Source organism: Hypanus sabinus, chromosome 2, assembly GCF_030144855.1.
Source record: "Hypanus sabinus isolate sHypSab1 chromosome 2, sHypSab1.hap1, whole genome shotgun sequence".
Taxonomy (NCBI): domain Eukaryota; kingdom Metazoa; phylum Chordata; class Chondrichthyes; order Myliobatiformes; family Dasyatidae; genus Hypanus; species Hypanus sabinus.
The window spans coordinates 66310363-66371310 of NC_082707.1; the positions used below are offsets into that span (position 1 = coordinate 66310363).

The 60948-nt window shown below is 40.6% G+C and overlaps 1 protein-coding gene across 1 annotated transcript; it reads left to right on the plus strand.

Moving 5' to 3' along the window:
* The first annotated feature begins 11314 nt into the window (after positions 1-11314).
* Positions 11315-59905, plus strand: wdfy1 (WD repeat and FYVE domain containing 1). Its single transcript, XM_059947589.1, has 12 exons — positions 11315-11914; positions 15156-15223; positions 22651-22724; positions 27391-27445; positions 36540-36690; positions 38592-38704; positions 44561-44687; positions 46793-46898; positions 48764-48865; positions 52996-53126; positions 56489-56597; positions 57673-59905. Exons 1-12 carry the CDS (start codon positions 11778-11780, stop codon positions 57730-57732), a joined length of 1233 nt encoding a protein of 410 aa, XP_059803572.1. The 5' UTR covers positions 11315-11777; the 3' UTR covers positions 57733-59905.
* The last annotated feature ends 1043 nt before the right edge of the window (positions 59906-60948 follow it).

Sequence of the window (60948 nt, forward strand, 5' to 3'; positions counted from 1 at the left end):
GTAGATCCACTCAACTTTGCTATTTGGATGAAATAATTAAACTTGCTATACATATTGTTGGAACTTGACTCCTCACATCAAACTTGTTTACTTCCTGATTGACAAGATCCTAAAAATGGCTTCTCTTTCACCTCAGACACGTCTCCAAGGTTTCTATCAAGTTCTGCAGTCACATTGGAAAACTGGGATCTCCTCTTCTTTCACCTGGATTCTGCCATCTCTGGTGAAGCTACTAAGTTCACCTCCAATGGAGTTGCATTCTCAGAGCCTCACCTCTTTAAGACATGAAAACCTGGCTACAATCAATATTAGTTTTTATGATGGTTCCTCATAAATTGAATCCATGGACATGCCTTGAGGCAATAAATAGGATTGTCTATTTTTCTAGAAATTATGGAGTTAAAGTTTTATTGTGCATTTTGAATATGTGCTTTACTTGATGAGCGGGCTTGCTGAGCATGCCCTGTGATCCCAAAGCTCAGCTAAACAATCATTGTTTATCTGATACTGGATTAAATCGTATAATTCCATCTCTGCTACATTTTAAAACATCCATTGTGCTTTTGGCATCCTCCAAATGTCCAGAGCAGATCTCTGCTGTCAGAACTGAACATAACAGCATCAAAGTAAAATCCAGTGGATATGAAAAATTTGAAGTAAAAATAAAATGTACTGGAAGCACAGTGTTAAGGATACTATAAGGGTCTTCAACATGAAATCATATCTTTAGTTTTACTCCCATTCCACTGATACTGCCTCACTTGCTATGTTTTACTCACATTTTCTGTTTGACTTGAGCTGCTTGTCTGTATCTTCTATGCAAAGCAGAGAATATAACCATTTTATTTGCGAAACTGAATGGAAACTATTACTCCCTGACAAAGCGGAAAAGTGGGGTGTATAAAGGAAGTAACTGTAAATAACTCAGTAGGAATGAGACGGGTGGCAACTCATTAATTAAGTATGGACTATCTTAGTTATAATTGGTAAATTGCATTATTATTGTCATGTACTGAAGTGCAGTGAAAAACTTGCCTTGCATACTGTTCATACCACTCGATTCATTACAATAGTGCATGGAGGTAGTACAAGGTAAAACAGTAACAGAATGCAGAATAAAGTGTTACAGTTACAGAGAAAGTGAAATTCAGGTAGGTAATAAGGTGCAAGGTCATGACAAGGTAGATTGAGAGGCCAAGAGTCCATCTTATCATACTAGGGAAATATTTGATTGGATTATCACGGCAAGTTAGAACCTGTGCTTGACCCCGGTGATACACTCTCAGGGTGGCAATGGCAAAAGTGAGAGGACATGCTTTTAAGGTGATTAAAGGAAAGTATGTGGGGGGGGGGATGTCAGAGGTAGATTTTTACACAGAGTGATAAGTGCATGGAGTGTACTGCTGGGGGTGATGGTAGAGGCAGGTATATTAGGGATATTTAAGATACTTTTAGATAGGCCCACGGATGAAAGGAAAATTCAAAGGATTCTAAGTACATTTATTATCAAAGTATGTACACAGTGTACAACCTGAGACTCGTCTTCTCCACAGATAGCCTCGAAACAAAAAAAAACCAGGGAACCCATTCAGTGGAAAAAAATACGTCAACCCCACCCCCACACACACCAAAAAGCAAATCACACAAATGGCAACAGGAACATCAACACCTCCCCCCCACCCATGCAAAAAAACAAATTGCACTAACAGCAACAAGAAAGTACAAGCAAAATCACAGAAAATAAAAGCACAAAATTGAAGATCCATATTCAGCCAGCTGAGTGTCCATTATCTGCAGGCCGCCCCGATTCAAGGTCGCCCAAAATAGCAAAATAGCAAAAGAAAAAGAAGCGACCAGGAACTACAGAGCAATCCGCAAAATGCAGACACAGAATTTTGGTACCACCCTCCACCAGCATCTAGGGAGCAAGAGGTCATTCAAACACAGGAGCTTTCCTACAGTTGCCGCAAATGAGGGGGGGGGGAGGGGAGAGAGAGAGAGAGGGGGGGAGAGAGAGAGAGAGAAAGAGAGAGAGTCACACACAGGCACCTTCCTCCGGCAGCAGTGAGCAAGAGGCTGGTAGACAGCGCTCACCTCCAGTTCATTGGTATTTGAGATACAACCCACTATGGTGGTATCGTCTTCAAACTTGTTAAATTAGTATCCTGGCCACTCAGTCATGAGTGTACAGGCAGCTGAGTAGGGCATAGCTTGTGGAGCACCAATATTGAGAATAATCATGACAGATTGGTTGTGGCGGTCTTTTGGTCAGGAAGTTGAGGAGCTAAGTGCAGAGCGAGCTGTTGACTCCCAGGTTTCAGAGTTTGGTCATGAGTTTGCTTGGAATCATAGTACTGACGGTGGAGTTGTAAGTCAAGATTCTAACATAGGTATCCTTACTCTCCAGAAACCCCACAAATGTGTGTAGAATCAAGGAAATGATGTCCACCAAGGACCTGTTTCAGCGGTAGGTGAACTTCAGTAGGTCAAGTTTGTCTGGAAGACTGGAATTAATGCATGGCATTACCAGCCTCGCAAAGCACTTCATGATGGTGATGTCAGAGCCACTGGGTGTCAGTCCTTAAGACATGTTACCCGTTCTCCTTTGTACCAGGATCATAGCGGTCTTCTAAAAGCAAATATCTGAAAATTAACCCCACCCCACTGCCAGATGATCTACATAGGAACTAAGGACAATGCCAGGGCCACCATCTGGGCCAAATGCTTTCAGTGGGTTCCCCCTCCAGAACACTGCAGTGGTGATTTGGGCTTATGTATATTGAAGACTATCTGGGTGGCTGGTGACATAGTAACCACTTGTGTTCAAAATGTGCAAAGAATGCATTAAATTCATTCACTAAGGGATGTGCTGCTGTTGGTGATGCTGCCTGTTTTGTACCCTATTATAACATGTAGGCTCTGCCACAGCTGTCAGCTGGTCTCAGACTCAGTTTTGGACAGTATTATCCAGAATACTACTCTGGATTATGGCGGTCATAACACAATGTCTTTTACAGGTCGGGGCACCTGATTTGAACCCTGCAATCCTGGACTTCTGTAGGGAGTCAATCTTCCGATTTGGGTATTTGATCCTCCACAATATTCCACGTGGGAATTTAAACTGGAGGTGGCAGTGTATTTTTTTACGAGGTCGAGTTGCGAGCTCGAGCCTGGCGCTGATCTCACTGCACCACTAGCTCATCCATGGTTTCTAGTTAGGAAACATCTGGATTGTCCTCTTTGGTACACAGTCCTGAAAATACATTCTGATAAAGTCCATGACAGTGGTAACACACTCATCTAGGCTGACATTTCAGTTTTTGAACATGAACCAATCTACTGACTCAAAGCAGTTCATCTAATTACTCAGAGTAGCTCTGCACACCTTTCTGCACTGGTTCCTTTTGCTTCAGCTTCTGCTTGTACGCAGGGAGCAGGGCTTGGTCTGATTTACCAAAGTGTGAATGGGGAATTGCTTGGTAGGAATTGTTGTAGGTTACAATGGGATATAGACAATAGGCTGCATAGCAATTGTCAAGGATGCTTATGCATCTACTGGGACAGGAATCAAGGTACAGTAGTAGTATTTTAGTAGCATGCTCTTGTAGGTGGCCTTTTTGAAATCACAAGCAATGATGAAGGGGGCCTCACAGGTTTCCTGTTTCAAGGTTATTCATTGAGGTTGTTGATCCTGAGGTGGGATGTAGGCTGCCAACAGGTGAGCAGGATCTTGCCAGAACTATCATTCTAAGGACCATGAGGTGATGATTAAGAAGCAGATTCCTACATCTCTAACTTTGTCCAAGGACGCCATGCAATCCATCCAGTGAATTGAAAAGCTCTCAGGTTCAATGGTGTAGTCAGATGAAGCAGGTGTAATCCATGTTTTTGTGAGACAGAGAACACAGCAGTCCCTCAGTTCTCAAAAGTAGGTCAATCTTATACAGGTTTGAGTCTGTCAAGTTTATCCAGGTTTGTTTAGAAAGAAATGGGTGAGTAAGTTTGCAGATTATGTGAAGTTTGATTGTGTTGTGGATAGTGTAGAAGTTTGGTGTTGATTAAAATGGGATATAGACAGGAGGTAAAATTGGACTGAGAAGTGGCAGTTGGAGTTAAATATAGAAAAGTGAGAAGTGATACACTTTGAAAGATCAACCTCAAAGGCAAAGTGCAAAGTTAGAGGAACAGAAGTAGGGTTTTTACACACTGCTAGGGATGGTGGTAGAGCCTGACAGAACTGGGGCAGTCAAAGGAGCCTCAGAGTGGCAGCTGGCTGTAAGAAAAATGGTGGGTTATGAGCTGTGTAGGAGGGAAGGGTTAGACTGATTGTGGAGCAAGTTTATATAATTCAGTTTAACATTATGGGTCTATGCTCTACATTCCAAATCTAGAGAAATTAAAATAATCTGGTTGCAAAGGTAATGTAACTTTCTAGATCAAGAGGACAAAGTATATTCCTAGACAAAATGGTGCATCAGAGTAACTAGATATAAATAAATAGTAAATGCCATTCATAATATTATGATGAAAAACAGAAAACTGAAAGTAATAATAGCATGAACCTTACACATGGAAACTTATCAAACTACTTGGAGACATTAAAAGGCAGAACTGATGCTGACATCTGCTCGCAATTCAATAGCCCCAATGCTAAGTTTCTATATGCTCCATTGTGCTAGACTGGCTGGTCATTTGCCCAAAACCAGCCTCCTGAAACAAACCTTCCATTATGAACCATGCAATGGCATGAAATTGCAAGTTGGGCAAAGGAAAAGATTCAAAGAAGTATTCAAAACCTCCTTTAGAAATGTGACATCCTCGCTGATTCACAGAAACCTCAGAGTCATGAAGTTACATTATGTATTGTGTTGACAACCTTGAGCCAAGGACACTCAGCAAACCAAAATAATTGATGGGAATGCACCATTTCAAAAACAACACCCCACGAACTATCATAAGTCACATTTTACCCTATGTGTTGTGAATCTTGGATTGATACTAGTTTATTACTGATGAATGTAACAATTTGAAACAGTGCATAATACTAACCTCTACTAAGTCAAAGAAACATTACTTCAATTACTTCAGAGGAGTGGCAGACACTTCATTCTAATTACAAAAGCTGGCACCTGCAATCGAGGAGATAACAAGCCAAAAGATAACCACTTCCCTCCTCCCTCCTCCCTCTGATCCCAGAATTACCTCCTGTGTCTATTGAAGTTACTTAACAAAATCTTGCATGCCTCAGAATTCTAAGACAAATTACTGCAAATTCTTTATTATTTATTGTGTTAATATGTTGCAAATTATCATTTAATTCCACTTGAGGTAAGCCATCCCCTTATTGAGAATAAACTGCTTTTAAGAAGAACTTCAAGTAGAATAGTATTATTTTTCACATATATACACTTCATATCTGCAATGCTGATTTTCGTACTTGAACATATTTCTTATATGCTTTTGGGTTTCCAGCTCTGGTCAGTTCTTCATAAATTTAAAATTTCTTATTATTGAGGGTATATCTAAAGTGTGTCATCTCAAAACATAACATATTTTAACATTCTATGCCTTACATGTGGAGTGAAGGCCAAGTGACTGATTATGTTAAAAGTGGAAGTTGACACACACACCTACAGGAACTCAGGAGGCCAGGCAGCATCTATGGAAAAAAAATACAGTGGATGTTTTGGGCTGAGACCCTTCAGAAGGGTTCCTGATTAGTAAGGATGTCAAAGGTTATGGCTAGAAGACAGGAGACTGAGGTTGAAAGGGAAAATAAATCAGCCATGATGAAAAGAAAGGTTCAAAAAACTAGGTAATAATAGATATCAAGAAAATTATAAGGCTAGCAGGAGCTTAAGATTGAAATTAGGAGAGCCAGAAGGCCTTGGTGGGCAGGATTAAGGAAAACCCCAAGGCATTCTACAAGTATGTGAGGAGCAAGAGGATAACATGTGAGAGAATAGGATCAATTAAGTGTGACAGTGGAAAAGTGTGTATGGAACTGGAGGAGACAGTGGAGGTACTTAACGAATACTTTGCTTCAGTATTACATACAGAAAAGGACCTTGGTGATTGTAGGGATGACATACAGCAGACTGAAAATCTTGAACATATAGACATTAAGAAAGAGAATGTGTTGGAGCTTTTGAATAGCATCAAGTTGGATAAATCACTGGGACCAAATGAGATGTACCCCAGGAGATTGCTGAGCCTCTGGCAATGATCTTTGCATCATCAATAGGGACAGAAGAGGTTCCGGAGGATTGTAGGATTGCAGATGTTGTTCCCATGTTCAAGAAAGGGAGTAGAGAGAGCCCAGAAAATTATAGACCGCTGAATCTTACTTCAGTGGTTGATAAGCTAATGGAAAAGATACTGAGAGGCAGGATTTATGAACATTTGGAGAGGCATAATATGAAAAGTAATAGCCAGCATGGCTTTGTCAAAGGCAGGTCGTGCCCTATGAACCTGACTGAATTTTTTGAGGATGTGACTAAACACATTGATGAAGGTAGAGCAGTAAATGTAGTGTATATGGATTTCAGTAAGGCATTTGATAAGGCACGCAATGCAAAGCTTATTGAGAAAGTAAAGAGGCATGGGATCCAAGAGAACTTGCTTTGTGGATCCAGAATTGCTTGCCCACAGGGGATGAAGAGTAGTTGTAGACAGGTCATATTCTGCATGGAGATCAGTGACCAGTGGTGTGTCTCAGGGATCTGTTCTGGGACCCTTACCTTTCGTGATTTTTATAAATAACCTGGATAAGGAAGTGGAGGGATGGGTTAGTAAATTTGCTGCTGACACAAAATTTGGGGGTGTTGTGGATAGTGTGGAGGGCTGTCAGAGGTGACAGCAGGACATTGATAGGATGCAAAACTAGGCTGAGAAGTGGCAGATGGAGTTCAACTCAGATAAGTGTGAGGTGGTTCATTTTGGTAGGTCAAATATGATGGCAGAATATAGTATTAATGGTAAGACTATTGGCAGCATGGGGGATCAGAGGGATCGAGTCCTTAGGACAATCAAAGCTGCTGTGCAGGTTAACTGTATGGTTAAGAAGGTATACGGTGTATTGGCCTTCATCAATCATGGAACTGAGTTTAGGAGCCGAGAGGTAATGTTGCAGCTATATAGGACCCTGGTCAGACCCCACCTGGAGTACTGTGCTCAGTTCTGCTCTCCTCACTACATGGAGTATGTGGAAACCACAGAAGGTGCAGAGGAGATCTTCAAGGAGATCTTGCCTGGATTGGGGAGCATGCCTTATGAGAATAGGTTGAGTGAATTCAGCTTTTTCTCCTTGGAGCAATGGAGGATGAGAGGTGACCTGATAGTGTATAAGATGATGAGAGGCATTGATTGTGTGGATAGTTAGAGGTTTTTTCCCAGGGCTGAAATGGCTAAAACTCGAGGGCATAGTTTTAAGGTGCTTGGAAGTAGGTACAGAGGAGATGTCAGGGTTAAGTATTCTATGCAGAGAGTGGTGAGTGCGTGGAATGGGCTGCCAGTGGCGGTGGTGGAGGCAGATGTGATAGCGTCTTTTAAGAGACTCCTGAATTGGTACATGGAGCTTAGAAAGACAGAGGGCTAGGAGGTAACCCTAGGTAATTTCTAAAGTAAGTACATGCTCGGCACAGCATTGTGGGTCAAAGGGACTGTATTGTTCTGTAGGTTTTCTATGTTTCTAAATGGCAGAGCAGACTCAATGACCTGAATGGCCTAATTCTGCTCTGTATCTTATGGTCTGATAAAATGACAACCTAAATTCTAAGTTAAGTTGTACTACTGATCAATTGTTCATTTTTCTATTTTCCTCTGTGCAGCCCTTGAGATTGATGATGATTGCTTCCATTCCAGTTCTATGAGTTCTCAAGTCACTGATGAGGTTAATGTGGTACCTGAAACTTCTACCGTACATGAGTGGTAGAGTTATGGAATGATAGTCATAGAGGTGCTGCTGTGGGTGATTTATGTTTGGGTGTGGGATGACTTTTGTGAAATGTTGCATTCCCACCAATTTTTTTTTTTGGTTGACTGAGTGTCCTTGTCTCAAGATTCTCAATACAATGCCAAATGCTCCTTCATTGCCCATAGATTAATGTGAGTTACTGAGAATGTTATACCTTTAAAAGAGGTTTTGAATACTTCTGTGAATCCTAGCCTTTGCCCATTTTGCAATTTCATGTCATAATGTAACTCATAATGGAGTGTTTGTTTCAGGAGTTTGGTTTGGCGTATCTGAACAACCTATCTAGCACAATGGAGCTTATGGAAGCTCAAGACAAGGGCTATTGATTTGGGATGTTTGTCAACATTAATTCATTGATTCTGGTAATGGACTTGGAGAAGTTTGCAGAGACTGCATTAGTGATATCTCTCCAACATTTTCAGGTGCTGCAGTCCATGTCTTGGAACCACACAGTAAGGCAAAGATCATTGATGCCTGGTATAGAATGAGGTTTGTGTCTGTTTTTAGGACTTGATCTTCAAATACTTCTTTGGCACCCAGAGACTGGATTGACATGCTTAAGGTGATGGTCATCATCAATATCTGTCTTCAATCAGTGATGACTCCCAAGAAATGGGAGATGAAACACATTTTCCAGGATTTCACTGCGAGCCTTTATTTTTGGAGGTGGTGTTGGTGTTATTTTTGGTGTACTTCCATTCACCATTGGAAGTACACCAAAGGTAGAAGACCACTGTTTTGTGGCTCTTGAATGTAAAGGCCCACTCTCTAAATTCTGTAAACATTTAGTAATTAGTCTGAAACTATTCCCATCAGATGCTTTATAATAAATAATACACTGAAGCAAATGAAACACATTTTTTTTTACAATAGTTGATTATTTTCTAAGAGAGAAAGTGAGGACCATGGTGACTTGTGCTCCTTGGAAATTTTGACCCTTCAGAAGTGTTTTAAAGCATATTGTGGTTTTGAATTTGAAGCTAAAAATAACTGAGTGTTTCCTTTTATTATTGAGGGATGATTTTAATTTTAGTTTGACTTATATTCAAAGATCAGTGAAAACATAATACAATTATATATAAGTACTGATCAAGAGGACATATTAATTTTATTGCATACTCTAAATTGAGAAAGATGTCTTATCTATCCTTGAGAGTAACGGTAGCATTCATGCATATACATTGATGAAAGGTTTTGAGAGGCTGGTGTTGAAGCATTTCAGCTCCTGACTGAATAGTGACTTGGATCCACTCCAATTCACCTACTGAAGCAACAGGTCTACAGCAGATACCATCTCATTGTCTCTTCACACAACCCTGAAACACCTGGACATCAAAGATGCATATATCAGGATGTTCTTTATCAATTACAGCTTGGCATTTAACACCATCATCCCCTCAAAACTAATCAATAAACTCCAAGATCTGGGCCTCAATACCCTTTCGTGCAATTGGATGCTGGATTTTCTTCACTTATGGACCCCAGTCAGTTCAGATTGGCAAAAACACCTCCTCCACAATCTCCATCAGCGCAGGAACACCACAGGGATGCATACTTTGCCTCCTACTCTACTCCTTTTACATCTATCACTGTGGCTAAGTACAGCTCCAACACCATATACAAATTTACTGATGACACCACTGTTGTGTCATACAGGAGGGAAATTGAAAACTTGGCTGAATGGTGCAATAACAACAACCTCTCACTCTATGTCAATAAGACCAAGGAATTGATAGTAGACTTCAGGAGAGGGAAACCCAAGGTCCATGAGCCAGTAATCATTGGTGGATCAGAGTGGAGAGGGTCAGTAACTGTACATTCCTGGGAGTCACTATCTCAGAGGACCTGTCCTGGACCCATCATATAAATACTATTACGAAGAAAGCACAATAGTGCCTCTACTTCCTCAGGAGTCTGTGGAGGTTCAGCATGTCATTGAAAACCTTGGCAAACTTCTATAGATGTGTGATGGGAAGCCCGCTGACTGGCTGCATTATGGCCTATTATGGGAACATAATGAGTGGAAAATCCCACAAAAAGTAGTGGATTCTGCCTCCCAACCATAGAATCACATCTACATGAAACATTGCTGTAGAAAAACAGCATCCTCATCAGAGATCCTCACCACACAGGTCATGCTCTTTACTCACTGCTGCCATCAGGTAGAAGGTACAGGTGCCTCAGGACTGGTTTCAAGAACAGTTAACTACCCCTCAACCATCTCTTGAACAAAAAGGGACAGCTACACGCATTTAAAGACTCTGTTATATTGTTAGCTCACGCTTGTTATTTATTGCTATTTATTTATATCTGCATTTGCACAGTTTGTTTACAGTTTACAGCTACTGTTCTATAGATTTGCTAAATACGCCTGCAGAAAAAGTATCTCAGGGTTGTATGTGGTGACATGAGTGCACTGAGATAACAAATTTTACTTTGCACATCCGGCCAATCAATGATGCATGGTGTGTTTTCCATTTATACATGTGATATATCTTACTTCTGTCCTTACTTTCCACGTGTTTCCTTCAACAGTTTTTAAAATCAAACACCATTGATCTGTATCTTCCAATGGATGGTCTTCTGAGTTGTCCAAAGGCGCTGACTGGAACAGTTTTCACAATACTTCCTGCTGGGGAATGTTACCAAACACCAAAGTTCATTTATTGTCAACTGGAGATATGCCTTAATAGGGTATTTATGAGTATGTTTCCTTTTGCTGTCAGAATAATGCGATGACATAATTGAAAAGTGTCACAATGTCAGTCCAACAATTTATCATTCACCACTCTGATGAAACAGCCAGTTGGGAGAAAAATAGATAAGCTATATATGACCATAAGACATAAAAGTATAATTAGTCCATTTGGCCCATCGAGTCTGCACTACCAATCAGTCATGGCAGATCCTTGTTTTTGTAATTACATATTAAAATATATGTAATGTATTTTAATAATTGTCTATTGTCTAATATGCTACATCATATTCTGTGGCAATATCTGAATTTCATTTGCATTTTAATATTTTAGTTCTTTCATGTACACAATATGCCATTATTTCTCCAAATCTTTGGTAAAACATAAATATTTAGTATTCAAAGGCAACACGAGTGAATCTGCAGATGCTGGAAATAAATAAAAGACACAAAATGCTGGCAGAACTCAGCAGGCCAGACAGCATCTATGGGAGGAGGTAATAACGACGTTTCTGGCCTCCCCCCCCCCATGATTAAGTCATCCCTCCCCCCACTTCTTATCCCCCCTCGACCATCCCATGTTATTTCACTCCTGATGAAGGGTTTCTGCCCGAAACGTCGTCACTACCTCCTCCCATAGATGCTGTCTGGCCTGCTGAGTTCTGCCAGCATTTTGTGTTTTTAAAATATTTAGTATTCAATTGCAAGCAATGGGACAGACAGGTAGATTTACAGAATGGGGAGAAAATGGTATATTAAACTATGTTGGAAACGTTCATAATAGTTGAAGTATGATTATGAGAAACGTGTTGTAAGCTTGTAGACAGGAGCGTCTGCAGATACTGAAACCGCGGCACAAAAATAGCGAACTGCCGGAGGAGCTCAGCGGGTCGAGTAGCGCTTGTGGAGGAAACACCTGCATCAGGACTGACCAATTTATGACATGCTTTTTATGCCCCTGTATCTCATCAAACCAATTGCATTTGCAGCCCGAAGCTGGATGCCAATCATTTGCTAATTACAGCTAGTTTCGGCCTCCTCTATTGGAGTGAATACGGTAAACAGAAAGGAAACCTGTCAGCTGATCACTGTCTGAAAGGCAGAAAGATGGCGGCAGAAATCCATTCCAGGATGCAAAGCAGTCGGCCGGTGCTGCTGAACAAAATCGAGGGGCACCAGGACACGGTAAATGCGGCGATCCTTATCCCGAAGGAGGACGGGGTGATCACAGTGAGCGAGGACAGGTATGGAGAAGCATCTGGGGCTGCAGATTTGGGGTCGGGAACTCTTCTTACCTAAAAAAAAGCAATGTAAATGTTGGGAAGACAAATTCTGCAGATGCTGGAAATCCAACACACACAAAATGCTGGAGGAGCTCAGCAGGTCAGGCAGCATCTATGGAAACGAATAAACTGTCGACTTTTCGGGCCGAGACCCTAGTCAGACTCAGAAGCCCCTTATAGGAGGAGTGCGTGCGGATTCCGTGTGCATCACTCTCGTCCCGAGCAGACATCGGTTTCTTTGTGAAACTAACGAGCTTCTGGGCGATTTCACCACCGATACATTTGTTTACGTCCTGTTAGGGCGCACAGCAGTCACTCAACTCACCACCTCCTGGTGTGTGTGTGAGCAACGATGGAGTTTTTCCCACCCCGAGTATTTTTGGAAGAAGTCGGTTTCGGTTGTAAAAGAAATCGTCATTCTTCTGGCTTCCCCTGTTTCTTTTTCAACTGGAAACATTTTACGACCTGAGGGATGTTTTACGAGGTTTGAACACGTACATTAAACATCCCGAGGTGGGAGGTAGACTGAGCTAACTATTAAAAGTCTTAAAAAGAAAGCGCTGTCTATCAGTTGTCGATCTGAGACGTTAATTGGCGCTGCAGATATTAACAGCTGCATCTCTTTCGAAATTTTCATGGCTTGCACAAGGGAAGTAAGTTATGTTTTTCAACAAACTTTTTTTCAGGTTGTACTGTGGTCGCAATCTCTTTATAATTAGTAAAATTAACATACACTTAAAATGATATGGAGGAATGGAATGAGATTTTATATAAATGACTAAAGTTTATTTTTTTCTCTGGTACGTTAAAGTTTCCTGCCTTCATGGAAAATATTCTGACTATTTAACCTAAACCCTACAACAAAATGTGTGTTAAAACGTGTTAATAGCTGTTCATTGTTACCTTATATGGCTTAAATGATAAATTCAGTTTTGATTTAAACAAAATATTTAGTTTTGCATGTTGGATGAGCTATTACCTTTCCAGTTTATATGTATCCCAAGTATTAATGAAAGTCAAAGGCATGTAACGTTTATAAATCCTGCTGTACTGTTTCGTTCCTCAAGATCAAAGATTTATTTCAACCAGATATCCTGATTCTAAATATTAGACTAATTTCATATTTTTAAGAAAAACAATCTGTAAACTGCCACTACTCAAATATTTTGAATTAGAAAATGTACTAAAGTTTCCGTATTGGTTCTTAAACATTGCCTATGCTACTTACTGCTTTATTAAAGCAGCGAGAATAATCAGAGACCACACCCATCCTGGATACTCTTTTTCCTCTCCCATCAGGTAGAAAGGAGTGAAAGCAGGCATCACCAGGTTTAATGAATGACAGCTTCTATCCCACTATTAAATACTTCAATGGGTCTCTTGTACGATAAGGTGGACTCTTGACCTCACAATCTGCTTCCTCGTGATCTTACACTTTATCGTTACCTGCACTCAATTTTTAGGTAGCTTTTACACTTTTTATTGCATAGTTTTGTTTTACCTTTTTCTAGCTCAATGCACTGTGTCACTGTATAATAGCTAGATAGTTACTTTATTGATCCCAAAGAAAATGATAGTGTCACAGTAGCATCACAGATACATAAATATTAGAAGAGAATAGACAGAATAAAAATAAGTTACCTCAAACAGTGTAACAGGTGGGGGGGGGGGGGTCATTACTTTCCTGGTTTTAGTTGACTCATTTTTGAGCCTAATGACTAAGGGTAAGAATGGCCTCATAGCACTCTTTGGAGCAGGGCAGTTGCCTCAGTCTATTACTAAAAGTGCTCCGCTGATCAGCTGAGGTGGCATGCAGACGGTGGAAGACATTATCCAGAATTGCCAGGATTTTCTGTAGGGTCCTTCGTTCTACCACAGCCTACAGTGTGTCCAATCTGACTCCTATAACAGAGCCAGCCTTTCTAATCAGCCTATTGTGCCTGGTGGCATCACCCATGTTGATGCCTTTTGCCGCAGCACACCTCCACATAGAAGGTTGTACTGGTTGGTGACAGCAGACTGGTAGAACGTGTGATGGAGAGGCTTGCATCCTCATTCTCCTCAGGAGGCAGAGGGGACTCTGGTCCTTCTAGTTCACAGTCTCTATGTTGGTGGCCCACTCAAGCCAGTCATCCAGGTACACCCCCTGGTACTTGTAGGTTCAATTTGGTCTGTGGAAATAGTACGTATGACAAGTTTTTCATTGTAACCTTGGTACATGTGACAATAATAAACCAATTACCATACAATGAATTAATAGACCTATCAAGTAATAAATGAATTGATTTTCATTTTGTTAAGAGTGGCGCGCGCACGCGCACACACACACACACACACACACACACACACCACCCTTATCCATATAATTTTTCTGTCCTACAATAGACATTTTTCATTTTAGAATATTCTGAGAAAATTGAAACAAATATTTTAGTAGTCAAATTGACTTTGCTAGCTATTTACTTCAAAAACTAGACTTTTAATAATGAGGATTGTTTTGTTTTAATTTGCCAACAAAGTAGATGTGTTTTTTATTTGAATATTTCACTGTTCTAATGGAAATCACATAGTTATGCCGGTCATGATATGACTATTGAATTAAACAACAGTGAGCTTAGTTTGTCACATGACTATTTTATTTCATAATTAACCATCAAATTTATTCTGAAGAAAAATTTTAATCTCAACTAGTAGCAGCAACTGGGAGACTTTATTAATGCTTCCTTCACTCTGCTTGTGATGCTGTTTATGAATTTTTAACTCGTATTTCTGACTCGTTTTGTTTATGTTCTCTTGCACTCACTATACTTATATGAGACTTCTGAAATATTTGTACTGTCTTGAACTGTTTTTCAACGTCAGTGTATTTGTTTTAATTAAGTTTGATGCAGAAAGCCAGTCTCCTTTTGCAATTATATTAGCCCTGGTATATCCTGCACAGCAAGTAATATAGTTCCCTTCTTAAAGGGAATTCAATATTTCCCTTGTTCAAGATCCTAAATATATGAATTTGAAATTAAGGAAAACTAAATTGCTGAATAGATATAAATGTGTAGGTTTTTTTTCCATATGAGGGTGAGAAAGTGTCTGCATTTTGCTGTGGTTGGAACATTTTTATTGGGGGAAAGACTTCCATTCCATTTGGAATATTTGCAAGAATTTTTATGCACTATTTATAAGTATTTTCATGTACTTTCTGCAGAACAATACGTGTGTGGTTGAAACGAGACAGTGGTCAGTACTGGCCAAGCATCTTTCACACAGTATCAGGTGAGAGGAGTGTTTAAAAGTGTATTTTCTAATTGCCTTCAATAGAGCTTTTACCAGGTGTGACCCTTCTCCCTTCCTTGGTTGATGTGAGGAGCTTGTTTTGCAGCAAAATACTGCAATGCCAGATCAGCTTCTGTTGTTGCTTTAAGGATCCTCCTTCATTAATCTGAAATGCAAAAAGGAAGCATCAACTGTGTCTATGATTCTTTGATAATCTTTTTCCCCACATTGTGATGATTGAGAAGCACGAATGACGAAGGTGGAATTTTACAGAATACACCGCATTCTGATGGGCAGTGTTGGGGTAAAGTTCAACATCATTTGACAAAGCAAGTTTTAGTGTGTACTGGTGACAACTGATGAAAGTTACAAAGTACATAATTAGACCCGCTGAGGAAGTGTTTCACCAGCGGCAGGGAGGTGATAAATCTGATTGTATTATCAACTATTTGAAATTGTGGATTCAGGAGATGCCTCATTACAACCCATGATCTATGGTCAAGTAAGGAGAACAGCTGATAAAGTATAAATGTGAACTTGAAATATTTAGTTATTAGGCCTGTTGACTACCTTTTAGCCCAATCTCTCGACAATGACCCAACTCCCCTCCCCCCCGCCCCAACCACCCAAGCAATCTACGCCGTCGATTTGGAGCTCCCTGTTGTTTTTTTGCCTGGCTGCCCATCCCAACATTTGGAAAATCAGAACTAGTAAACATAATCCAAGGAGGACCTGTAGAGGGAGAAGACAAATGAGAGTCAGGTTGAATATCACTGGCATGTGACATGAAAGTTGCTGTCTTGTGGCAGCAGTACATTGTAATACATAATGATTTAAAAGTAACTATAAATTACAATAAGGAATATATATAAAATGTTAAATTAACATGTGCAAGAAGAGAGTGAAACAAAATAGTGAGATTGTTTTCATGGGTTCATTGTCCATTCAGAAATCTGATGGTGCAGGGAAGAAGCTGTTCTTAAAATGTTGACTATGTTTTCAAGCTCCTGCACCTCCTCCTTGATGGTAGCAATGAGAAGAAGGCATGTCCTTGGTGATGGGGGGGTCCTTAATGATGGATGCCACCATCTTGAGGCATCTGAAGGTGTCCTCAGTGCTGGGAAGGCTAGTGTCCATGATGGAACTGGCTTAGGTTTAGACTTTCTGCATATTTTTCTAATCCTGTGCAGTGGCTGCTCCATACTAGGTGTTGATGTAACCTGTTAGAATGCTCTTCATGGTACAACTGTAGAAATTTGCGAGACTTTGATGACGTACCAAATATCCTTAAACTCCCAATGAAATATAGCCACTGTCGTGTCTCCTTTGTAATTGCATCAGTATGTTGGACCCAGGATAGATCTTCAGAGATGTTGATACCTGGGAACTTTTTCCACTGCTGATCTCTCAATGAGAACTCTCAGTGAGTGCAAGGTTGTTGCTGTGACACCACTCAACCAGCTAATCTGTCTCACTCCTGTACATTTGCTCATCACCATCAGAAATTCTGCGGACAATAGCTGTATCATTCTCAAATTCGTTGATGGCATCTGAGCTGTGCCTAGCCACACAGTCATGGGTGTGGAGAAATTAGAGCAGTAGGCTGAGTTTGCATCCTTGAATTGTGACAGTGTTAATTGTGATGTCTGATCCGCACTGACTGTGGTCTCCTGGTGAGGTAGTCAGGGATCCAGTTGCAGCGGGAGGTATAGAGGCCCCGATTTCTGACCTTATTGATTAGAATTGAGGGTATGATTGTGTTGAATGTTTAGCTATTATTAATAAATAGCAGCCTGACATAGGTATTACTATTGTCCAGGTGATCCAAAACCTATTGGAGAGACAGTGATCGCATCTGCTGTAGACCTATTGTGGCGATTGGCAAATTGTAGTGGGTTCAGGTCCTTTCTTAGGTAGGAGTTGATTCTGGCCATGACCAACCTCTTAAAGCATTTCATCACCGTAGATGTGAGTGCAATTGAGGGATAGTTGTTGAGGCCGCTTGCCTTGCTCTTTTTGGTCACAGGTACGATTGTTGTCCCTTTGAAGCAAGTGGGAGCCTTGAACTGCAACAGTGAGAGATTGAAGATGTCATTAAACATTCCCACCAGTTGGTAGGCACAGATTTTCAATGTTCTACCAGGTACACCATCAGTGCTTGACACCTTGCTAGGGTTCATGCCCCTGAAAGATGCTCTGATGTCAGCCTCTGAGTCAAAGATCACAGGATCACTAGATGCTGCAGGGATTCTCAAAGTGCAGCTTATTCTCCCTTTCAAAGCATGCATAAAAACATTAAGCTCACCTAGGAGTAAAGTATCACAGCCATTCTTGATAATAGACAATAGGTGCAGGAGTAGGCCATTCGGCCCTTCTAGCCAGCACCACCATTCACTGTGATCATGGCTGATCATACACAATCAGTACCCCATTCCTGCCCTCTCCTCACATCCCTTGACCCCGCTATCTATAAGAGCTCTATCTAACTCTCTCTTGGATGCATCCAGAGACTTGGCCTCCACTGCCTTCTGGGGCAGAGCATTCCACATATCCACCACTCTTTGGGTGAAAAAGGTTTTCCGCATCTCTGTTCTAAATGGCCTATCCCTTTATTCTTAAACTGTGGCCTCTAGTTCTGGACTCACTCATCAGCGGGAACATGCTTCCTGCCTCCAGCATGTCCAATCCCTTAATAATCTTATATGTTTCAATCAGATCCCCTCTCATCCTTCTAAATTCCGGTGTATACAAGCCCAGTCGTTCCAATCTTTCGACATATGACCCATTCCGGGAATTAACCTTGTGAACCTACGCTGCACTCCCTCAACAGCAAGAATGTCCTTCCTCAAATTTGGAGACCAAAACTGCACACAATACTCCAGGTGGGGTCTCACCAGGGCCCTGTACAGCTGCAGAAGGACCTCTTTACTCCTATACTCAATTCCTCTTGTTATAAAGGCCAGCATGCCATTAGCTTTCTTCACTGCGTGCTGTACCTGCATGCTTGCTTTCATTGACTGATGTACAAGCACACCTAGATCTCATTGTGCTTCCCCTTTTCCTAACTTGACTCCATTTAGATAGTAATCTGCCTTCCTGTTCTTGCCACCAAAGTGGATAACCTCACATTTATCCACATTAAGCTGCATCTGCCATACATTTGCCCACTCACCCAACCTGTCCAAGTCATCCTGCATTCTCATAACATCCTCCTGACAGTTCACACTGCCACCCAGCTGTGTGTCATCAGCAAATTTGCTAATGTTACCTTTAGTCCCTTCATCTAAATCATTAATGTATATTGTAAACCGCTGCGGTCCCAGCACCGAACCTTGTGGTACCCCACTGGTCACAGCCTGCCATTCTGAAAGAGACCTGTTAACCACTACTCTTTGTTTCCTGTCAGCCAGCCAATTTTCAATCCATGTCAGTACTCTGCCCCCAATACCATGTGCCCTAATTTTGCCCACTAATCTCCTATGTGGGAATTTATCAAAAGTTTTCTGGAAGTCCAGGTACACTACATCCACTGGCTCTCCCTTAGATGTTAGGTTTTGCCTTGTAGGAAATAATGGCCCGCAAACTCTACCAGAGCCGACGAGCATCCGATTCTGTTTCTACCTTCAGTGGGAATTGTATTTTTGCCCTTAAAGTAGTCTTCTGTAGGTCGTACCAGGACTCCTTGAATAGTTCTGGATCAACTGGTCCACTGGTACCCATAGCTGTGTCTGTGGTTTTCAACTCTAAAAGTCCTAAACAAGAATATTTGATTATTGCCATCAGAGCTACATGCAAAGAGTTGCCACTTATTAGCAAAATCTTGTAAGATAAATGTTCTGGATGAATGATGTTTCTGATTAACCTAAAACAAATTCTTTCTCCATGGTGTTATTTGTCCATTTATTTCCAGCACCCATAATATTTTTATATTCTTGTACTCATTGAGCTTGGCTTTCTGATAGCTTCCATTTATTAGGCTGCCTGATTGGTCTGGCTCTGATCCCTTTACTTTTTAGAAAATGACAATCGAGAAACTGCAGATGCTGGAAACACGAAACAAAAACAGGAAAAGTTTGGCAGCCTCTCTGGAAAGAGAAGTAGAATTAATGTTTCAGGTTACAGATCCTCCTCGTCACAGGCCCTGCACAGAATCTGTAGGTTGTTCTTGAAATGTGTTGTCCCAGTCACTTACCAGTCATGTGTCTCCTATCCCCACACAATCAATGGCTTTATTCTTTCTTTGTTGCTCTGCTTAGATCAGCTTGATGGCAATTTTCTGCCCCACTGATCTGCTGAATTTGTTTATATCATTGTGCTGCACTTATGTCCCATCTTCGTCTGACATTATTCCTGTCTCTTCCTGCGCCCGTGTATTATTATTACCGGTAAGCTTGGAGTCTGAGACTGGCATGCTACTCCTTCAACAGAGCCTCCCAAGAAGCCCTGGGGCTTTTCCTATCTACAACTCCTTTCTATTCTATCAAGTGTTAGAAAGAGCATGTTGTAAATATATTGCGGGCTTCTACCTCAACTGTGCGTTTGGACTGACACTTAAGACCTTTGTTATTCTCTAGGGTATAGGTGTCAAACTCAAGGCCCGCGGGCCATATCCGGCCCACGAGATCATTTTAGATAGATGTATTATTTTAATTATTAATGGCCCGGCGATATGAAGCCTATGATTGTAAGTTAATACCAATCATAAAAATAATGCTTGCTCAGCAGTCTTCTTCATAAGGAACGGAATTTGTGAAGTGAAACACTTTGTAGTTATAGCAGAGACTGAGACACATGAGAACAGGCTGAAAAAACGGAGGCAATGAAAGCTGCGTTCGCACGCGCCCGACTGATCCGGCCCGCATGAAGCTGCATTTTGCCCAATCCGGCCCGTGACCTAAAATGAGTTTGACACCCCTGCTCTAGGGTGAGATAATTTTCCTCAATTGTTCTGTAATCATTCTGCCAATTGCATTACATCCATGCTTCCTAATCATTTACCTCACAATGGAGGGAGGGAGGTATTTCAGTATTTAGTCCTCTCAGTTTTATGCATACTTTTTTTGCTCTTCTGTCTTTTGGAAAGAGTTGATGAATTTCATTAATTTCTTCTGTTACTGTAGCATCTTTCCTTTAATGAGGCAGTTCCATGTTGTACTGCAGCTGTGCTTGAACTAGTCCTCTGGTTCCTGATTATATGCAGGGCACCCCAGGTTACAGATAACATGATTTCCAGAAATCTGATTTTGCACAAATTCTCTGAATTTTTTTCAAGATAGTTACAATATTAATGAAATGGTTCATGGTATTTTTAACAACTGGATAAAGAACCTATTCCATTAATTTAATTATGGGTAGCATTGTGGTGAATTTTCCATGTAAGTAAAAGAATCAAAGTGTATGCAGAGTGATACAAAGTGGGTAGCTATGGAAAATAGACATTTCTGACTTAAGAAAATTCAGATTCTTGGGAAGAGAACCTGAGAGCTGCTTGTATTTTAGATTTTCATTACCACAAACTATTAGGTTAGATTAGATTCAACTTTATTGTCATTGCGCCGAGTACAGATACAAAGCCAAATGAAATGCAATTAGCATCTAACCAGAAATGCAAAGAATAGTGTTATTTACAAAATAACTGTGAATAAAAAGTAAGTGCTACAGCACACAAATATAAAAGTACTGAGACAGTACAATATGGGTGCAATACTGCTTAGCGCTGTGATGTGAGGCTCAGCAGGGTCACAGTCTCAGGGAAGAAGCTCTTCCTGTGCCTGCCGGTGTGGGAGCGGAGGCTCCTGTAGCACTACTGGATGGGAGGAGAGTAAAAAGTCCATGGTTATGGTGAGATGCATATTTGATGATGCTTTTCACCCTGCCCAGGTAGCGTTTATGGTAGATGCTCTCAGTGGTGGGCAATTGAGTGCCAATAATCCACTAGGTAGTTTACACCACCCGATGGAGTGCTTTGCGGTCCGATACAGGACGATTGCCATACCACACTGAGATGCAGTTGGTGAGTATGCTCTCAGTGGTACAGCGGTAAAAGTCCGTCAGTATCCTGGGACAGAGGTGAGCTTTCTTGATGCTCCTCAGGAAATAAAGGCGCTGTTGTGCCTTTTTGATCAGGATGGAGGAGTTCAGGGACCAGGTGAGATCATTGGAAATGTAGACACCAAGGAATTTGAAGCTTGATACACGCACCTCTACAGCCCCATTGATGTAGATGGGATTGTTAGTGTGGCTCCTAGCATGCCTGAAGTCCACAATGATCTCCTTGGTCTTCTGGGTGTTAAGGGCCAGGTTGTTGTCAGCACACTACGTGGCCAGGTGCTGGACCTCGTCCCAGTAGGCCGTCTTGTCATCTCCTCTGATCAGGCCAACCACCGTGGTGTTGTCTGTGAACTTGATTATGGAGTTAGAACCATGTACAGGAACGCAGTCTTAGGTGAAAAGGGAGTACAGAAGAGGGCTCAGCACACAGCCTTGAGGCACGCCGGTATTCAGGGTGAGAATGGAGAAGGAAAGATTGTCTAATTTAACAGATTGGGATCTGTTAGTCACAAAGTCCAAGGTCCAATTGCAGAGGGATGAGCTGATACCAAGCTGGCAAAGTTTGGCAATCATCTTGAGGGCGTAACAGTATTGAATGCCGAACTAAAGTCAATGAACAGCATTCTGATGTAAGAGTTGGGGCTGTCCAGGTGGGTCAGGGCAGAGTGGAGTGTCATGGAGATGGCATCCTCTGTTGACCTGTTGGTGCAATAAGCAAATTGATGGGGAGTGTTGTAATATCACAGATTGTGGCTTTCAGAGTACATGTAATAGTTCATCATAAACTGAGTGAAAAACACCAAAACTGGTCTTGTTCCTCTTTCTAACAAACGTAAAGCAAAGTGGGAACTTGTGTATAAATTGCTGAACTTGTTTATGTAGCTTGAACATAAGTAATTTCTGTACAATGAAGAATTTGGGATGTCCCAGGGCCATTACAGATCCCACTCAAGAACACTTTTGTTCTTTTTATATAAACGGGGTTATTTCTTTGTTTACAATGTTCTTTGATTTAAGGGATATTACATGAGCTAAAGCTGCTGCTGCTACTTCTGCTCTAACAGCGTTATCATTGTAAGGAGCTGTTGCATTTTCAGTTCCTTCTAAGAGTGTCATTAGCATGTTATTGAAAGGTTTGAGTTAGGATTATTACTGGAAACTATTCTAGTGCCACCGATTATCTTTGTGGCTAGATCAACAAAAGGAAAAGCTAAAATATTGAAGTAGCCCTGTTTGAAGGGGAGAAACCAATCTAGCAGGTATGAATTTCATAGTTATACAGAAGTTTGTGAATCTCCTGTGTATTTTCCTTCAAAGAGTAATCTTTTGTGATGTGTTCAGATGACATTAATAACTCAATTTCATTTTTTTTAAAGCACCCTGTTCTGCCATTTCCTACAACCCCGATAACAAACGGATTTTTATTGGACAAGATAATGGAGCAATTGTGGTATGTTTGCCTGCCTGCATTATGTTCTATTTCTCTTCTGGGCATACTGATTAAGATTAAAATAGACTAAGTTTATTTTTATCGCCATAGCAAGAATAAAACTGATCTACGTTCAGTGTTAGATGTAAAGTCTGTTTACTTTCATTCTTTTGCATCTTTGCTAAATTCTAAATGTGTACATTCAAATGTTGTTTCACTTGGGTATTTATGGCTTCCTGCTCCCTGCACACCCCCTCCTCATTCTACAATTTTTTTGCTGTTGTTGGTGATTAACTGTTTTGGAAGATTTTATTAATGCTCCACTTAAACTCGCTGTTAGCCTCAAAGAATGTGACATAAAGTCATTTTCTCCAGAAGAATGAACTGCTTCGAATTCCAAATATTATTCACCACTTCCTGAACACACCAGGGCGTGGCAGATTTGGCATTTGCCCCAAGATCTTTGCATGCCAAGCTGTTTTGCTGCTGCACCTGGTGTAACATTCAGCTTCTATCCTAAACAATTAGGACTTCCAAATGAATGGGTTGCACAGTGGATTCATGAAGGGTGTCAGTCATGGAAAATGACAGCACAGAAAGGGGTAATTCTCCCTATAGTGTCTGTACTAGCCAAAACTATAGACAATGTTGGCTGCTTTGGCTTTCCAACTCAGCCTTTTATATTCCATCATTTCAAGTGCTTGCTCAGGATTTTGATTGCTTTTGTCTCTGTTGCTCTTTTAAGTGGCAAGTTCAAGAACCCCACTTCTCTCTGGGGCAAAGATGTTTGGATGATTTTATATTTTTTCCCCCAATTCATTCTGTTTTTAAAAAAATCTGTATTTCAGTGAATCAGTCATACTCCGTGGAAATAGGCCACAAGCCCACCAAGTCCGTGCCTACCATCATGTAACCATTTATAGTGATCGCCTTTTATTTTTCCCACAACGCCATCCACTCTCTACAGACACTGCAACTTACTTGTACATTAGTTCACAGTTGGCACTTAAGTAATCAGCCTACATATCATTCTGATATGAGAAGAGATCCATGTTATTACAGGAAGAACACGAGCTGCAGCTGAGTTCAGGATTGAACCAGGGATGCTGATGCTGTGACGTAGCAGAGCTCTTAAAAGCATCACTGCCTCCTCTGGTTATTGACCTATTTTCTGAAGAAAAATGATTAGTCCTTCCTAATTATTCTTTCTGGAACTCCTGGTTTCAGACACTTGATTAAAGCTGATTCTGGAAAATAGGATTAAGCTGCTACAGTCTTGGCAACATTCTCCTAAATCTCTCTCTGGTGCTGTTACGTCTTTTCTGTGGTGTGAACTGAGCTGTACCCAGTCTTTCAGCTGTGGCCTAACTTGAGTAAAATACTCAGTTCTGACATGATCTGCCTATTCTTGTTTTCTGTGCTGAATAATAAGGACTCTAGTACCTGATTAGTGCTCAGAATACATATCCTGGAAAGAGCACCAATGGAACCAAAGCCTTAAAGGAGTCAGTGTATTTGTATACAGACTGGTCTTTGGCTATTGAGCTCTACCTCTGGTTGGGAAAGAAATGCAGCCAAACAGGGAGGGATGGACAGAGATTGCAGTTTCCATTGCACCCAGGTAAATTGTCAATATGTGGAGAAGCTGCTGGTGGTTCTCAGCAATCACCCACACTAAACAGGATGCAGCCTTCGGCAAAGCTGAGTGGCGGGCCACTTCCTCCAGCCCTCACTTCTCGGAGCATGCCATGGATGATTCATTCTGTGGGAATACCATTGGAGGGAGGGCAGTCATTCCCGGCAGAGGGTTGAGCAGAGCTTCACAAGTTTCCAGTGCAGCCTTTCTGCCCCAGTGATCTAGGTTCGCTCCTGATCTTTGGTGCTGTGAGTGTGGATTTTGCATATTCTTCCTGTGACTACAGGCATTTTCGTTCAGTCCTCCAGAATCCTCCCAAATCTTAAAGTTTCAAAATGTAATTAGGCTGTTGCCAATTGACCCTCGTGTGTAGCTGAATGGTTACATCTTGAAGGAGTTGAGAGGATTGCAGGGAGAATAAAGTGGAATTAGTGTGCACGTAGGTATTTAATAGTAGGTGTGCTCCCAGTAGGCAGGCCAAAGATCCTGTTTTTATACTCTGATTCCATGATAGATGTTGTTTTGTTAAAGCTCATTGAGGTATGATATTGTGAATACTCAGACTCTCAGAGTAATTGTATGGTAACTAATCAGCATTCTGTGGGATGGTACTAAACAAATTTTTTTTGTACTAATTATTCATAAAATTTGCTCTGATCTTCATCTAAGTCACAGTAATGGACAAACACAATCTGCTTAAACTAATAACACACGAACAATTGTACTTTTTCTCTAATCAATACTGAGTACACCATTAAAACAATCACAGTCCGTGTTCAGAAAAAGTATGTGAACCTCTGGGGTAATGCCTTTTACAAAAGTTATATTGAGTCAGGTGTTCCAATCAATGAGATGAGATTGGAGGTGTGGGTTGTAGAGGTGCCCACCCTATGCAAAAAAGACACACAGTCAGGTTACTGACAGAGCCTGCTCTTCTCAAGAAAGATCTGTTTATGTGCACCATGCCTCAATTAAAACAATTTTCAGAGGTCCTTAGAGGAAGAATTGTAAAGATGCATTAATCTGGAAAAGACAACAAAAGCATCTCTAAAGACCTGAGAGTTCATCAGTCTACAGTTGGAGAAAGTGTCTACAAATAGAAGAAATTCAGACCTGTTGCTACTCTCCTTAGGAGTGGAAGTCCTGCAAAGTTTACACCAAGAGTACAACGTGCAATGCTGAAAGAGGTGAAAAAGAACTCAAGGGTAACAGCAAAAGACCTGCAGAAATTTCTAGAACTTGCTGAAGTCTCTATTCATATGTCTGCAATAAGAAAAACACTGATCAGCAATGGTGTTCATGGAAGAATGGCACGGAGGAAACCGCTGCTCTCCAAAAAAAAACTGCTGCACATCCCAAATTTGCAAAAGACCGCCTGGATGTTTCACAACACTTCTGGGACAATGTTCTGTGGGCAGATGACACAAAGTTGAACTTTTTGGAAGAAATGTTCTGACGAACAAGGGCACTGCACACCAACACCAAAATCCCATCGCAGCTGTGAAGCATGGTGGAAGGGGCATCATGGTTTGGGGTTGCTTTGCTGCCTCAGGGCCTGGGCAGCTTGCAATCATGAGCAAATGATGTATTTAAAATTCTATCAAGATATTTTACAGGTGAATGTTGGGGTAGTGGTCCATTCCCTGAAGCTTATTGGAAATTGGTTGATGCAGTAAGACAATGACCCGAAACACAAGAGTAAATCAACAACAGAATGGTTTAAAAAGAAGAACATCTGTGTTTTGGAATGGCCAAGTCAGAATCCAGACCTTAACCCATGTTGTGGCATGACCTGAAGAGGGCTGTTCAAGCAATTATCCGAAAAATATTGATGAACTGTAAGAGTTTTATATGGAGGAATAGTTTAAAATTTCTCCTCCATTATGCAAGGCTGATCAGCAGCTACAGGAAACCGTTTGGTGGAGATTATTGCTACTAAAGGAGGTTCTATGAGTTATTAAATGAGGGTTCACGTACTTTTTCCAGCCTGGACTGTGAATGGTTAAACAATGTGTTCAATAAAGACATGAAAAGTCCAATTGTTTGTGTTACTAGTTTAGGCAGATTGTGTTTGTCTACTGCTGTGACTTAGCTGAAGATCAGACCATATTTTAAGTGTAATTAATGCAGAATACCAAGTAATTGCAAAGGATTCACAAACTAATTCCAATCTCTATCCATATGGCAGTGACAAAGCCCAATTTGGTTGTTTCCTACTACAATACTTTATTAAAAGAATCCAGCTTCCCCCCCCCCCCCACCCTTTTTTTGATATTGAAGGATTTTTTAACAAATCGGACCAAAAGCAACCACCAAAATTGTGTAGACTGCTGAGGTTAAATGGTATCTTTACCTGGGTCCCACAGTGCAATTACTAGTTAACGGCTGTGACAGTGCATTTGCTAGAAAGGACTTTGATATACATCATTTGCCAAGTTTGTGTGTGTGTGTGTGCATGAGTGAATGAGAGAGACCGGCCTAAAAAATATTGATTATGACCTCTTTTTGAAAATATAGTTATGAACTCATAACTAACTCGAGTGTCTAAGAACAATAAACTTCATCTAGCCCACAAAGATGGATTATGACTGTACCGTGTGCAGAGCACTAGCTGACAGCTGTACATTATTCATAGAATGCAATCTAGAATTCGTTCCTCTGACCATCAATGTTGGCAATTCCCGACTGAGTCAACCGGAGCAAGGTTCAAACTCCAGTCACAGTTGTTTCAGAGCTCTAGTTATCTATCTGCATGATGCTTTCCCTGCTGGGTGTGGTTACTCCTTCCTGTTGTTATTATGGGAACCCATAAAGTCACTGGTGGTTTAGAAATGATATCCTGTAAACTGGTATAATATCTTTGCAGATAATTTCACCATTTCACACTAATCTCACAAGGCATGTGTGGGCATGAAAACAATAAGATGGCATGTTGTACTACCCTTTTTACCAACACTACATAGCCTTTGGGCTTTGGTAATTTACCTTTGTAATCATTTTGTCTAAATTATTGAATAAGTATTGATTACAGATATTTACATATATTTTAAGGAGTTCCTCATGGCTGAAGATTTCAATAAAATGACTTATGTAAAGACTTACCCAGGTATGTTGCCTTAATTATTTCATATCAGTCATCACTATTTGACACACAGCAGTATCAAATGTTATGTCTTCTGAGCTGGCAGTTTATTGGTAAATGTTGACTATAGCTTATGAATATTTGGTGTAGGAAAATCTTGGTACTATTTACTATTGATCTGACCTTTGTATTATTTGACAGACTGGTGGTGACTGAGGTCCTAAATGAGTTTTTTTTAAAAAACTGGCACAATCATGATGTTGGAAGGATATGATTACAAGAAATAATTAACAACTTTGGTTTTGCCTTGGTTGGTCAGATTTCTCATCTTTTTTTTCTCCAGTCCTGCTGAAGGGTCTTGGCTCAAATCGTTGATTGTTTACTCTTTTCCATGGATGCTGCCTGGCCTGCTGAGTTCCTCTAGCATTTTGTGTGTGTTGTTTGGATTTCCAGCATGCGCAGATTTTCTCTTGTTGTGTCTTAAGAAGGATTTTGCTTTGATTAATTCTGTTTTGAACCCATTGATTTTTCAGTAGGGAGGTTTGAGATATGATTGTGTTTTTTTTTAGTAGAATGGTTTTAAATCTGAATTGATTTTGTGACAATAATTGAAATTCCAATTTCAGATTTTAAAATCTCTGGTTCACTGTTTCACTACAGGCTGACTAAATATGCATTTGAACCTGTTACTTTAGAGCTACAGTTTATTAGAGAAGCAAGCGTCTGTTTCTCATTGTAATCTGCATTGGGCTGACTTTAATGACTATTATTAAACTAGTGACATGTAGAATAATATAGAATAAGTCCATATGTACCTTCCAAATTTCTCTATATTTTAACTAGAGTGATCTGCAGGCATGGTAAGGGAGGTACGAATTCAGAGTGCCCTTATGCTAATTATACCTGTGTATATAACCTGTGTATAATGGTATATAATTGCGTTTTACATGTTGACACACAATATCTTTTTGAGATAAATGATAATGTTTTAAATTTTGGCCTCTTGGTTATATCTTAGAAATAATAAAACAATAACTTGAAATAATAAAGCTTTATTGAAAGGCAACATTCAGTAAGCTTCAGAACAGTGCATTCTCCAAGACAAACATAAAATTGCAATTAAAGGTTAAAGTATAAACAAAATGCTAGAAATGCTGATATCTGACAACATGTGTTGGTGGTGGGGCAGGAGTGGAAAGGTTAATGATTCAAGCTGAGGCTTTTCATTGGAAATATTAAAAGTTGAACCTTTTGAAGAAGGGGAGGGTAGAAAACAAAGGGATCACCAGGATTTCAAAACTGATGAAAACCATTAAGCTGCGTTAATTCTTTTTCTTTCTCCACAAGTGTTGTCTAACCTGCTACATATTGCCAACAGTAAATTCTTATTTTGAACTTCTAGCATTTGTAATGCTTTTCTTTCTCTTGCAATTCAGCAACTTTTTCCTCTATCCATGTTTTTATATGCCGCCTATAATCTGCCTGCCCCCCCCCCCCCCCCCGCCCAGCAAAGATTCACCTGTTTCCTGGGAAGAGTGTTGGAGAAGACTCAGAATATATTTTCTAGAATTTAGAAGAATGAGAACCAATTCATTGAAGTTTGTGAAGGGCTAGATGCAGAGAGGATAGGAGTGAGATGAGTTCAGTTGCCAATACCACTGCTTTAATACACACCATGAATTGTATCATTCCAACTCCACAAGAAACTCTACAAGAGAAATTTCTCCAACCTGTCCCATTCTCTGCAATTTGAAACATGCTTTGTGTTTTGAATTTTACTGGTACTCGTGAACCAGTAACCTGAAAAGTTTAACTCTTGAGTTTTTCTAGCATTTTCACATTTGCGTTTCAAGAGTGTTTTTGTTAACACAGTTTTTAAAGGTTGATGGTTTTGGCAGAGAGAACTTAAACTATGATCACTGATTTATTTGGAAATTAAAATATGTATAAAACATTAATTCCAAAATTGTTTATTGTCATTTGTCAGTGTAATGGAGAATAAAATGATTATTACTTTGGATCTGATGCAGCATAGAAAACACTAGGCATAAAGAACGCAATAAGTATAAATGCACAAAATTAGTGTATATACATGTGCTGATTGCATGTACATAAAATAATGCTAGGTACAGGAGTGTCTGTATGTAAGGTGACTCTGAAAGGAAATGATAGTGATGGTGGGGGATGTAGTGGGCTTTAAGAAAACTTAAAGAACCTACTAAAAAGGGTAGAGGAATTTGTCATCATGATGTCATGGTGGCCCTGGTCTATGGAGAGAGTGTTCTGGGACCATAAGAGGCTATGCGAGATGTGATCCCGGGAGTTTGAAACAGCTCGCAATTTCCACTGCTGTACTGTCAATGTTAAGAGTGAGTTTTCCTCAAGTCGATAACCATCCCCTTTGCTGTTGACATTGAGGAGGAGGTTATTTTCCTGGCACCAGGCCTCGAGCTCCAGCTCCTCTCTGTGGGCGTCTCATCATTGATGATGATGAGCCCCACCACTGCCTTGTCTTCAGTGAATTTAACACTGAGATTGCTGGGGTGTTTGGCCATGCAGTCGTGTGAGTAGAGTGCAAGACAGTGGGCTCAGCCCACAGCCCTGGGAGACGTCTGTGTTGAGGATGATGGGGAAAGAGGAGCTGTTGTGCATCCTGACCATCTGAGGTCTGTTGGTTAGAACTTTTGAGTAAGTACTTTGCCTGCTATGACTAAAAGATACTTTGAGATTTCTTTTGAAGTGACCATTCTGATTTTTCGCTTGCTCTTAGCAGTCAATATCTATTCATGTTTGAACTTATTTTATTTATGATGCTGACCAGCATTTCCTAGTCTGCTTTGCCTGGGATCAGTGAATGAAAATCTCAGACTTCATTATTTGCACTATAGAAGTATTCTCTTTGAAAACCTAGATTGTTTTGAGGAAAGGAAACGGGAAGCACACAAGATAAATGGTTTTTTGTATCAAATGTCTAGCTATACATTGCTGGAGTAATTAGTATATAGTGCTTTGTGATAGTTATCCTGCACTCATATTAATGTTTCTGCCTAGTACTCATTTTTTATAAATGAGCACCACAGGCTCTGGCTTTAAACTTGATGACATGATAGTGTTCAGTTACCCTTCTGTAACTTGAGTACATCTATCTGTGGATGCAGCACATTTAGCTTTAGCATGGTGCCTAATAGAAATACTCAAAATGAACAATTCACAGCTGACTGTGTAATGTTCCCAGGTCTTAGCTTGCATGCCTTTTTTTTTGTTGCTTTGCATCATAGTTGCTGCCTTTTGCCCTTTCTTGATTGTTTGGAGCAGAACGTCGTGCTGCAAATGTATCGTACCTTGGTGAGACTGCATCTGGAGCATTGTCTATGGCGTTGGACTCTTTACTCAAGAAAGGATGTTTTTGCCTCCAGAGGGAGTGCAAAGAATCTATGATGTTTCCAGGGATAATGAGAGAGAGAGAGAGAGTTTGGAGAAAAAAATGACACTATATTTTCCAGAGATTAGAAGAATGAGAGGCAATTTCATTGAATTTTATAAAATTCTTAGGGGGTCCGACATTCTAGATGGATATTTTCCCTGACTGAGGGTACAGTTTGAGAATAAAGAACAGGTTGTTTAGAGTCATAGAGCATGGAAAACAGACCTCTCGGCCCAATTGGTCCACATCAACCAACATTCCAAATTTGCCTCAGGTTACAATTAAATTTCTCCCCTCGCTCTATAAACCTACGCTCTCTGATTCTTGATTTCCCCAACCCTCAGGCAAAGATTCTACTAGGCAAGTATGCAGCTTCCTTCAAGACTTGTCCACAATGCATATGTCTTTGTTTGCCATGAAACAAACTACGATTTGTTTCTTTTTACTAAATTGAAGACTAAAAGCTCAAGTTAACGTAAAAATGTCATGATTTCAGAATGGAGGTGATGATGACTCAGAAAGGACCTTATGACTGCTCAGAACGCAGGGGAGAGTGACTCATAGTGACCATCCATAGAAGAGTTTGAATTTACCTGCAAAGTTGTAATTTGCTTGATGTGTTCACACACAAGTTGTTTCTTCTCCTGAAGCCAAACATTTGATCAATGATCAGTGTTTGGAGAAGTATGGGGAGCTATGGTCCAGGTGCCGGTAAATGGGACTAGGCAGAATTATAGCATAGATTAGATGGGCCAAGGGGCCTGTATCTGTACTGTAGTGCTCTATGATTCTTAAATAGTAAATCATGCCTACTGTTTATTTTGATTGGTCAGGGCATGAAGGGATATGGGAAGAAGGTGGGAAGTTGAATCTGAGAGGAAAATTGGATCAGACATGATGTAATGGTGGAGCAGACTCGATGGCTCAAATGACCTAATTCTGATCTTGTATCTCATGATCTTCCATAAAATTTTGGTAAGTCTCTTGGCAGTGTGGATGATCAGCGAGATCAGAGGGCAAGGATTCAAATTTCTGGATCATTGGGACCTCTTTTGATGCAGGTGTGACCTGTACAAAAAGGATGGGTTGTACTTGAATCCCAGGGGGACCAACATCCTGGTGGGGAGGTTTGCAAAGGCTACTGGGGAGAGTTTAAAATTGACCCGCTGGGGGGGTGGGAACTGAACTGAAGAAACAGAGGAAGAGGCTGCTGGCTCACAAATAGAGAAAGCTTGGAGACAGTGTAAAAGGGAGGATAGGCAGGTGATAGAGAAGCGACACACTCAGACTGATTCCTTGAGATGTGTCTATTTTAACACAGGGAGTAAAATGAACAAGGTGGATGAGCTTAGAGAGTGGATCTGCACTTGGAGCTATGATGTTGTGAACATTACAGAGACTTAGATGGTTCAGGGGCAGGACTGGTTACTTGGAGTGCCAGACTTTAGATATTTCAGAAAGGACAGGGAGGGAGGCAAAAGAGGTGGGGGCGTGGCACTGTTGATCAGAGATAGTGACATGGCTGCAGAAAATGAAAAAGTCATGGAGGGGTTGTCTACGGAGTCTCTGTGAGAGGAAGTTAGGAACAGGAAGGGGTCAGTAAGTCTACTGGGTGTTTTTTATATAACACCTAATGGTAACAGGGACATCAAGGAGCAGATTGGGAGACAGATTCTGGAAAGATGTAGTAATAATAACAAGATTGTTGTGGGAGATTTTAATTTCCCAAAAATCGATTGGCATCTCCCTAGAGCGAGGGGTTTAGATGGTGTGGAGTTTGTTAGTTCAATTCAGTTGAGTTCAGTTTCAGTTTATTTTCATTTAGAAACCACAAATGCAATACAGTTAAAAATGAGACAACGTACTCCAGAATGATATCATGATATCACAAAAGCACACGACAAAACAGACTACACCAGAAAATTCACATAACGTTTGGCAATCCCCAATCCAGAGTCTGGAGAGGCTGCTGCATATTAATATCGTGCTACCATCTTAGCGCATTCCCCAGAAAGGAGCTCCAAATCCACCGGACAAAACAAGACTACCCAGACACACCAAGTCAGGAGATCAACTCTACCACCCAACAAACCAAAAACTAAAGCTACGAGACCTACACAAAACCACATAGTTATAGTTAACATGTAGTTACAACAATGCAGACAATACCATAGTTGATTTTAAAAAAAAACAGACCATGGGCACAGTAAAAATAGTCCAAAGATGTTTGAAAAAAAATATAAGTTCTAAAGCAACCACCACACACAGTTTCCACAAGTCCTCAGGGTCCCGATAGACTCGTCATCCCACGCCGGCGGCAGAAGGGAGTACCCCTGCTATGGATTTCCACAGCGCGCTGGACTCAGCCTCGCAGATGCAGCACACAGTGAAAGCGCTCCGACCACAGCGGACTCCGAGTCCGTTGAGCCTCCGACCACCCCTCCGGCACAGCCTCTCTGAGCACCATCCTCTGCCAAGCGCATTACAACGCCCTCGCCAACGGCCACCGGCAACACGACCCCGAGGACTGGGGGCCTGTTCTTCTCAGCAGAGACCCGGACCTCACAGCAACAGCAATGAAGAAGGCCTTCCTGGAGATTTACAGATGTTCCCTCATGCTCCCACATCTGTTTTACATCAGATTAGGATTGTGCACGGCACCCCACTTAACAAATAACAGATAGGTGTGTTCAGGAAGGTTTTTTGACACAGTATGTAGAAAAGTGTACAAGAGGAGAGGCTGTACTTGATCTGGTATCGGGAAATTAACCTGGTCTGGTGTCAGATCTCTCAAAAGGAGAGCAATTTTGAGATAGTGATCATAATTCTATCTCCTTTACCATAGCATTGGAGAGGGATAGGAACAGACAAGTTGGGAAAGCATTTAATTGCAGTAAGGGGAAATATGAGGCTATCAGGTATGAACTTGGAAGCATAAATTGGAAAGAGATGTTCTCGGGGAAAAGTACAGAAGAAAAGTGGCAAATATTCAGGGGTATTTGCATGGAGTTCTGAATAGGTACGTTCCAATGAGACAGGGAAAGGATGGTAAGGTACAGGATCGGTGGTGTACAAAGGCTGTTGTAAATCTAGTCAAGAAGATGAGCTTACGGAAAGTTTAAAAATCTAGGTAGTGATAGAGATCTAGAAGATTATAAGGCTAGCAGGAAGGAGCTTAAGAATGAAATTAGGAGAGCCAGAAGGGGCCATAAGAAGGCCTTGGCGGACAGCATTAAGGAAAACCCCAAAGTATTCTACAAGTATGTGAAGAGCAACAGGATAAGACATGAGAGAATAGAATCAATCAAGTGTGACAATAGAAAAGTGTTTATGGAACTGACGGAGATAGCAGATGTACTTAATGAATACTTTGCTTCAGCATTCACTACGGAAAAGGATCTTGGCACTTTTTGGGATGACTTACAGCAGACTGAAAAGCTTGAGCGTGTAGATATTAAGGAAGAGGATGTGCTGGAGCTTTTGGAAAGCATCAAGTTGGATAGGTCACCAGGACTGGATGAGATGTACCCCAGGCTACTGTGGAAGGCGAGGGAGGAGATTGCTGAGCTTCTAGTGATGATTTTTGCATCATCAATGGAGACAGAAGAGGTTCTGGAGGATTGGAGAGTTGCAGATGTTGTTCCCTTATTCAAGAAAGGGAGTAAAGATAGCCCAGGAAGTTATAGACCTGTGAGTCTTACTTCAGTGGTTGGTAAGTTGATGGAGAAGATCCTGAGAGGCAGGATTTATGAACATTTGGAGAGGCATAATAAGATTTAGAATAGTCAGCATGGCTTTGTCAAAGGCAGGTCATGCTTTATGAGTCTGATTGAATTTTTTGAGGATGTGACTGAACACATTGATGAAGAAAGAGCAGTAGATGTAGTATTTCTGGATTTCAGCAAGGCTTTTGATAAAGTACCCCACGAAAGGCTTATTGAGAAATTAAGGAGGCATGGAATCCAAGGGGAAATTGCTTTGTGGGTCCAGAACTGGCTTGCCCACAGAAGGCAAAGAGTGGTTGTAGTCGGGTCATATTCCGCATGGAGGTCAGTCCCCAGTGGAGTGCCTCAGGGATCTGTTCTGGGACCCCTATGCTTCGTGATATTTGTAAATGACCTGGATGAGGAAGTGGAGTGATGGGTTAGTAAATTTGCTGATGACACAAAGATTTGGGGTTGTTGTGGATAGTGTGGAGTGCTGTCAGAAGTTATAGCAGGACATTGATAGGATGCAAAACTGGGCTGAGAAGTGGCAGATGGAGTTCAACCCAGGTAAGTGTGAGGTGGTTCATTTTGGTAGGTCAAATATGATGGCAGAATATAGTATTAATCGTAAGACTTGGCAGTGTGAAGGATCAGAGGGATCTTGTGGTCCGAGTCCAATAGATACTCAAAGTTGCTGCGCAGGTTGACTCTGTGGTTAAGAAAGCATACGATGCACTGTCCTTCATCAACCGTGGGATTGAGTTTAAGAGCCGAGAGGTAATGTTACAGCTATACAGGACCCTGATCAGACCCCACTTGGAGTACTGTGCTCCATTCTGGTCGCCTCACTACAGGAAGGATGTGGAAACAATAGAAAGGGTGCAGAGGAGATTTACAAGGAGCATGCCTTATGAGAATAGGTTGAGTGAACTAGGCCTTTTCTCCTTGGAGTGACGGAGGATGAGAGGTGACCTGATAGAGGTGTGTGAGATGATGAGTAGCATTGATCTTGTGGATAGTCAGAGGCTTTTTCCTAAGGCTGAAATGGCTAACACGAGGGGGCATAGTTTTAAGGTGCTTGGAAGCAGGTACAAGGGGAATGACAGAGGTAAGATTTTTACACAGAGAGTGGTGAGAGCGTGGAATGCAGTGCCAGAGACAGTGGTAGGGAGATACAATAGGGTCTTTTAAGAGACTCTTAGACAGGTACATGGAACTCAGAAAAATAGAAGTTTATGCAGTTTGGAATTTCTGGGCAGTTTCTCGAGTAGGTCATAGTCAGCACAACATTGTGGGCCTGTAATGTGCTGTAGATTTTTGCATTCTAATATTTTCTATAAGATAGCCGACTGACCCATTATGCCTTAATATTTCTGGTTTTAATCTATTCTTTTGTAATTGTAATATTTTACAATAACAAGAATCAGTTCAGCTTATCTGTTATTTGCTGAGTCTTCCTGACCACCACCCCACACCCCCACCAAAGCACTTGAGAACACTGTCTAGAGTGAAGTTTAATGTCGAAGGGTTGGGCTGCAGAACACTCTCAGTCCTAAGCATCAATTTTCTCCAAAATCAGAAATATAATGTTAGCATATTGTATGATTCAGATGACTAATCATCAAGATAGTTATGCTGGCACTAAACCACATTGGGAAGGTCTGAATTTTTGAAAGATTAAATGAAATGGAAGTTCTTTAGTTTATAATGTTCAGAAAGCACTCTCCCTTTGAGTTGAAGGGGATACTTTGTAATTCTGACAGATTGTTTTCATTGCCACAAGTGGAGGAAGGTTCATCCTTGCACTCGACATAATTGACTGCTAAATTTGATTCCATGAGTTTAAAAATTTGCCCTCAGTTTAACAAAGCTGCATTTGGATATTTGGTTTGAGAGATTTTCAACATGCCCTCAGTGTTTTAATTGGCTTTCTAATTAGTAAAATGTTATAATGTGTTTTTTTTTCCCCTCTCCTCTGCCCTTCCAGCACATCAACATCGTGTTTCCGCAATCATATTTTCTCCAGAGAGTGAATGGGTTATAAGCACGGGGCATGACAAATACCTCAGCTGGATGTGTACCAGAAGTGGATGTCTGCAGGGAAGACACTGCTTTAGTGCTTGGGCTTCATGTTTACAGTATCCTTAACATTTTGTCTGGTTTGTGAATGCAATTACTCGATATCAAGATGGGTTACTGCAGAGGTTCCCAACCCTTCTTTATCCCTTCGAACCTTACCATTAACTAAGGGGTTCATGGAACACAGGTTGGGAACTCTTGGGAAACTAACGGTCCCTTGAGTGGTGGGAATAAAGTAAGAGAAGCAACAGTAGTTACACCCCAGGAACGTGCATTTTTTTATCCCAACAATTTAACCAATGCTTTGTGTATCCCTCTGGTTCATCATTTTAAATGACATTCCATAATTTACAACCCAGACCACAATAACGGAAGCAGCAGAAATCTAAAGAGCTGATAACTTCAGAGTGATAAGTAATCTGTTTTTGATTGTTCACTTTTATGACACTTTGGAAATTATAGAATTTCAGCAAATAATTAGTGTTTAACTGTATTTTTTTAAAGGCTTCACACAGAATAATAAATAGATCTTTTGTTACTTGACTTCCTACTGTGAGCTTTTGAGCTATAAGGGAAAAAATGACCTTTCAAACCATGCCTTGGCCCAGAGTGTGTTGGTCCCTTTCCTTTTGCTAATCTGATAGGAGATCTTGAAAAATGTTTTCAGAAGGGTTACCCAGACCACCTTTTGAACCATTCCAGAGCTTTGGCCTTCAGCACACTTATTTCTGTTAGACACCGAGAACCTGAGAATGTTTTTCTAATCGTGTGTGCATTATCTGTATTTCTGTAAGTCAATCAGATTTCCCACAGGAGTCTAACCAGAATAACTAATTGTCCTTTTTTTAAAAAAAGAATTCACCAACTGGTGATTCCAGAAAGGGAGAAAGAATTCATTCCCACGTAAACTGATTAACAGTTAACAGGGTTCAATGGAATTGTGGTTCGACTGCTGGACTAATGTCCCGAAACTTGGATACTCATTAGAAATTTGATTCTGGACCTCAACAAGGCAAGTGGGGAGTTCCAATTTGGATATTTAAGGAAAGCTACTTATGCAGCTAGTGACAACACACACAAAATGCTGGTGGAACACAGCAGGCCAGGCAGCATCTATAGGGAGAAGCACTGTCGATGTTTCGGGCCGAGACCCTTCGTCAGGACCAGCATTTTGTGTGTGTTGTTTGAATTTCCAGCATCTGCAGATTTCCTCGTGTTTGCTATGTAGCTAGTGACGACAGCAGGGACCTCAGAACCACAATACAACCACAGAAACACCTGGTTTAATGATTTCCTCAAATTTTCTTTCACTGCCCTGTACATGACCTCTGAACCACAATGCAGAGGAGGAGCCTTTAACTGCTTTCTGAAATGGCATACAGGCTACCTCATTCAGGGAAGGTCAAGAGATGGTCAAAAACTGCTGACTAGGCAGCCACTTCCCCATCTGATGATGAGGATTTGCTGTTGCCTCCAGTAATTCTTGTTGATCCAGTAGGATCTGGTATGGATTTGGGTTCCAAGCCAATTACTTTAGACCCACAATATTGCAGAGAAGGGGAGAAACTCTACTCCCTTCCTACTACTTAAAAACAATTTTAGTTAGGTGAGAATTTATAGTCAAACTGTTTCTGATAGTAATTCGATTTATTTTCATCTTTTGAAAATGAGAACTGGGCTATGTGTTATCTACTGACTGCTAAGTTAGTATCAAGAGAAGGCTGCCTGTTTCTGTGCATCATTGGCGTAAACATTATCGGTATTTTGTTTTTAAAACACACTTTAATGTAAATACACCTTTTGAGATTGCTACAAAATGCAGTAAATTCCGCAGTCACTTTACACACTGGCCACCTTTAATTGCTCTCTGAAAATCATACTTTAACCATGTAGCTAGTGGTGCTGGCTGGGGAAAACTACTTATTTTCATCTGATTTTTTTTAACTACCAATTTATTAAGATATGATATGGAAACCAGCTATGCATTTGTTGGTGATGCCTCTGGACAGATCACATTATTGAAGCTCGAACAGAATTCTTGCAGTACCATTTCAACGTTAAAAGGACATGAAGGTAAAATGTTCCTCTTTTTTTTTTGCATTTTTTGCCCCCCCCCACCCAGAATCAGAAAGAATGATTAGTACCCAGTTTCTTGATATTAAATTTCAAGTTATAAGAGCATTTATTCTTAAAAGTCAGGTAATTTGGAACCGGAGCTGTTTCACAGTCTGGCTGCTTACTCAAAACTGCGGGCAGGCCAAGTGGGCATGGTGAACACTGCCATCTGCTGAATATTTCCCGACCTCTTGCTTTATCGGTGCCATACCCCCTCCGTTCCTGCCCGGAAAGGACCTTCCCTACTCATTCAGTGTATTAGGTGGTACCATCCGGATGATGGGCATCAGCCTGAAATGTCAACTGTTTAAAGTTCAAGTTCAAATTTGAATGTAATTCTCATTCATCTGTACACATGAATACAGCCAAATGTAACAATGTTTCTCCAGAGCCAACAGCACTTAGCATATATAGTTCTGGTAGCTGAAAAACATACAGTCACAAAAAAAATTGTAGCCCAAGTCCTTGCGTGGCATGGCCTGTGGATTAGTGGCACATGGTCTTGGTCCAGTTTGCCTTACGCCAAGCGAACACTGGGGACAGTAGTGAGTGACTGCGGAGCAGCACTGACAAAAGGGGCCAGTCCCCAACCCAGTCCAGATTCTAGCAGCTCTCTCCCACACTGCCTCTGGCATCTCCTCGCCTGGGCAGCTGCAACAGGTGACACCATGGTATGAATGCCTGGTCCATGCAACAACCGAGGCAACGCAGCTCCCCCACCGTTGGTCTCACCAATAAACCAGTGAACTGGACTTACAGTATTCTACATTACCATTGTCCAACAAGAGTCCTGCGATCACAGTAAAAATGTCCAAGGCAATCATTTGCACTATTTGTTGGACTGTAAGTACAGAAGATAACACAGCGGTATTCAACAAGTCCAGCTCCATTGCTATTGAACAAGTTGCTGATGGGTTAGCCCTGCAGTTCCTGATGTTCTCAATATCCTACAGTGTATTGCAATTGAAAAAAAGACAAAGGATGAGCAATTACAGCTTTGGTTGGATCCAGAGAGGCCTCTGCGACTGTGTGTGCTGACATCTTCCTGGAAGGTCCATCTCTGTAGATGCTGCTTGACCTGCTGACTTTCTGCAGCAATCTAAAGGCCAATTTATACTTCTATGTCGAATCTATGCCGTAGGTATGGCATAGCCGCGTACCCTACGCCGTAGCCTGACGCGTGCCTCCTCAAAAATGTAACTACGTGTCACGGTGACGCAGACCACAACAAATGTGATTGGTCCGCTTGGTAGCATCGCATTTCCTTCTACGCATTTCTGGTTGCTGCTGCTTTTCCGCCATTTTCGAATTAAGAGAGAAGAATGTAATTTGGAAAATGGACCAAATCTTGTTCAACATTTATTAGCTCCAACTCCAACATGATACGCTCAGTATCAGTCGCCATTGCTTGAAGTACGCAAAGAAACTCAACGCAGTGACATAGAAACCCCACCGTCAACTAGCGTTTTTGGCAGTGAATTACAGAGCTACGCAGACACACCAGTGCACAAGTATAAATGCTCACAATGGCGTAGGCCGCTTGCATAGGCTAAGGCATAGAGCCTAAGCAGAAATATACATCAGCTGTATGCTGCTCCGGATTCCAGAGTCTGCAGTCTCTTGTATGTCCACTAGGTGGTGCGTTGATCAATGATGCCAGCAGAAGCTGAATGCTTTGATCCATTTCTGGGTGGAGAACAATGTTCCCTCTAATTTATAATGACCAGTGTGCACAAAAATCTTGTGCTGAGCAATTTTGTGACCAGCAACAGCAACATATGTACACTGAATTTTGTAGAAAGAGGTATTCACTTTAACAGCTTGCAAAAAGCTGTCATTAAGAACTTTGATATTTGGGTTTGACCGTTTTTGCTCTCATTCATCTGCACTTCCACAAAACATACGTAGCGGGCAATGAAGAATTTTGGCGCCAGAGCTTTTGCACACTGTCCATATGTGATATGCTTTCTAAATGACTCTTGGAAAAAGTCAAGTTTCCATATATCGCTTCACCTGCAAGTACTCCAGCAACAATTCTCATAGGTAAGACCAGTTTTTGTATTGTACATAAATATTTCTCATAGCTGCACATTCCTGACCTCATGAGCTTTTGGTGTGGCAGTTTCTACTGTTTCATTAAGCCATTTTGCTTTAAGTGAACTTACAGTTCTTTTGCACTTCACACACTTTGCTTCTTTGGAATTCAACACATTGAATCAATAATTTCTTCAATAAAAGCAGTATAACTAAGCCAGTTCTAAAACTTGCAGACAAATTATTGCAAACTCCACATTGTCAACACCGTCCTCATCGGAAACGGGAAAAGGAAATGTGATTATGTACAATCATGAAGCATACTTAACATGCCAGGCGTATTACAGGGTGACAACGTTTTGTGCACAGTTTACCAATAGTAGTACTAGTAGCAAAAGATGTGTGTGCACACATGCACACACCTTAGATGGAACATTGGTGGAGAAAAAGCTAATACATTTCAAGAAAGGTGATGGAGATAACCCTGGGAATTATAGACCAGTGAGTCGTATATCAGTGATGGGCAAACTCTTGGAGAGGATTCTTAGAGACAGGATTTATGAGCATTGAGCGAAGCAAAGTCTGATTAGGGGTAGTAGGTGGGTGGGGGAGGGTAAGAAGAGAAGCTGGAAGGTGAGAGGTGGGACAAGTAAAAAGCTGGAGAAGAAGCAATCTGGTAGGAGAGGACCGCGGACCATGGGAGAAAAAAGAGAAAGGATCGCAGGTAAAGAGAAGCGAAGATCAAACTTGAAGGCAAAATCCAGGATTAATGCCAGGATTCTTAACAGTCCGGTGGAACAGAAGGATCTTTGGGTCCATCTGCAGAAATCCCTCAAAGTTGCAGCACAAGTTGATCAGGTGATTAAGAATGTGTATGTTGTGTTGGCCTTTATTAATTGGGGGATTGAGTTCAAGACCTACCAGGAAATGTTGTCACTCTATAAAACTCTGTTTAGAACATGTAGGGAATACTGTGTTCTATTCTGGTCAACTCATTATATGAAGGATGTAGGAGGTTTAGGGAGGTTTTAGAGGAGACTTATGAGAAGGTGGCCTGGATTAGCAAGCATGTCTTAGGAGAGGTTCAACAAGCTATGACTTTTCTCTTTGGTGAGATGAAGGATGAGTGGTGACTTGATAGAGGTGTACAAGATCATAGGAGGTGTAGATAGAGTGGACAGCCAGAGACCCTGTTCCTAGGGTGGATCTGGCTAATACAAAGGGTCATAACTTGAAGGTGTTTGAGGGATCGTATGGGGGGGGGGGGAATGTCAGAAGTAGTTTTTTTTAACAGAGCGGTAGATGCATGGAATTTGCCGTCAGGGTGATGATAGAGGCAGATAGATTAGAGATATTTAAGAGATTTTTTAATAGGCACATAGATGAAAGAAAACTGGAAGGGCTATGTAGGAGGGAAGGGTTAGATTGATCATGGATAGTTAAGGTGTTAGCACAACATCATGGACAGTAGGGCCTGCACTGTTCTGTGTTCTGAATTCCTTAATATTTCCTCTGTGAACTGGATTTGATTTCTGATAAGTGATGGAAATATGGCTTCAGTAAATATTTTTTGGGAATGGTCTTCATTTTGTAATATTGTCCATCATAATGAGTTGTTTTGATGCTGGGGTACCTTGAATGGCAAGTTTATGAAATTTAGACTGGAAATGGTAATTATGGGATGGTACTGCACAGCTGGGGGCCATTTAGTCCATTGTGACTGTGCCAGCTTGTTTGAAAACACTGTGGAAAAAATCTCATTAAGCTTCTCTCCCTCTAATTCTGAAATAATTTTCACTTCAGGTACTTGTTGAAACTTGTTTACAAGTTATTACTAAATCTTATTTTCCCACCCTAACAGGCAGGGCATTTCATAACTACCCTATACAGGTTTATCATCTCTTTTTCATCAGCCTATTTATTGACTTAATACAGTGGTTCCCAACCTTTTCTATGCCCCACAACCCTAGGAAATGTTTGATCAATGTTCGCACCCCCTACATAAGTAATATCGCATTTGAAGATGAAGAAGTCTAATTTCTAATTTTTGAACCACATACAATACTGCGGGTGAACAAATTGAACTTAAAAAAATAAGCTTTTAACTCTCTGCATAAAATGCAAATATAAATTCAGCAATTAGATTCTAATTTATTCAGAAAAAATTGTAAACAGTAAATTAATGAGACTCCTCATCCTTGAGGTGTAACTTCCCAGGTAACAGTGATGAGACTCCTCAATGCTGACTCGGGCAGCGGGAGACAGGAGTGAATTTACGTCTCTCTCGACTCGGGCAGCGGGAGACTGGTGTGTGCTTGGGCCAAACATTACTACCACTTCTCAAGGCACACTGGCAGCTGGCTGAGTGATGACTTGTGACTTGTCACTCAAGCACACAAGCCACTCTTTGTCGCACCCCCTGAAATTCCATCTCGCACCCCCTGGGGGTGCAGGCACCCCAGGTTGGGAACCTCTGACTTAATATTTGTTCATTGGTTCCTGAGCTTTCAGCCACCAGATGCAGTTTCTCTCTGTTTGCTCTACCAACACCCTTTGTGATTTTAAACACTTCAAAGAAATGATTTAACTTGCTCAGCTTTAATGGGAAGCAGCCTAAGTTTACTGTTTTCTCCGGATAACTGAGATAGCCATCCAGTGCCACTGTAGAAAGTTACACGATGCTATTGGACTTTGAAGTTTACTTTCCAGATTCTCCAATTTCATCCGGATGTAACCAAATTTCCAAATCTGTAAAATCTTTAAAGAGTTTCAGCCCCTTTCTTTCCCTTTAACATCTCCCCACTTCTACAGTTATGTGCTCCTCAAATTCTTGTGTCTGCTTCTTGTCACACCAGCTGTGCAGCCTTCCATTTGGACAGTTCAGAACTTAACATTTGTATCTTGATGTCTACTTTCTTTCAAGAAAAATTCTTTTTTTTGTAATTTATTTTTTATTGAAGTTCATCAAACATTTCCATAAGATGTATTTCAGACATTGTACATATATATCACAAATCTCCACAGAGTATTTATCTGGGGTATACAGTTATAGAAGAGAATGGAAAGAAAAAAAACAAAAGTGAAGAACTATGTACAAGTAGGGAGTGATTTTTTTTTACAACAGATTCATTGATGTGTGAGAATAAAATCAGGCCTATGAGGCATTATGTAGTTAAACCATTTTTCCCAGTATGAATCAAATTGTTCCAGTTTATGATTAACAGATGCTGTTATCTTCTCCATTTCGTAAATGTCCATTGTAATTTCCATCCATGTATCTAAAGTTGGGCTCTCCTGTGATAACCATTTCCTAGTAAGTGTTTTTTTACCAGCCACCAACAGTATATTCATTAAATATTTATCTCTTTTCAACCATTCTTGAGGTATATATCCAAAATATATGGTCTTACTCTCAAAGGGTATTTCACATTTAAAGATGTCTTGTAGGGCATTGTGTATCCCCCTCCAATAGTTTTTGATAACAGGGCAGTCCCAAAAAATCTACTCTTGCAACAGAATCTTTGTTATCTGCCCTAATATCAGTTTGGGGCTCTATTCAAATTTCTTGTCTTCTGTGAAATTTCTTAATACATTTAAGTCAAATATCTTTCACTTCTGCACACTAATACGCCAGTGCTACCCACGATCACTAATCCCAGGCTGTCTGAAAACTGCAGTTAAAAATATGTGTGTTACTGTATATAATGTTATAGTAAAATGTTTTACTGTTTCAAGGAAGATTGGATTTGTGGGTCCAATGATCCTTTGCTTTTGTAACAGGTGGCATAGGCGCCCTTTGTTGGGATCCTCTCCAACGGCTACTCTTCTCTGGGGCATCTGACAACAGTATTATTATGTGGGACATTGGTGGGAGAAAAGGCAGGACTTTACTACTTCAAGGTCATCAGTAAGTGAAGAACTAAACCTAAATGTCACAATGGTTATTTGCTACTGAAACCCAAGGCACCTTTTGCTAATTAAATATTCAGAAGTCCATCTCCCCTAAAAATGTTAGGTTAGCTTTGCTGGTTTGATGAGGTTTTTTTTGTTTATTGTAAGCTTCAGTTTGTTTTAAGAAATTCCATTGAAAAGTGTGGGGAAATTTTCTGTTTAGTAATGGAATGCTTACAAGGGAAACTAATCTATTTCATCTGATACGTATTAGGTTGTTTATTTGAATTATTTAAATTGTTCACATTCACTGTACTAAAGGCTATAGAGGATATGCCTAATGTGAGTTTACACCCATATAGATAATGTAAACTATAAAGACATATCCTGGAACTTGTATACTATGAAAGAGGTGGAAGTGAAATCATATCATATCAAACTGAATTAGATAGACATTTGCGAGAAATAGAATAGTCAGGGCTGCAGCAATAGGATGGTATTGTGACTGTATTGCTGTATGAAAAACGGGCCAAGGCTTGATAGAGTTATAAAATAACCTCCAAATTATAATAACACAGACTATACTGTATATTGAAATATTTTTGTTGTCTGCATCAAAGATGCTTTCTACCTGAAGGAAAGAAACTTGAATAAATACCAAAGAAACTAAATTGAATGGTCCCTGAAAAGAGGCTCATACTTAAATACTGTTTGTACTGTGATTGCTAACTCTGTAGGATAGATATTAGTGAAACCATATAGATTGTGTCTCATGTTGGTCAGGATCTGGCTGTAAGAATCACACCAATGAAAGTAAATTGAGGGATTTTTTTTTTAAGTCATGAAATGCAGCGTACAAGCATTTGAAAAAAGTGGGATGATTCTTGGCAAGTGCTGGCTTTGGTTCATAATTGTTCTCAGTCTCATTGCAACTTCCAAACAATTGGTTTAAACATAGGACCATAAGATATAGGAACAGAATTAGGCCTTTTGGCCCATAGAGTCTGCTCCACCATTGGGGAATTAAGGGTTATGGGGAAAGGGCTGGTAAGTGGAGTTGAGTACATGGCCAGGTTAACCATGATCTTATTGAATGGTGGACAGGCTCGATGGGCCGGATGGCCTACTCCTGACCCTATTTCTCATTTCACCTTGGCTGATTCCCTCTCAGGCCCAACTTCCTGCTTTCTTCCCAAATCCCTTCATGCCCTGATTAATCAAAAATCTACCAACCTCTGCCTTAAACATACCCAATGACTTGGCCTCCACAGCCACCTGAGGCAATTAATTCCGTAGATTTACCACTCTCTGGTTAAAGAAATTCCTCCTCATCTCCATTCTAAATGGATGTCCCTCTATTCAGAGGCTGTATCCTCTGGTCTTAGACTCTCCCACCACAGGAAACATCCTCTCCAAATCTACTCCATCGAGGCCTTTCAACATTTGATAGGTTTCAGTGAGATTCCCCCTCATTCTTTTGAATTCTATACAGTACAGGTTCAGAGCCATCAAATGCTTGTCATATGATGAGCTTTTCAATCCTGGTATCATTTTTATGTATCTCCTCTGAACCCTCTCCAATGTAAGTGCACCCTTTCTTAAATGAGGGGCCCTAAACTGCTCACAATACTTGAAATGAAGTCTCACCAGTGCGTTATAAACCTCAGCATTACATCCTTGTTTTTATATTCTAATCTCCTTGAAATGAATGCTAACATTACATTTGCCTTCCTCACCACCACCTCAACCTGCAAATTAACCTTTAGGGAATCCAGCACAAGGTCTTTCCAAGTCCCTTTGCACTTCAAGGTTTTTGAATTTTCTCGCCATTTAGAAAATAGTCTGTGCTTTTATTTCTTCTACCAAAGTGCATGACTATACATTTCCTGATCTTGTATTCCATCTGCCACTTGCCCATTCTCCTATTCTGTGTTAGTCCTTCTGTAGCTTCTCTGCTTCCTCAACACTCCCTGCCCTTCCACCTATCTTCGTATTGTCCTCAAACTTGGCCACAATGCTATCAAATCCTTTATCCAAGTAGATGTTCCAAGAGAATTCAGTAGCCATGTATTTTGGAAATGGGGGTCTCCATTTTTTAACAGACTTCTGATTTACTCACAGTGACAAAGTACAGTCTCTATGCTACTTGCAGCTAACACGACAGCTGATCTCCTGTGCAGCTGATGGGGGAATTGTGGTTTGGAACATGGATGTCAACAGAGAAGAGGTAATCAACTTCACTCTTAATTCAAACATGAACATGCAATTTTGTTAAATTTCCTGCTGCAACTCTTCAAGGTCTGTAAGCTAACTTGCAATGCACAGATATTAGATCGTGATTCACAGATTGATTGAAAGTAACTAGATTGTTCAATTATCCAGTTAAATCATTGTAGTTGCTAAATGGCCCCAAGGTATCCCTGCTGCATCTTCTGTATTTGAAATTAACAGCTGTGACTCAAACGGGGTTATTTTTAGTGTTATTTGAATCATCATATTATTTCCATCCTTTCGTTAGTATCACCTGCTCTATCTACAATTATGAGGTTTAATTGATATCTATTGAAGTATTCAAGGAAGGTTATTGATGTCGATGATGATGTGATGGTATATTAACAACAAATCTGTTTTCTGGTCCGGTTATCAGATCAGGCACAGAGTTTTAACAGCTTTGAAATGATAGGCAGTTACCTGTTTAATTTTAGCAGTAAACATCTTTTGCTAATCAATTTGTGCACTTCTGTACACTATTTAGAAATGAGGCATATAGAGCAAACAAAAAGTAATAAATTAGTTGATTATTGTCGCATATACCAAGATACAGTGAAAGCTTTATTTTGATGCGATTAATGCAGATCATTTCATCACATCAGAATACCAAGGTAGTACGAGGGGAAACAATAATACAATGCAGAATAGTGTTACAGTTAGAGGAAGTGCAATGCGGGCAGACAGTCAGGTGAAGGACCACAAAACAGTTAATTGTGAGGTCACAGGATCACCTTATTGTGCTAGTGCCTGTTGGATAATTCTATAACAGCAGGATAGAAGCTGCTTTGAGCCTGGTGGTGTGTGCTTTCAGGCATTTGGATCTTCTGCCTGGTAAGGGAGAGGCAAAGGGGGAATGACTGGGATCTTTGGTTATGTTGACTGATTTACTGACATAGCGAGAAATGTATTTGGGGTCCATGGAGAGGATGCTAGTTTCTGTGATGTGCTGAGCTGTGACCAATGACAATACAACATCTATTTTATCCTGAGGGAAACGGTGTAAAAATATATTGGGTCGGTTTAACAACATGGCAGCTAATCTCCCACCCTTCATAGCACAATAAGTCATGCTGAAGGAATCATGAAAAAGCTTCTACTAAATTTAAGGCATTTATTTAAAAGAAAGGCAGTCAGATCTGATCTGGACCTGATAAGTTTAGTGTCAGGTTATAAAATGAAATGTTTTCTATAATTATTTTGCATCCACGGTGCGTACCGTCGGAGCAAGATTGTTAATGGAGTGAGAAGAAGAAGATGATGCTTAGCAATCAGATTTGCCTTTTTTTTTGGATGGTATAGATGCAACTATGCCATTGAAACAGGCTGTTCAGTTAAATGCTCATATTCCACTTTAGCAAAACCCAATCACCATATATCCTTACTGATTCCTTACCCTTCGTATCTTTTTCTTTAGCTACCCACTAAACTTGTTTGTAAATGATAAACTTGTTTTAATCATCAACTCTGATAGAGGGATTTAAAACGAAAATGAAAATTAAAATCAGCACAATGTAAAGGGTGCAAAATAATCAATACCAAATAGATGCACAGACTCCGAGATTAATAAGAAATCATTGACTGCTGTATTTTCACCATAAACAGAGGAATACGTATTTGATTGCATTGCACTACAAATATGGTATTGTAAGAAGTTTTCCTTTTTATTTACCAATCAGTAGCTCTATCCCAGTTGACCATGTCATTAATCACAAATTTATATTGTACTATTGGAAAATTATTCTAGACTGATTATTGTTATAATAATGGCACTGGCATCCATTTGCGTAGTCAAGTTATTTTTAAATCCTTGTTGCTTCATAGGCTCCTATATGGCAAGAAAGTGATTCTTGCCAAAACTGCAAACAGCCATTCTTCTGGAATCTCAAACAGATGTGGGATACAAAGTGCCTTGGTCTGCGACAGGTGGGTGCTGTGTAACTCTTCATAAATCTGAACTACTTAATAGCTTTCTCAGATGACCAATTCTCTAATGCCACGTCAGCATATTCCAGTTTTCTGTTTTTGGGCTAGATTGCACAGATCATTTTGTGTATTTCACTTGGTCTTTTTGTTTAAAGACGTTAGGGGCTACTGTGTCTGCAGCCTAGAGTTTGGGAGTCCATCACTTACCATTGATGACTTTTGCCTGTCTTCTCCAGCGAGTGAGGTAGAGAATTAAGAACTCGTTGTAAGTCAGACAGAGCAACATGTAGTTCAGTACTTTTAGGTGGAGGACTTTCTTTGGTTCAGCAAAACATTAGGGTTTTGTAACAGAATTGGACTGATTCATTTTCAAGTTACTTAAACATTATGTAAAAAATAAAATCTGAGCATCGTGTATTTACACTAATGTAAAATACTAGCAAGTTCCATAATCTTGGTTAGCGCAGTACTTCTGTTAAACTTTTGCTAATGTAAAAATATTATACCTTCTGGGCTGCTTGTGGACTACAAAGGTCATCTCTGTTAAATAAAGGTCTGTTGGCTTGGCTCAGTAGCAGGGAAGCAGTAAGTAAATTTACTCCCTCCCAAAGATTCCCTTTTCCACTTTAAAAAATTATTTTCCATATTTGAACAAACCAAATTTGTGCCATTTTTTCAAAAGTTACTGCAGACCCTTTCCTGGATTGGTAGACAGTCCCTAACCTCTTCCACATGAATACATGCTCCACAACACACAAGCTATGTTTTCTGCCTGAAGCTCACATGCAGTGTAACTGTCCAGATCATGGAGATCTATGCAATGTGTGTATGAACATTATGATATAGAAGGTGACCTTTTGGGCCATTAATTTTGTGCAATCCTATTAGCTTCATTCCGCTTATGCATATTTCTCTGTAGACCTGCAGTTTATTCACCACATGCCCTCCAGCTCCTTTGATTCTTTTGCTACCTCCCTACACTAATGGGTAATTTTTTACATTTTCACCTCCCTCTGGTGCCCGTCCTCCTTTCTCCTATGGTCCACTCTCCTCTCCTAATAAGTTCCTTCCTCTCCAGCCCTTTATCTTTCCCACCCATCTGGTTTCACCTATCACCTTCTCGATATCCTTCTTCCCCTCTCCCACCTTTTTATTCTGGCATCCTCCCTCTTCCTTTCCAGTCCTCATAAAGGGTCTTGCCCTGAGACGTCGACTGTACTCTTTTCCAGAGATGCTGCATGACCTGCTGAGTTCCTCCAGCATTTTGTGTGCGTTGCTTTGGATTTCCAGCATCTTCAGAATTTCCTGTGTTTATAATTTTTTTTAAGGTGACCAGTTCAACTGCTGGTGTGTTTGTGAGATGTAGGAAGAAACCAGTGTTCCTGGTGTAAATCTGCGCAGTCATGTGGAGACCATGTAAACTCCAGTGTCTGATGTCAGGATTTAATTGTTGCCTTTTTCTGACACTGTGAAATCACCATCTAAATCTTGCTCAGAATAATAATTGTGTCTTAATCTTTAATATAGACCATCATATAATATAGGTCATCAGGAAGGCAGATTATTATCTGAACGGTGTAGAGTTAAGTAAGGGAGAAATACAAAGAGATCTAGGAGTCCTTGTTCATCAGTCACTGAAGTTGAATGAGCAAGTGCAGCAGACAGAGGAGAAGGCTAATGGAATGTTGGCCTTTATTACAAAGGGAATTGAGTACAAGAGCAAGGAAATCCTTTTGCATTTGTACAGGGCCCTGGTGAGACCACACCTGGGAGTATTGTGTACAGTTTTGGTCTCCAGGGTTAAGGAAGGACATCCTGGCTGTAGAGGAAGTGCAGCGTAGATTCATGAGGTTAATTTCTGGGATGTCTGGACTGTCTTACGCAGAGAGGTTAGAGAGACTGGGCTTGTACATGCTGGAATTAAGGAGATTGAGAGGGGATCTGATTGAAACATATAAGATTATTAAGGGATTGGACAAGATAGAGGCAGGAAATATGTTCCAGATGCTGGGAGAGTTCAGTACCAGAGGGCATGGTTTGAGAATAAGGGGTAGGTCATTTAGGACAGATTTAAGGAAAAACTTCTTCTCCCAGAGAGTTGTGGGGGTCTGGAATGCACTGCCTCGGAAGGTAGTGGAGGCCAATTCTCTGGATGCTTTCAAGAAGGAGCTAGATAGCTATCTTATGGATAGGGGAATCGAGGGATATGGGGACGAGGCAGGAGCCGGGTATTGATAGTAGATGATCAGCCATGATCTCAGAATGGCAGTGCAGACTCGAAGGGCCAAATGGTCTACTTCTGCACCTATTGTCTATTTAACAGCACAACGTCAGTAGTTACTGATTAGCTGCCTATTGGGATTCCCTTTGCTTTAATGCAACAGATTTGGCAGATTCCCTACCATAGTGCTGGATGGAAAGGCAGGGACTGTACAATGCAGAAGTCATTTTCCTGATGACACTGTGCCAGAAGTAACCAGGTTAGAGGGCTCCGAGCCACCACAAGAGACACCCAAGATAGAATGAGAAAGGAATGGAATATTCTCCCACCCAGAAACTTTCTCTCAGAAAATTAAATTTTATCTGCAAACACTTTTTATAACATTGCACAGATGAATTTTAACAGTTGTCTGAACAAGGTTATAACGGAATCAAAAATAGGCCAGTGTCAGGATTATTAAAATGATGCTGAAAATCTGACATATTGTTGAAATGCAACTTGCAATACAGTGTCTTTTGCATTGATTGAATTCCAAACGCTTGCACCAAGTGATCAAATTTAATCATCAGCTGATGACGGCTCTTGTGGCAAAATGCAGGGTGGTTGTCCATTTCAGTGTTTTAAGTGCCAGACGATGAGCTAGTGTTGACTTCAGTATGCCTACAAGGCTTTTGAATATGCTTTCTTCTTCTGTATCTTCCCACCATCACCCCCATAACAAAGACCACTGTAGTGCCCCTTCCCATCTTGAACATAGCTGGACATTTCATTGTGTATGAGCCAAAGACCTGTAGTCTTAATAAAGATTCAAAATACATTTATTATTCAAGTATGTATGTGGAATGTAATTGTGAGATTCATCCTCCAGCAGGCTGCCATGAAATACCATGTAACCCATTCAAACAAAAACATCAAACAGCTAACATGTGGAAAAAAGGAACAAATTGGGAAAATGACAAAAAGCAAGCGGACGACATATAGAATATAAAATATCAAACCAGGAGTTCAGTTTAATTCAGTTCAGCACTGCACCAATAACCAACTGCAGGACACAGAGCTGCTCTTCATTGTAGTTCCCCAGTCCGCATCGATCAAACCGCTCAAAGACAGCAGGAAAAAAGATCAGAATCTAGAATATGCAACATGAAGCTGAAAGTCGCCCCAAAGTGAGTCCTCAGCCTCCAGTATCGCTGACCAATCATTGCCACGTGGATCCCAAGGCTCCTGCTCTTTCCTCCGACAGCAGCGAGCAAGAGGGAGAGGAGGGCGGGTCAAACGCGGACAGGTGGCAGCAAACACCTGCCTGTCCTCCGCTTCCATCTTCATCAACATCAACCTTGCTCAACGCCTCAATCACAGAGAAGCAATGGCGTTGATCATGGGCTCATACCCCACACCCAAGCTTCCAGGCCGCACGCTCACTCCCAACTTCACCGAACTTTCCCAGAGACAACTGAGTGCCAGATTGTTCAATTGGTCCAAAAAACACACCATCAGAATGTAAATCACAGGTTCCAATCGCACATAGCTTTGTAGTAGAACCATATTTGAAAGAAGTAAAAGAAATTAACTATCTGGAAGATGTCGCTGTTGGTCACATAGTTTGCTGGTGCTGTCTTGAACATCCATCCTACATTTTGCAGCAGAAAAACTTGTTTAAAAAAGTACATTTGTTTGGAAAGCACAATTGCTACTAGAAGTATCATATTTCAATACGGATTGATGTCATATTTTCCTGCGTATAATTAAATAGAAATTCATTGAAAAGAACCTGAATAACTTTCTTAAGTCTGTCACAGACTACTTTAGAAATCCATGCCCTATTTGGAGAATGTTTTTGCTTTGCTTAGGGAATAGAGTGAAATGTTAACATTTTCTACAAATCTCTCCTTTCCACTTTTCTATTCAGCATCATTGTAGAAAATGTGGTAAAGCAATATGTGGGAAATGCAGCACAAAGCGTTCCAGCTACCCGGTGATGGGCTTTGAGTTTCAGGTACGAGTCTGCGATGACTGCTTCAGCACTGTCAAGGATGAAGAGTGAGTACGTTTTAACTTCTGCCTGGTCTTTAGAGTTAAAATTTTCCATTTGGAATGGAGAATACTGTTCAAGTCAATCTGGAATTTGGAGAGAGCACATTCCCAAATCTAAAGTCCTTTCAAGCAACACACACAAAATGCTGGTGGAACACAGCAGGCCAGGCAGCATCTATAGGAGAAGCACTGTCGACGTTTCGGGCCGAGACCCTTCGTCAGGACTAACTGAAAGGAAAGATAGTAAGAGATTTGAAAGTAGGAGGGGGAGGGGGAAATGTGAAATGATAGGAGAAGACCGGAGGGGGTGGGGTGAAGCTGAGAGCCAGAAAAGTGATTGGCAAAAGGGATACAGAGCTAGAGAAGGGAAAGGATCATGGGACGGGAGGCCTAGGGAGAAAGAAAGGGGGACAGGAGCACCAGAGGGAGATGGAGGACAAGCAGAGTGATGGGCAGAGAGAGAAAGAAAACAAAGGGAGGGGGAAAAAAACAAAAAAAAGCTATATATATATCAGAGATGGGGTAAGAAGGGGAGGAGGGGCATTAACGGAAGTTAGAGAAGTCAATGTTCATGCCATCAGGTTGGAGACTACCCAGCCGGTATATAAGGTGTTGTTCCTCCAACCTGAGTTTGGATTCATTTTGACAATAGAGGGGGCCATGGATAGACATATCAGAATGGGAATGGGACGTGGAATTAAAATGTGTGGCCACTGGGAGATCCTGCTTTCTCTGGCGGACCGAGCATAGGTGTTCAGCAAAATGGTCTCCCAGTCTGCGTCAGGTCTCACCAATATATAAAAGGCCACAGCGGGAGCACCGGACGCAGTATACCACACCAGCCGACCCACAGGTGAAGTGTCGCCTCACCTGGAAGGACTGTCTGGGGCCCTGAATGGTGGTGAGGGAGGAAGTGTAAGGGCAGGTGTAGCACTTGTTCCGTTTACAAGTGCCAGGAGGGAGATTGATGGGAAGGGATGGGGGGGACGAGTGGACAAGGGAAAGCAGAAGGGGGGGGATGGAAAGGTGTGCTTGGTAGTGGGATCCCGTTGGAGGTGGCGGAGGTTATGGAGTATTATACGTTGGATCCGGAGGCTGGTGGGGTTGTAGGTGAGGACAAGGGGGACCCTATCCCGAGTGGGGTGGTGGGCGGATGGGGTGAGGGCAGATGTGCGGGAAATGGGTGAGATGCATTTGAGAGCAGAGTTGATGGTGGAAGAAGGGAAGCCCCTTTGTTTAAAAAAGGAAGACATCTCCTTTGTCCTGGAATGAAAAGCCTCATCCTGAGAGCAGATGCGGCGGAGACAGAGGAGTTGTGAGAAGGGGATAGCATTTTTGCAAGAGACGGGGTGGGAAGAGGAATAGTCCAGGTAGCTGTGAGAGTCTGTAGGCTTATAGTAGATATCAGTGCATGGGCCGTTTCCAGAGATGGAAATAGAAAGATCAAGAAAGGGAAGGGAGGTGTCGGAAATGGACCAGGTAAATTTGAGGGCAGGGTGAAAGTTGGAGGCAAAGTTAATGAAGTCGACGAGCTCAGCATGCGTGCAGCAGGCAGCGCCAATGCAGTCATTGATGTAGCGAAGGAAAAGAGGGGGATGGATACACATATAGGCTTGGAACGTGGACTGTTCCACAAAGCCAACAAAAATACAGGCATAACTGGGACCCATGCGGGTGCCCATGGCTACACCTTTGGTTTGGAGGAAGTGGGAGGAGCCAAAGGAAAACTTATTGAGGGTAAGGACTAATTCCGCTAGACGGAGGAGAGTAGTGGTAGAGGGGAATTGGTTAGGTCTGGAATCCAAAAAGAAGCGGAGAGTTTTGTGACCTTCCTGGTGGGGGATGGAGGTATATAGGGACTGGATGTCCATGGTGAAAATAAGGTGGTGGGGGCCAGGGGATTTAAAATCATTGAAAAAAAAATCAAAGTGTGAGAAGTGTCCCAAACATAGGTGGGCAGGCATTGAACAAGGGGGGATAAAACAGTGTCAAGGTATGTAGAAATGTGTTCAGTGGGGCAGGAGCAAGCTGAGACAAAGGGTCTACCTTTCATTTTTTAAAGTCCTTTCATTTTTTTTGGAAGTGGGTTATTTGGAATGAGTCCTCATGGTTTGTTTTGCATCTTGGTGATTGTGTTTTGATTCAATCTATCTTAAATGGAAGAAGAAAGATGCCATCATATCCATGATATACATGGCTTTTAAAAGAAATGTAAAAGTGGGTTAAAATACCACATGGCTTTTGCTTTAAATCAGTAAGCCATGTTAAAATACTTTTCCCCTTCTCCCTCTTTTTTGGTGTTGATTTTGCCAGCAGAATCCTGTTTCGTAAAGAATGGAACTTTTTTGAGAGTTGAGACATGTTAAAGGTTGTTGCCAAAATGAATAATTGTAGACTTCAATTCTTCGTACCATTCCTACTCTGATCTCTGCCTTTGCCCATTAGCGAAGCCCAAATAAAGCTCAGGAAACAGTTTCTCAACGTAACGCATTATAGCCCTAAGGATACGGCATTTAATTTAATCCTCTCAGATATCCAGTGTTTTTCAGAACTGACCAATATTGATGACAGATTATCAACCTGAGATTTGCTCTCTCATTCTAAATTGGGCTGCCTGTCAAGCTGAGTATTTCCAACATTTTGTGTTTACTGAATTTAGCTGGTTCTTTAAAAAGTGATTTTGGAGCCAAGCCATAAAGAACGCTTTGAATAAAGTCCAAAAAGTAGTGGCTCTGGAGCACTGCTTGTAAATTATTAGCCTGGTTAGCAAAGTTGCACATGCTGCAATATTTGCATTGAAACCCAGAAATGGAGGTAGGACAATATCTTCATTGGAAATTTGACTGGAAGAAAGACTGGAATAAAGACTGGATTTATCAGAAGCATAGGAACAGGAGTAAGCTGTAACACAATTAGATTGTGTGAGATTCATGTCATGACACCACTGACTTAGTTCACATCCAATTAATAAACTCAAACTCATGTCTATCAATACTAGTTTTGGAATTTGTGTCAACATGGTTTCATGGAGTTAACAGTTTTGTATTTCTGAAACTTGCATAAAGAAGTACTTCCTGACTTTACATCGGCACACCAAGTTACAATTATTCTGGACCAAAGAAAATAGTTTTTGCCTATCTCTAGAAATATTTGCTATACCTCTGTCACTTAAAATATTGGGCTTGGTGCATGTTTATTCTCAGCAGTTGCTAAGGCAGGCTGCTATTTAAAAGTATGTGGACCAAATGGGTCCCGCAGTTAATTAATCTCAAAGACATTCTGTAAGAAGATTTCACTGCTAGAATATTCTGTTGCTGACTTTGAAGACTGCTTATGTTATAATCTTTTTCTTGTTGTTGTTGTTACAGTCGAACTTCCTTGGCAACATTTCATGAAGGCAAGCATAATATTGTACATATGAATTTGGACAGTGCAAGAGGATTAATGGTAACCTGTGGAAATGATCGCATTGTGAAGGTAATACAGTTTCTTGGTTGGATACGTGTTTGATTTATTTTGAATCTCCAAGACATTTAATGCTCATGTTCTGTGCATTACTTGGGAAGTACAGTAGAGACTAGGATAATGTATTGATATCTCCATGAAAATGTGAGACACCCGAGTACATGGATATGATTTTGCTGCATTATGCCTTTCATCTCCCTCAGGTCGGACTATCATGTGCACCATTACCTCATGAAAGAGATGAGTATTCCTAGTAGGTTAGTGGAGTTGGTAATTGTGTGTGAGAAATAATACCTGTGGACCCAAGGAGGCAGGTGATCTGACATAATTCTCGCTATTTTAGGAGACACTATGAATTGGGAAATAAACAGCAAGACTGTAAAGCAAAGAGAAATGGAGTGGTGAATTGAATGTCAAAGTAGAAATATTTAGAGAAACTCACTGAACAATTCACAAGACAAAATAGTAAGATTTCACTGCTGTAATGAATAACTTTCAGTGGCTAAGAGTTTAATTGGTAATAAAGTTTGTGCAAGTACACCAAATTTACATTATTTGCTTAGTTCCTGTTTTTTGTTTAGAACCTGGGTGGATAGAGGACTAGCAACATTCAAGTGCGAAGTAGCCCTGGGGGGGAAAGGATGCAAATTAAGGACATTGCTTCAGGACAATTGAACAAATTCAGTTTGTTGTTATTACTCTGTATACTGAGCTGTGCCTGGCTGCGGGACTCCCATTACAGATCTCAGTGATCAGTGGAACAACAGTCACAATCCCCAAGTCCAAAGGAGTTAAACGGCTCAGCAAAAATTTTCCAGGGCCAAGAAAGCAAGTACATGGATAGGTGGGGTTTAAGAGGGACACGGGCCAAATGCAGGCAAATGGGAATAGCTTAGTGGGTGGCATGGATAGCAGAGCTGAAGGGCCTGTTTTATTACTCTTTGATGCATAACCACTAAGGATGCTAGCTGTGTCAGAGAATGAACTGGAAATAAATATGTTAACTGACCACTGGATAGAACACTGCATCTAAAACGGAAATTGCTCTTTCTCCCTGAAATCTATTATCTTTTCATCTTTCTTACAGATCTGGGATATGACACCTGTTATTGGCTGCAGTCTGGCATCAGGCTTTTCTTCCCGTTGACTTCCAACCTCCGTAGCAATGCACTTTTCACCTACCCAGCTCGGCTGGCCCTGTCTACTTGTTACAAGGGGATAGTGCAATTACAGCTGACTAGAGGTTCAGCTGAGAAACTTCTGCTCTGCGTAAAGGACTGGACATCCACTTAGCAAATATTGTATCCAACTCCATAAGCACAGGAAAACTCTACAAATGGAAATTTAAAACTTTTCTGATTAAAGAATTGTAACATAGTACTGATAATACATATAGTATATTCTATATTCTGTGCAAACGCTAAACAGATTTAATAGATGTCTATAATGAAGCAAAACTGTGGAAGACAATTTTTAGATACAAAATGTGAGATATATCCTGGTCAGAATGCAATTTTGAAATTGATTATTGTAGTGATACTGGGTCTGTTTACAGTATAATAATTTTCAATGTTGATTTAGTATTCCAACACAGATTCCTGTCATATGCAATTTATGACCAGGCATGAATAAACAGGAGGCACTTTATAGGGAATTAAGGCTGCAATTTTATATCAAAAGTGGAAATGTATGGGTATACAGGGGGAAAAAATAGTCCATCAATCCATATCTTTCAAATGGTGGTAAGTCAGAAGACCTGTTTTTCTTCCATGCTCACAAAGTAGGTACATATTTTAACAGCAGCGCATAATCTGATAGAAGCATGAAATAATTCTTTGGAATGTGCTGTAGAGACAGGTTCCTAGGCATTTTCATGAATTTTGAGAGTTTTGCAGATGAAATTTTGAAATTAAGTCCTTTCACATGGTTTGTAGTATTATATCTTTAACTGGGTTTGACTTGTTAAGATTAAAGTAGCAATTGGATTAATTGTATGCAAATTAGTTTCAGTAAAACTAACATCCTGTTAGTTTTGTTGGCACCTGTTCTGTGATTTCACATGTTTGCTTTAGCAGCCTTGGCTAACATTCCTGAAGTGGGGCAACATCTGCACTGAGCAGTTTGCAGAAAACTGAAGAATGGTGCTTGAAGTACTTCCTCCACTTTTAATTTAAACTAATTGTTCACTTTAAATGATAGGGTATTTTAACTCTGTGGTTCCAACAGTCATTCAACCAAGAAGTTAATTTACACTTCTCGTTTTGTTCTTTTTTTAAAAACAATACAACCCTCTGCTACAATTTTTTATGAGGTTAATTTCAAGGAACAGGAGATCAAAGGATGCTCATGACTTGAAAATGCAATGGCATTGTAATAAATTCACACCTGGCAAGGGAGAATACTGCTGCTGTAGCTGAACCACTTTTTAAAAGAAATGACTGACATAATTTTTTCCACTGTAATAACAGCATCTGATGATTTACATGTGCACAATTATGAGAGTTTGCATTATCTTCCTTTCACTTGTTTGGTTAAGGAGTGTATACATTTTGAAATGTTTTCTTATTTTCACCACAGTTTTATCTCGGGGGATGGGGGGAGAAATTTGTCCTTGTTAGCTGGCATTAATCACTAGCAAGAATATTGACCACTGGTTGGAATTATCATCTGACTTTTCCTATGAATTTCAGAGATAAATCCAGTCAGAGGACAATAATCTTGCTGGTGTTTCAACATTAACAACCAAGTGTTGCTTCTCCCTTTCCCTATGTATGATTTATTTCTCTTCTTCCATTTCAAATGGTGTACTGGGTGAAGGGAGCAAAATAGGTAAGTGGACTGCTTTGTTAATATTTTTAAAGGTCAGACTAGTTCAGTTGTCATATCTGTATTTACAATACATGTGGTGGATCTGAAGCAGTCAGTAACAAAATTTGGTCCAGTTTTCCATCTCCTCACCTTTGCAAAACGAAGTACATAGTTTAATCTCTCTATCTTGGTGAAGCTTGTTGAAAATATGGCTGTCTGAAGCTGCAAAATGTATTCTTCTCCGCTTTCAACTTAGTACAGAGGCAACTAACAGCAGTTCATTGTGGAAAGGTGGCGTCAATGAATATGTGGGCGTTTCTCAAAACTGTTTATTTTGAAATAGTCCATTTGAATGGACTCAAACTCCCTACAAGTATTACTATATACAAATGGAAAAATGCCAAGCATGTCCTTGGAGTTTCACATAGAATTCACCTTTTGCTTATGCTACTGAATTTCACAAGGTTCATGCTGTCATCAAAATTAAAGTTGCTGCCATAAAATAAACTAGCTTCCTAAACTTGAATTTTGTGAGTCTCTTGCTGTTCTGAATAGCACACATTCACAGCTTTCACTCTAGATATCATTTTATCTCATAATATGGAAATATAGTAAATATTTTATAAAGGAGTTTGTTGAAATCTCAGTTTAACGTTGCAATGATGTGGAAGGTCCTAATGTATTCATATTGTAGCATAAAGCTACTTTACCTGCATATTGTTTCCCTGCAATTTACCTGCAAATTTGACAAAATTTATAAGTACAGTTACAAACTAAAATCAAAACCTATTATATGCTTGACACTGAGCCACAAATGGAAACCACAGGCTTCATTGAAAAGGGTTTTTAAGGTATGATTTAGAGGAAGAAAGGGGGAAATATATAATTTATAAAGGCGAACATGAGGATGACCTTAATTTCTTTACTCTGGAGTTACGTTGAAAACTATCAAGCAAAAGCTGGAGATGATGGACCTTTTGTCATTCAACCAGATGTGACAATGAATAGCTAATCCAGTTACATACTGAAGTTGCAACACTTCGTCCCTGGGGCTCTGTGACAGCAGTGATAATGATATTACTTGAAGGACAATTTCAGGGTGGGTGTTTGAGTGGGTCACTGGAAAATGAAGGACCAAGAACCAGACAATTAGTTTCATACTTCCGAAAACACAAAGGAATTGACAGTAGTTCTGAGGTGCAAACATGTGGATGCAAGGTAAAATAATCACACTATACAGGAACAAGCCTTCGGGCCTACCATATACATTCCTATCATTGTACTTATCAAGCGCAGGTAAATGAGAATGGTATTGGTGTGTTGCCTTCTCTATATTAACAATTTAAATACTTGTCCAGGTACTTAAATGCTGTGAGAGTCCTGCCTCCATTACCTCATAACTAATGCATTCCAGGTTTCAACTACTGTATGGAATATAATTCCCCTTCTGATTTTATATAAACTAACTGCACCTTGCCTTCCACATAGGGAGTTTTGTTTTCAAGACATCTCTCCAAGTGGAAAATTATTCTTATAATCTAGCCTATATGGTATT

Coding starts and splice junctions, on each gene's coding strand:
- wdfy1 (XM_059947589.1), top strand. CDS start 11,778: ATGGCGGCAGAAATCCATTCCAGGATGCAAAGCAGTCGGCCGGTGCTG. Junction 11,915..15,155: donor ATCACAGTGAGCGAGGACAG/GTATGGAGAAGC, acceptor TACTTTCTGCAG/AACAATACGTGTGTGGTTGA. Junction 46,899..48,763: donor TGGATGTCAACAGAGAAGAG/GTAATCAACTTC, acceptor GTTGCTTCATAG/GCTCCTATATGGCAAGAAAG.